The following is a 58,663-nucleotide window of genomic DNA, read 5'->3' as shown; positions in this document are numbered from 1 at the left end:
TATGTTATTATTTTCCTTTCTATTCAACTGCAAAATTATCCTAAAAACTAAACTTAACCAAACTCAAACAATATGTAAATTGAAGCTTTTCTTTGCATCGCTCTCTGCCTTTTTGTCGTCGTGCGAATGTGTGACGTTTATTAAAAGTATTTCTCAAAATGTTCCATTAAAGTCCCCCATGTATGAGTGACAACGTTACTCTTAAATTAGACGTATGTGCATCATTAACATTAAACTAACACATAATGTTCTTGTTTTCATTTTATATTATTTTATACGGCACTCCTTTCGAAAAATCTCGCAAACGAGACAAAAAGGGTTGTTTGTTGGTTATTATTATTTGAATCGAACATGTGTTAAAAATGTAGAGTCTTTTGTTTCGCAGGCATTAAACTGACTTTAAAATGTTTGACAATATAATTAAAGTACAATGGTTAAGTCTCATAAGTCTCCCATGCTGCCCTTTTTCATCACAGTTCAAAACCATAATTGAGTCGAAAAATAATAGTTACTGCAGACCACATATGCAGAAAAATAGCTGGTTGTTTGAAGGGTACTTCTGTTTTACGTCTCTAACCAGAAAAGTTTTTGTACATTTTGTGTCTTATGTGGAAACTTTTTGGAGCACAAAGTTTGAATTGTTTGCGAGAATTGTGAAATCTTCTTAATAAGAGCTCTAATTATATCCATATAAGAGTTTAAACTAAATCCCCTCGGCAAGAATTATGTTACAACTTTGTATCTATCTCGCTTACTGATCTAATTAAAAATTTTCGGTGCAGCTGAAGACTTTGAGCTTTTGTTTGATCCACGAGTAGCTCAAGTTCAATAACGAATAGAGTTGTTCATTAACGAGGTATTTTGTAAAAACTTTGTGTTTCTCACAGATTTTCGCAAATTGAGTCATTTGCGATTTATTTTAATTTTAATTTTAATTTTAATTTTAATTTTAATTTTAATTTTAATTTTAATTTTAATTTTAATTTTAATTTTAATTTTAATTTTAATTTTAATTTTAATTTTAATTTTAATTTTAATTTTAATTTTAATTTTAATTTTAATTTTAATTTTAATTTTAATTTTAATTTTAATTTTAATTTTAATTTTAATTTAATTTTAAGTTATTTAATTTTAATTATTTAATTTCAACTATTTAATTTTAATTATTTAATTTCAACTATTTAATTTTAATTATTTAATTTTAATTATTTAATTTTAATTATTTAATTTTAATTATTTAATTTTAATTATTTAATTTTAATTATTTAATTTTAATTATTTAATTTTTATTATTTAATTTTAATTATTTAATTTTAATAATTTAATTTTAATTATTTAATTTTAATTATTTAATTTCAACTATTTAATTTTAATTATTTAATTTTAATTATTTAATTTTAATTATTTAATTTTAATTATTTAATTTTAATTATTTAATTTAAATTATTTAATTTTAATTATTTAATTTTAATTATTTAATTTTAATTATTTAATTTGAATGATTAATTTTAATTATTTAATTTTAATTATTTAATTTGAATTATTTAATTTTAATTATTTAATTTTCTAAATTTTCTTTTTAATTTTTAATTTTAATTATTTAATTTTAATTATTTAATTTTAATTTAATTTTAATTATTTAATTTTAATTATTTAATTTTAATTATTTTAATTTTAATTTTAAATTATTTATTTTAATTATTTAATTTTAATTTTAATTATTTAATTTTAATTATTTAATTTTAATTATTTAATTTTAATTATTTAATTTTAATTATTTAATTTTAATTATTTAATTTTTATTATTTAATTTTAATTTATTTTAATTATTATTTAATTTTATTTAATTTTAAATTTAATTTTAATTTTTTAATTATTTAATTTTAATTATTTAATTTTAATTATTTAATTTTAATTATTTAATTATTTAATTTTAATTTTATTTAATTTTAATTATTTAATTTTAATTATTTAATTTTAATTATTTAATTATAATTATTTAATTTTAATTATTTAATTTTAATTATTTAATTTTAATTTTAAAGCAAGTAAATTTTTCACAATATCAGAAATTTATTGTGATGCGATTGTCTGATGTTTGATCAGATGAAAAATATTTAACGAACACAAATAAAAACTAAATAAATTTTTTTATTGTTATTCTCTCTATAAAGCATCAAAACAACGTCACGGCAGAAAATTTGAACAAGTGGCAACATTTCAGAATGAAATTTCAAATGAAATGTATCAGTTTTCATCTGAATGTCGATCAATTCGATTAAAAAAAATTGTTGATAAATCTTTTAAAAAATTCTGCTTTAAAAAATGTTCGCAGGTAAGTTTTTTTCTATTTTAAAAACTATTTTCACTTAATTTTTTCATTTTCAGCAATTTTCTTGCTGTTGTTTGTCACAAGTGCATCCGCCTGGTTCGAAACGTGTGACAGACAAATAATTTTAGCTCCACAAACTACAACGACAATTTCTTCTTCGGGCTATTATGCTGCTGGATCTTCGTGTCGTTATGCTATTGAAGCTCCTCAGGGCTTTACGATCAACGCTGATTGTGACATTCAAATTTATCGAGTAAGAATTTTTTACTAAAATTTAATGAAATTTTCAAAAAAATTTTTTTTTTCAAAGGAATCAAATGGAAATTGCAACAATGAATTATTTTACGTGATGAAAGATGGAAGTAAAGAATTATTGGGCAGTGAATATCTTTGTGGTTCAGGAAAAGTTAGTCGTACATCGAAATTTAATCGTCTTACCCTTGCTTATACTTCTGGCACGAGAAATGTTGGGCAATTTACTTGTCGAATCTCATTGAATTGCGATTGTGGTTGGAGTGTCAATGTAAGATCTTAATTTTTCATTTCACAAAAAATTTCTTAATTTCCATTAAAAATTAGAGCAAAATCGTTGGAGGTCGAGTAGCTGGCGTCAATGAATACATCTCAATGGTTGGTTTAATCGATTTAGCAGGAAGTTCTGTTTTTTGTGGAGGAAGTATAATTTCGCCATTTTACATCTTAACAGCTGCCCATTGTTTCACGGGATCTCTTTTGACTGTTGGCAACGTTGGAGCTCTCGTTGGCGATCACGATTACACAATTGGAACTGATACAAAATACTCTTCATTATACAGAATCTCTCAAATCATTCGTCACGGATTGTTCAATGCCAAAACCCATGAAAACGATATCGCTCTGGTTCGAACTTCAACGGAAATTCAATTCAACAGTGCAGTTGGCCCAGCATGTCTTCCATTTGCCTTTGCTAATTCAGCTTTTGATGCAAATGTCCCGTTAGAAGTCCCGGGATGGGGAACAACGTCATTCGCGGGAAAAGTTTCGTCAGTTTTGCAAACTGTTCAATTGGTAACAGTTGATTTGACGACTTGCAAACAACGCGGCATGAGCAGTGTAAATTCTGGACAATTGTGTACTTGGGCAGATCGAAGAGATACGTGTCAATATGACAGCGGCGGTAATTTGTATTATCGTTATAACAAGTTGTACACAATTGGGATTGTTAGTTATGGCGGAACATGTGCTTCGAATGTACCGGCGGTCAATACAAAGATTCTTGCTTATTTGACATGGATCAGAGCGAATGCAGTTGGAGCCAATTTTTGTGATGCTTAGTTGTCAAAGGTTATCTGAATAAAGCATTTTGTTTGGAAGAATGTTTTTCCTCTTCTTTAAAAGTGCTTGAAATACGTACAACTTCCCATTTAACGAAACTGTTTAACTGAAAAATTTTTGAAATTTGCATTGGGTTAAAAATCTTGAATGTGCATTAGGTCAATTATATCAAAAATGTCAACTGGGCAAAAATACTGAATGTACATTAGGTAAAACTTTTCAAATGTGCATTGGGTCAAATTTTTAAAATGCACATTGGGTCAAACTTTTAAAATGCACATTGGGTCAAAAACTTTAAATGTGCATTGGGGAAAATGTTTAAAAATGTCAACTGGGCAAAAATACTGAATGTACATTGGGTAAAACTTTTCAAATGTGCATTGGGTCAAATTTTTAAAATGCACATTGGGTCAAAAACTTTAAATATGCATTGGGGAAAATGTTTAAAAATGTCAACTGGGCAAAAATACTGAATGTAAATTTTAAATATGCTTTGGGGAAAATGTTTAAAAACGTCAACTGAGCAAAAATACTGAATGAACATTGGGTAAAACTTTTTAAATGTGCATTGGGTCAAATTTTTAAAATGCACATTGGGTCAAAAACTTTAAATGTGCATTGGGCAAAATGTTTAAAAATGTTAACTGGGGCAAATTTTGAGTATATAATTCTTTAAAAAGTTAAAATATGCATAGGGAATTTTCCAATTGTGAACTGGGCTTTTTTTAATACAAACCGTTTAATGGGAATTTTTACGTTTTATGCCAAAAACGAAACTTAACCCAATTTGCTGATTCATCAAAAGTTTACGCAGCTGCTTGCCATTAAATGACTCAAAGGTATCTTTTTGCTCAGTTTAAAAAAATATTTTTGTGGCTCCTAATTTTAAATTTTCAGAATTACCTCGTTTGAAACCTAAATCTCTTTGTCGTTCGTCGTCTAAATATTTTCCTGCTAAATCGTTGCAAAAGTTTCCCGTTACTTCTATGACGTCACGATGAGATCTAAACTAGATAAAACTGATATTAATTTCATTATGTTTATTCAAATGAAAATTTATACTTATCATGTTTGTGGTACACACAAAAATACGACGACGACGAAACTACAAAAACATTTCTCGTTCCAAAACGAAACGAAATTCAGTATCAGTTTTCAACTAAATGTCCAAAGTGTTCGATGTAATTAATTTTATTTTGTGTGCTCGAGCAAAACACCTGAAAATAAATAAATTTTCTGCAAGAGTAATAATAATGAAGAAGTTCTGTGAGTAGTTCATATGAACAATTTTCTTTAGTCAAATGCAGAAAACTGACTTCATTTTGCATCTCGCACACACAGCGTGTGAGTTTGATATCATCAGTTTATAGCATAATATAAATTTATTGCACTTACTTGAGTAAACAACAAGGAAAAGCTTACCTACGATGCAATTCATGGCACAAGTGTCTGGCACATAACAAATCGATGTTTATTGATTCTTTTGTTCCTTTTCCATATTTTGCTTTTCAACACACTCACACACACACACACACGAAGAAACGGTTTTATGCCCGCTTTAATGTGCATGTTTGTGAAAATTGAAAAGCAAATAAAATAAAGTCCTGGAAAATTCGCACAAACACAACGAGGCCAACTAAATATAATTTATGATATTACACTTTTATGTTCGTCGTACATTAAAAACGAGTCTTGTACTTGTTGTTTGGGCCATTCTTGCCTCCCAGCTAATCATTCATCATTTGTCTCTTCGTGCAGCGCTTCTATTAATCACCGGATTGACGATCGTGGCTCAACTGAAGCACGCCGACGCCTGGTTCGAGACATGTAATAGAATCATAAATTTAGCAGCTGGCGGTAAATCCACTGTAAATTCTCCTTTGTACAAGGCTAATTATAGAGCCAACTCATCATGTCGCTATCAAATAAGTGCACCGCAGGGATTCACGATAACAGCGACGTGTGATTTGAAAATTTATCGGGTATGTGAATTTTACATCATTGTTGTTTTGACCATATTACAATATGAATTAGGCAAGTGCAATTTCGAAAAATGTTTCACGTTATTTTAGATCATAAAAAAATAATAATAAAAATAATTCAAAAAAAATCATAAAAAATTCATAATCTGAAATTTTACGAAAATTTTGAAATTTCAAAAAAGTCATTAAAAAATTATTTATTTTTTTTTTGTTATGAAAATTTTCATTAAATTTTCAGTAAAAGATCTTAAATGTCTTTAAACTATTAAATTGAATATTAACATTATCAAAAAATACTGAGTTCTAAGAGAATTTAAAAATTTGTTATCGTAACAAAAAATGAAGTTAAAACTCGTTTTCTTAACATTTTTTGTTTAAAATTCTTATTTTTGAAAATTTTTAACTAAAAATTTTGAAATTTTAACTAATTTTGTATTTTTATATAATTTTATCTAAAATTATCATTTTTATGTCAAAAACATTGAAATTTCAACTGAAAATTTTTTAAAAAATGTTTTTGACACTAAATTGATAATTTATAAATAAAAATATTTAAAAATATAAAATTAGTTAAAATTTCAAAATTTTTCGTTAAAACTTTCAAAAATAAGAATTTTTAACGAAACATTTTAGGAGTTACGAATTTTAACATTTTTTTTCGTTAAGAAAACAGATTTTTATATTCTGTTAAAATTATCTACTTTATGGTAATGATAATAGAAAAAATATGTTTTTACCTCTTTCAGTATTTTTTAATAATTTTAATTATTAATTTAATTTTGATATTTTAAAGACATTTTAAATTTTTTATTTGTAAGTATTCATTACAAAAAAAAATTAAATTATTTTCCAACGACTTTTACGAAATTTCAAAACTTTTGACAAATTTTAAAAAATTTTTTGACAAACTTCAAATTTTTTAAAAATTATTGATAAATTGACTGCTTTTCAAGTCAATTAATTTTTAATTTAATTTAATTTTAATTAAATTAATAATTAATTTTAATAAAATTAATTTTTTATTAAAATTAATTTTTAATTTAATTTAATTTTTAATTAAAATTAATTTTAATCAACATTATTTTTTTAAAATTTAATTGATAAAGTAAATTTCAAAATTTTAAATTCAACCAATTTTTGATGTTTTTAATAATTTTTTGACTTAAATAATTTCTACCTTTGATTTTTTGGAAAAATTAAATAAAACTTAATGTGAAAAAATTTTTAAAGTTGCACTTACCTTTTTGTATTCACAGGATGCCAGCGGCAAATGTTCAGGAGAATATTTTTACGTGATGCGAAATGGAAGCACCGAACTATTGGGCAGCGAATTTCTCTGTGGCACAGGAACAATCACTCGAACCAGTCGATTCAATAAACTGACACTTGCCTATACTTCCGCAAGCAAGAATGTCGGGCAATTTTCTTGCTCCATTTCGACGAATTGCGATTGCGGTTGGAGCGTAAAGGTACATTTCATTTGCTTTTGATAAGTAGCTTAAATGCTTTTAATGAAATCGCATTTTGTAAAACAGAGCAAAGTCGTTAATGGGCGAGTTGCTGAAGTAAATGAATACATTTCAATGGCGGGAATTGTTGACCTTACAACTAACGAAGTTCGTTGCGGCGGAAGCATAATTTCGCCATTTTACGTTCTCTCGGCAGCGCATTGTTACAATACGGCCCAATTTTCGAAAGTTACGAATGTTGGAGTTCTCGTTGGAGATCACGATTATTCGACGGGGCAAGATACTCCGTTTTCCGCTTTTTATCGCGTTGCTTTAATAAAGAAACATGTCGGTTTTAAATCCATTACAAATGTTAACGATATTGCTTTGTTAAAGACATCCAAAGAAATTCAATTCAGTATCGCCGTTGGACCTGCCTGCTTACCATATGGCTTCGCCTCGAACTATTTCGATGACAATTTTGAACTTGAAGCTCCTGGATGGGGCGCAACATCATTCGGCGGACCAAATTCGAAAATTTTGCAAACGGTGAAACTGCATACGATGAAGATCGAAACATGCAAAAGCCGGGGAATGTTGAATGTAACAACGAATCAATTGTGTACGTTCACGAAGGGAAAGGACACGTGTCAGGGTGATAGCGGCGGCAATTTGTACTATCGCAGTAACAAACTGTACACCGTGTTGATTGTTAGTTATGGTTCGGGATGCGCGACAATTAATCCAGCAGTAAATACAAAAATTTCCGCATATTTGCCATGGATCAAGGCCAATGCTGTTGGCGCGAAATTCTGTGGTGCATGAGTAAGTTAAATTTTTTCGTTTTTTTAATTAAAACATTTTTTTATGGGATTTTTTAGGCACACGATGCATTTCCATTAGATAGATGTTTACCAAAAAAAAAAGGCTGCGAATAAACAAAAAACTCGAACCCCCTTTCTTTTTTCTCCATCGTCACACAGAACATTTTTTTTCCTTTTATTATGTGCTCATTTTTAATGAAAAAGACATTTTCCATTACAAAAGTGCAACATCTGGTACAAATGTTACATTTTTTTTCGTTCTCCTTCATCGTGAATCCTTCCCGGTAAAGCCGTAAAGCGAAAAAGGGAGAATTTTCTTTTTTCTAGTTCACGACGACGACAACTTGCTGATACCGCTTCTTTCGTAGACAAACAGATTGTTACGCTTTACTTCATCCAACATAATAGCAATAAAGCATTAATGCATGATGAACACAGTGAAAAAAAAAGTGAAACATGAAGAAAAAAACACTTTTTTTTCTGCAACATAATATACGATGATAATGAGAATGTTCGTCGATGTTTTTTTTTCGCATCGTATGTAATAATAACAATCACAATAATGGGTGAGTAAGAGTGACTGAGTTGGAAGATTTAGAACTGAAAAAAGGCATTCTTTCATAAATGTTAAAATGTGCTGAAAATATTGTTTACAATTACTTTTTATGTGAGAAAAATGTGGAACGAGCATGAAAGTTGCGGGAAATTTGAATTTATTTCAATTTTTTAATAAATAATTAAATAATAATCTAAAAAATTAAAAAAAATATTTATCAGAAAATTCAATTAAAAATTTCAAATTATGACAATTTTTTTGACTTTAATTAGGTACGTTATATTTTTTTTATTTGAATTTTAATTTTTTTTTTAAATAAAATAATAATTTTTATTAATTTTTAAATTTTAATTAAAAATTATAATTAAAAATTATTTTTAACATTTTACGACTTTAATTACGTTATAAAATTTTAATTTAATTTTTATATGAATTTTAATTTTTTTTAAAAAAAATATTTTATTAATATTTTTTTAAAAAAATAATTATTTTATTTTATATTTATAAAAATAAAAATATTTTTTGTAAAAAAAATTTATTTAAAAATATAATTTTATTTTTTTTAAAAAATTTTAAAAATAATTTATTAGGATTATATTAAAAAAATATTTTATAAAAATTTATTAAATTTAATTAAAAAATAAAAATATTTTTTAAAAATAAAAATTAAAAAAAGGTTAAATAAAAAATAAAAATTTTTTTTTTAAAAATATTAATTATTTTTTTAAAATTTAATAAAATTGAATTAAATTTTTTTTAATTTATTTTTTTTTTCAAAAAATTATTATTATTTTATTTTAAATCATTTTTTAATTGTAATAATATATTTTAATTGTTTATTCAATCAAAAATAATTTAAATAAAAATATTTTTTTTTTTTGAAAAATATTTTTAAAATTAAAAAAAAATCAATAGTACCTATATATGTTTTAGTAAAAATAAAATATTTTTTTTTAAATTTCCCGCATCTTCCATATGTGAGATGTCATTATGCACTCTTAATATTCTCCATTGGGATAAAGGACTTTTGAGCGCATATAAATTACAAATCAAAATAGTATTGTTGTCATTATTGATTATTATTATTGTTGCAAAATAAATGATGATTGTTTTGTGAGCTAAGCGTAATCTCATTATCCGATAATGAACATGGATTGCAAATAAATTAAATATGTGTAACAAAATATAGGTGAGCATTACATCAATAAGCAAAATATAATTTTGACATTTATTTCAGATTTGGACGTTTTGTATACGAATATAATGACGATGATGATGATGTTGTATTAATTTACGTATCGATGTTGATTTAACAGTTTCAATCAATTTTCGGCAATGGAAACAAATCGAAGTGGTTTAAGGTACTAATGATGTAACGTGATAAGGTAATTTCTTCCTGCTTTAGGTAAGTACATATTAATTTACTCGTTTTTGACATCTTATTACATTTCAGGTTTTGAAGCGAATTCATCGATGTATTGAAGTATCAGACGACTAAATATTGAGAATATGTGAAAAAAATTTGACATGAATACAATTTATGTTAGTATTAGTAATAGTATACGAACAAAGTCACAAAATCGCCTATTTTCCTCATTTTTTATGTATTTAATTATGTACGTTATAAAATTTTTATTAATTAAAAAAAATTATATAATAATAATAATAATTTTTTGAAAAAAAAATAAATAAAATGATTGAAAAAATAATAAGTAAATAAATAAAAAAAAATAAATAATAAATAAAAAAAAATAAATAATAAATAAATATAATTAAATTTTCAAAAATTATTTTTAACATTTTACGACTTTAATTGTTATATAATTTAATTAATTTTTATATAAATTTCAATTTTTTTAAAATTTATTTTTAATTTAATTATTTTTATTTTAATTATGTGAGGGATAAGCTAAGAGAAACATGTTTATTTTTACAAAAATACTTAAAATTTCAAATTCTCAACTGAAAAATATTCAACTTAAAATCGTAATATAAAAATTGCAACTTTTCATAAAGTCACAAATGCAATTCCTTTATAAATGATTTCTTTTAAAATTTTTATCTGCCCACAGAACAAACAAACAATCAGAGCAGTTAAAGAAAAACAAAATAAATTCATTCAAGATAGGATTTGAAAAATAAATCGTCGAAAAATATTTACTTCAAAGCCATTTATTTTCCCATTTATTATCTAACGATATTTATTTACAAACACATTTGCGAAGGTTGTTTCTCTTCGCCAGTTTTATTATTTTTTTCGGTACTTTTTGATACAAAATCACACAACAAACTGGTGTAAAATATAAAACAAAACTGTTGTATAATATAAATAATAAGCAGAACGGGAGGAGCGAGTACGACGAGAAAAAGGGATCAGAAATATTTTCTTGTTATTATTGTTACAATAATAATAATAAAAAAGTGTATTGTTATCGTCAAACTGCTCTGTTGTCGTTGTACCTATTACAACAAACATCAGAGAGACACGAAGATAGACTAAAAATATTTTTATTTTAGAATTACAACCATAACTGTCTGCTTAAATATTCAATTAAAGAGGAATTTATATCAATCGTTTAAAGTTATGTGACAAGATAAATTTTGCGCACGTACCTCATGTACATATTTCTGTACAACGCCAACCCTTTATCAACACATTTTTTTTTCTGAGGGTACGATGGCTCTCTAACTGGTGTTATATTTTTATATGAAATATTTTTTTTTTTTTGCTTTTTAATGCTCTTTTTTATTCACAAACATTTTATCCCTTTTTTCGTGACATGACATTCGAATTTATTTAGAGAGAAAAAAAAAGTTTGAGCCTTGAGCGTTTTTCGTCAAAAAATTTCATCAAAGAAGACGCAACGCTGCAACATTTAATAATAGATTTAAATGATTTCGAGCCATATGTGCGTATGTGGTTCAGTAGCGGCAAAAAAAACAACATTCCTCCAAAGTCATCATTTTTCTTTCATCATCATCTCGAATATTAAAGCGGAATATTTTTGTGTACTTTTTGCGCGAGTCCTTTCATCGTCGTCGGTAGCAACAGCAAGTGCGGGAAAAGAAGTTACATATAATTTATGCAATATAAATTAGAAAGATGTCTTATAAAGATAAAAATATCTACGTTAACGTTAAAATTACTCTCGTTTTTTCGCGCTTGTTTGTGTAGACGAGTTTAAAGTACATTTTTATATATTTAGTGTCGTGGAGTGAATATTTTCATCATTATCATCATCGTAGAGTAGTTAAAGTTTTTAAAAGGCTTTTACTTAACGATGACATTCTTCTAGTTTATTTTTAATCTTTGTGAAATAATTTACCCGTCATTAAGTTTGTTTAAAAGTGCGTACAGCTCGTCTTGTTAAATGAGCGGCTTTTGGTCGTTTTTTAATGGCGATTTGATAGCGGGAGTGATTTTCGTGGGAAATTACAAGGGAAGTTAAATTTTTATTTCGATTTAAAAAATTTTAATTTTTTTTTGTATTTTATAAAAAATGAAGAAATATCAAGAACTTTTAAAAAAAATCTAAAAATTTAAAATTTTTCGCTAAAAATAATATTTTTATTAAATAATTAAATTCAATTTTAATAATTAATTTATTTTAATTTAAAATAAAAATAAAAACATAAAAAAAAATTTAAAATAAAATTTAATTAATTTGTTTTAATTTAAAGAATTTAATTTAATTTAATTAATTTTATTTTATCTAATTAATTTAATTAAATAATTTAGTTGATTAATTAATTAAAATTTAAAATATATTTTCAAAAATAAAAAAAGTGAAAAAAAAAAATAATTTAAATTTTTTTAAAATTAGTTTTTTCCAAAATCTTTCATAAATTAAATTGACTTTTTAAATTCATTTTTTACACTCCTGTTAAAAATTTTTGAATTTTATTTAAATTTTTATTTTATTAAATTTTTTTTTGAAAAAAAAATCAAAAATTTTTAAATAAAAAAAAATGTTTAATTTTAAAATAAATTAATATTAATTTAAAAATTAGTTCATTTTAAAATGAAAAAAAAAAATTAATTTTAAAAATAAAATTAATTTAACTTAAAAATATTTCAAATTAATCAAGCTAAAAGCATTTCCCTGTAACTCTTCCAATCATAAATATCCGCACAAAAATAAATCTTTTTAATTGTCACTTTACAATTTCTCATTTTTACTCGTCATTTACGAAAAATTTCCAAATTTTATTTGAACATTAATTTTTGGCGGCTTCAAATTGGGATTCTCAGGAAGACAAAAAGTTCTCGCATGGATGCGCTTTAATGTGTTCGTGTGAAAAATTAAACAAAGCAGCTCTCTAACATAAAATTTTATGATCCCCTCTATATTTTACGAGCTTCTTGACGAGACGCTTTTTCAAGGGAATGAAAATGGCGAGGCACTAATTTAGCACTTATTGCTCTTTAATTATACCTAGCTTTAGTTCTTAATATACTTTCACTTTTTTCTTTGCTGCTGTGAATTATGGGAGTTCATAAAAACCTGTTAATTTTTTCGATTTTTTTTTCTTTTTGCTTTAAGAAAAAGTTGAGATAATGAAAATGATAATTAAATTTAACATAATTATCATGAGATGATATTTTAAATTTTTTCGAAAGATGCACATAAATTCCTGCCAAGAAACATTATGCGAACATTTTTCACCTTTCCACACATTTATGAGCGCGTCACGCGTGTCTCTTTTAATAACAAGTCAGGATGATGTTAAAATGTTACGAAAATATAATAATAACATTTTGTGGGATTCTCATAAATTTTACACACAACACAACAATACGCAACATAATTCTTCTTTGCGCGAAATTATTGCGTATGCAAATAACTAACAAACACACACGCGAGGCGAAAGACAAAAAAGCAGAACAATTATGCGAAAATATAGAAGAAAAACATCGAGGAGGGAAGAGGGAGAACATTCCAATGTCATTTATTCTTATAAAAACAAGCAAACATTCCCAACTTTAACATTATCTACTAATTAAAATATATTGTTTAAATTATCTTACACACGATTTTGATGCTCGCATGTTCTTGCTACGTTGCACGATAACGAAGAAAAAATTATCTTGTGTGTGAGAAACAAGACAGGCAGGCGCTAAAAGCGCCTCATCGCAAATCGTCTCATCTCATATATTTTTTTTAGGTAAGTATGTACTATAAGAATAATTAAAAACAAGGGAAAAAGTTAATTAATGCACAAATATTTACGATTCTAGAAGACGAGAACAACGACGTCGACGGAGGTAGTTCATTATCATCACCTCATCTTCTCTCGTACGAAGAAAAAAAAAATGCTGCCGGATAAAATTATAAAAACATTAAACATTGGAGACTGACTATTTTTGTGTAAATATTATTTTTACCGCATTTCGAAGAAAAAATGCGGTATTAAATTCGACTTGTCGTCTGTGTGTGTGTGTGTTAAAAAAAATTTATATGGAGTACTCGAAAAGTGTGAAAATTATTTATTCAATTTTAGGCTTAAAAGTGATCAAAAAATGACTTGCAAAAAAAATCAGAGTTTGAACCTATATCAAATATAATTAGAAAAAATTTTGGAATATTTATTCAATTTTTTAAAATCAAAAAATGATGCAAAAAAAAACAGCAAATATCGACCCAATATGAACAGAAAGGTCACCGCTTAAAATTTGAACCTCCAAACTCTGATTTTTTTGTTTCGTCAAATATCGACGCAATATGAACAGAAATGAACTTTAGAATGAATATTAATTCAATTTTAGGCTCGAAACTGGTCAAAAAATGACTTGCAAAAAAATCAGAGTTTGAACCTCCAAACTCTCCAAAATGACTTGCAAAAAAAATCAGAGTTTGAACCTCCAAACTCTGATTTTTTTGTTACGTCAAATATCGACCCAATATGAACAGAAATCAACTTTAGAATGAATATTTATTCAATTTTAGGCTTAAAAGTGATCAAAAAATGACTTGCAAAAAAAATCAGAGTTTGAACCTCCAAACTCTGATTTTTTTGTTTCGTCAAATATCGACCCAATATGAACAGAAATAAACTTTAGAATGAATATTTATTCAATTTTAGGCTTAAAAGTGATCAAAAAATGACTTGCAAAAAAAATCAGAGTTTTTACCTCCAAACTCAAATCAACTTTAGAATGAATATTTATTCAATTTTAGGCTTAAAAGTGATCAAAAAAATCAAAAAAAATCAGAGTTTTCCAAACTCTGATTTTTTTGTTACGTCAAATATCGACCCAATATGAACAGAAATTAACTTTAGAATTAATATTTATTCAATTTTAGGCTTAAAAGTGATCAAAAAATGACTTGCAAAAAAAATCAGAGTTTGAACCTCCAAACTCTGATTTTTTTGTTTTGACCCAATATTAGAATGAAAAATTCAAAGCTTTGAAATCCATCAACTTCTTTTTCGAAAGTACGAATTTGTCAAAATATGAAATATAAATTTTTGAGTATAGTTTAATTTTTTTTAATTAATGTTTTTTATTTAAAAAAATTATTTACTTTAAAAATTGATACTAAAGTTAAAATTTTAGCAAAAAAAATCACCAAAGTTTTAAAATTTTCAAAAGTCGTAAAGATTTTGAAGAAAGCAACAATTTCGAGTTGAAAAATTTTATTAAATTTAATTAATTAAAAATAATTTAATTGATCGACTACGGTTTCGTAAGTATTTTTTTTTTTTGATAAGTAAAGTTACAATCGAAATTCGTCAATATTTTTTTTTCAAGTTTAATTTTATTGTTTATTTAAAACAAATATTTTTTTTTAAAAAACTTCTTCTTTAGATTGTTAAATTTTAAAAAAAATCACGATATTTTCTAAAGTTAGAAAATTTAAATCAAAAGTCAAAGAGGTTGACTTTTAGTTATTTCAGAAGTTTTATAAAATTTTCTTTTTAATTTTTTTATAATGAAGAAAATTTTTAAATAAATAAAATTTATTTTTAATCTTAATAAAAAAAAATCAATTATAATCAATTGAGAAATGAAAATTTGTCAATTTAGCTTTTGAATAGAAAAAAATTTCTTTAAACTTTAAAAAGCTCAAATCAAATCTTCTAATGAAATCGACTTCAGTAAAAAAAAATCTCTTATCTCGTCGATTAGACTCGACGCGACTTCATCTATCTTTCGTAAATCTCCCGTTAAACCATAGGTTGCCATATCATCGCATTTAACCTCAGTTATAAATAATAAAGCTAACATTAATATTGAGTGCTGGCAACATCTCTCTCGTATGGCCCTTCATGACACACTTCGCTATATTATTTTTTTCTTCTTCTTCTTTTTATTTATAGGCCATGCCACGCCAGGAGCTGTGCGAATGTGTTTGTTTATCTTGATAGAGTAAGAAGATGAGTCGATGTAATAGTCGACGACTACAATATAATAACAATAATATCACTAACGTAGTCCTTTTATGATGTAGTATAAAGAAGGCGATGGAGAAGACGAAGCATATTTTCACTGCTTGCTTTCGAGAGGCAATAAATCTCCTTTTTTCGGCCTCCGAAACTTTTTATTCGTTCACACCCAGGCAAGGTATTTTACACTTGCTATCATTTGAAACGAGTCCAGCGACGACGATGGAGAAAAAAAATAATAAAAATTTTTCGTCGAAAGCGATTCATTCTGGTACGTTCCAATAAAGATAGTAAAGCAAAGGAACAAAGAAAAAAATAAATATTAAAAAAAAGATAAGCCCTATTCTATCATCGCGTTATGTTGTTACTTTGTATCTCCTTTTCGCTTGCTGGCTCGCCTGTTGCTGACTACTAATATAATGATTATGATGATGTGATGTTTACGTGTTTATTTGGGCTGTAATGCGTGTAATGTTGGATGATTATTACGGTGCTTGGTTGTTGTTTACTTTGATAAAAAATATAAATAAAAGGAGAAACTAGAGGATTTTTAAATTAAAAATAGGATTGTAGAGTTTTTCGGATTAATTTGGATTATGAAGGATGATAAATTTTTAACCTGCGTGAAAATAACAAGTTTGATGAACAAGTTTTCACAAGAGTGCTCTCTTACTTGGGGATTTTACAAGAATTTGTACGAAGACTGTTTTGATGATTCATATAAGGTCATTTAGGTTATTCATCTTTTGTTTCAGTGCAAAATAATTTCGTATAAATGTTGGAGAAATTTTATAAGATAGTCAGTATTAATTCAAAATTTACTATGATTACAACTAACATTAGAACTTTTCAATATTTTGAGAGTTCGGAATATATTCAAGCTCTTATATCTTAATTCTTATTGCAAAATTTTGAATATTTACATTAGTTTTTTTATTTTAATTTTTTTACTTTAATACGTTAACTTAGAATTTTTCATTTTTTTGAGAGTTCGGAAATTTTTCATGCTTTTTATTCAAATTTTAGTAGCGTTTTATGTAGAAACGTACATTTGCGATTTTCTTGCAAATAAAATATTTTAAATTGTTGAACTTTAATAAGTTGACTCAGAACTTTTTATTTTTTGAGAGTTTGGAAAATTTTTATGTAAAAGTAGGTATGTTACAAAATACAAAAAGAACAAAAAATTAATCTTTTTACACAGAAATAAAATGAATGTTTTAATGAAATCTTCAAAGCTTGAGATTTCGGACAAGAAAAATCTAAAATATGAATTCAGTTATAAAACGAAGCTTTTGTTAATTGATGATGATTATTGAGTGACCCACCTAAGCACACAAAAAAGGGCTTTTTGTGGGTTTGTGGGAAGCTTTTGTTAAAATTTAGAATAAAATGGCAAAATTTTAACCAGAATCAAAAATAACTATTATCTTAAAAAAAATCATTAAAAATATAAAGAAAAGAAGAAATCTTAAAATGAAAAACTATAAAGTTAATAAAAATAAATGAAAATGTTCATTAAAAACGAAATAAAATGAATTTAATTGATCGTCATTTAATTCCAATTTCTTGAGAAATTTAAGCAATTTTCGTCGGGTTTCATTCCACGTTCCTCACATTCTGCTCTCAATCGCTTGTAACATCCATAAAACACGAATTTTTATTTCACCAACTTGGTTTCAAAAGTTATTTACTTCCCCATAGAATAAAACTTTTCAGCTATGATGTCTTTGTGTTGATTTCACTACACATGCCAATGCCATACGGAAGAGCAGAAGTAAATAAATTTGTTGTTTGGTCTACGTCTGATTGTTGTACATATGAACTCGCCAAACACAAAACTTCTTTTTAAATTCCATTATGTATGCAGCAAAACAATTTTCTCAATGGTTGCCCAGTTGATTTTCAAGACTGCAAAAAAACTTTTTTTTTCTCATTCTCTTCTAACATTATTATTACTTTTGGAATGTTTTCCTCAGTTACATGTTGACCTGTATTCACAACTTGTGTGTGTGTGTAAAAATATAATGAAAATAATGTATTTTCTGTTGGAGAATTGTTGTTTTATTGCCATGGATGAGGGAAGAGAATGAATGCATCGACTACGACATAAAATGCATCTGGCCAATATTTTCTGCTTGTTAGTCTTGATGGCTACTTCTGAGTTTTCTACGAGAATATTTTTTTAACATTTATCATATTTTAATAAAGTAACATTATTCATATGTGATGCGATATCTTATTTTTTTGTGATATTTATGTTATGAAGTAAGGGTTAGGCGAACCACAGAGAGTTCTCATGCAAGTATTTTAAAGTCCTTTAAATGGTTAAATTTTTTAACGTTTAGGTAAGTGCAAATTTTTAAAATGTTTCACATTTCCTCATTTGTGAATTTTTTCAAAATTTGATAAAAATTAATGATATTCCGGATTTATGATCTAAAATATAATTTTTTAATTTTTAAGAATTAAAAAAATTAAAAAAAAAATAATTAATTTTTAATATTTTATAATAGTTTTATTTTTAATTAAAAAATTATTTTTAATATAAATAATTAATTTAATTTAAAAAAATAATAAATCAAACATTTAAATTAATTTAATTTTTTTTAAATAATTTTTCACTTAAAGTTGAAAAAATTTAAATTTTAATTAAAAAAAAAATTTAATGAAAAATCGTAAAAATTATTTTCGAATTTCAAATAATATGTTACCTTAATTTTTTTTTATTTTTTGAACGTTCGTAATTTTTTTTTATTATTTTGTCGTCAAATTCAAAACAAACAATTTATTGAATTTTATTTTTGAAAAAAATTTTGAAACTTTTTTATACTTTTTTTAAAAAATCTTGGAAATAATGTATTAAATAAAAAAAAAAATAAAAAAAAAATATTAAATAAATAAAAAAAAATAATTAAATAAATTAAAAATTTAAAATAATGAATTCTTGACTTCATACCCAAATGTTACGAAATTTAAAATTTTATTTTTTAAAATTTATTATAAAAAAATTGTTTAAAAATTATAAAAATAATAAAAAATATCGACTACCTAATTTGTTTGATTTTTCTAAAGTTCATAAATTTTTTTTGCTAATTTAAAAAAAAATTTGTAGCCAAATTTAAAACGAACAATTTATTGAACATTATTTGTGAGAAAAATTTTGAAATTTAACTTCTTTAAAAAATTCTATTGAATTTTAAAAAAATATTTTAAAAATTCTTCAAATTCTCAATTTTCATAATGTTAAAGTCCGAATTAAAGTAAAAAAAAAAATAAAATTGTACTTGCCTTATTTACTTTTGTTTGAGGGAGAGAAAAAAAGGTTCTTGCTAATAAGATAAAACTGTCCAAACCTCAAAAACGAGTCGAAATGAGGAGAAAGATACACATCTCCTATTTTATTTCTGATTACAATTTTTTGAACTCGTTTCAAATATAATTTTACAACTAAAATAGTTTTACGTTATGATTTTCTTTTTCATTTCAATTCCCTTTTTATTTCCCTCTTTTTTGTGTGTTTTGCTGCCTAAAGTGCCTCCAGAACTATTCCTGGCGAATAAAATTAATAATTTTATCTTTTAGGATATGATTTTTTTTTGCTCTGTGAGTGTGTTGGATTCACGTGCGAGCTCTTAGTAACAATTTGCGTAGAAAGTCATAAAATTAAAGTGTTATTGCTGCTATGCTTGCTGCCTGCCTTGCCTTTTTATCAAACGGATATGCAATGCATTCCGAATGTGTTGTGTGGCTGTTTTTTCTTCTTATTTTATCTTATTTATCCAATCTTGGAAGTAATAGTTGTTATTTTTTACTACGATCTCTCGTAAAAGCTGAAATTTCCGGTGACTTGTAAAGTTTTTCCTTTTATTCAATTGTCGAGATAAAAATCTGAGGTGCATCCCATCTTTATTTATTTAAAGCAGAGCAAAAAAGAAAAAAAGGAGAAAAAATTGCGTCCTTTTTATTTTATTATTGATATAAAATAAAAGTCGTCATGCTGTGGCAAGGAATGGAGAAAGGATGAGTATTTGAATAAGTTTTTTTTTGGGCACTGGATTGACGATTGCAGACGATTTTGTGTGTGTTTGTGCTGGCATGACTCCAAAAATAAAAAAAAGTGGCTTGTGACTGTATTACCGTCGTCGAGCAAAACCAACAAATATCGTGTGCGACGTCAAAGCGAAAAGGTTTACATTGATTTAATTTGAAATTGTTTGAATAACGTATTTGTCCCCGGACTTGTGTTTGCGGATTGTGACCGGAATCGAATATGAATAAAGTGAATTAATTTAATAAACGCCTCTTCGTTGGTTTCATGCGGACTTTTTTTTTATCTTTTTTTTTTAGGGAAATGCGAAAAATTCGTGGAAATGGAAGAGAAATTGAAGGTTACGCGCGTCAAAATTGGATCAAAAGCATTTTTAACTCGATTTGTCATGCACACATGAGATTTTGCTGAATTTTTCTTTTTTTTTTGTAATTTTTGTGGAATGAAATTGAATTGTTTTGCTAAATTTGACAATTAAAGTCGTGGCATTAAATAAAATTAATTATTGAAGTAAATTTTACATGTACGATTTTTATGTGTTTGAAAAAATTTTTTAAAGCTTATTTTTTACTTCAAAGAGAAAATATTAAATATTAATATTACAAACTTCTATTAAAATTATTATTTTTATTTAAATATATTTTTAAAATAAAATAAAAATTATTTTATAAAATAAATAAATAAAAAAATAAATTTATCAAATTAATAAATAAAAAAAAATATTTTATTTTTTAATTTTTTTTTAAATAAAATTAAATTAATAAATTTATAAAATATTAAATATTTTTTTTTATTGTAATTTTTTTATTTTAAATAATTATTACCTAAAAATATTTTTTAAATTAAAAAAATTAAAAATTAAAAAAATTTTTATTTTAATTTTTTTAAAAAAAATAATTTATTATTTTAATTTTTTTTTTTATAATTTATTGTTTTAAAATAAAATTTATAAATTTGTAAAATATGTATTATTTTTTTATTAAATGTTTTTAATAATTATCATTAAATAATTAATTATTAATTAATTTAATTATATTTTAAAAAATTACAGAAAATTTAAAAAAATGAATAAATAACAAAACTTAATCACCTATTTTTATTTTAAAAAAATAAAAATTTTCATAAAAATGAATTTTTTAACATGAAATACATGAACATGAAAAATAATAAAAATTGACAAAATTCATTAAATCACAAAGCAAATAAAGTACAAAAATGTCATTATCGATATATTTTCCGTTGCTCAAAATCCAAATTCCTCAAATTTCCGCCGATTCTAATTTATTGTAGTCTAATTACGATCAGCACAAAGAGCTCTCACGAGTAATCATTTTCTAATAAATTTTAATTAAATCTACCAAAAATTGAATGAACGCATCGCATGCTTCAAACGACAAAGCATAAAAAGTTTCAAACCTCATAGCACAACATATCAACACACAGAGAGCTTCATGTTATTTTCGTCGTCACCGAGTCTAATTAAAAATTTTGCACACATTCCATGTCGTCGTTCCGTGTGTGTGACACTCGCACATAAACCCATTACATAATGATTTCGATGATAACTTTTGAATATTATTAAAATTTTCCATTCTCTTTTGTGTCATGTGTGTTCGAGGAAAACGCAACAATGTAAGCTCCGGCAAACTTTACAACTATATCATTTCATTCGTTTTTCAGCATCTCACAGTCGTATCATCGCAGAGCTGGCTCCCGGTATTAAGACTGTCTTTTATGAAATAATATATCTTATTAAAAGTGACGTGACAACAACAATCTTGCCATGAGAGGCGTGATGTGTGAGTCTCTGTGTGCCGTGTGAAGTTAATATTAGATGACAAGAATTGTGAGAAAGGCTCCGTAGGCAGATGTAGGTGCAACGTATGGCAATAAACTTTTCATAAATTTGCATTGCATTTATGGTTCCATTGGGATATTAATGAGTGAGAGACGATGCAATGATGAAAGAAGGGATCATTTCTTTCTTTTTTCGCATGAAAATTGTCAGTTTTTGAAAAAAATATAATTTTTAAATCTTCTATATTAAAAAATTATTTAGGTATTTGTATCAAAAAAAAAAAAAAATAAAAAAAAAATAAAATAAAAAAAAATAAGTGAAATTAATTAAAAAGAATTTTAATTTATTTTAATAAATTATTAATATATAAATAATTAATTATTTAAATATTTTTGATTTTAAATAAATAAATTATTAAAGTTTAATATATTTTTATATAAAAAAAAATTGATAAAAAAATTAATTCGAAAATAATATATTTTTCTTCTGAAAATTATTTTCACAATAAGTATACAGAAAAAAAGAATTAAAAAAATAAATAAATAAAAATGAATAATTCATGCTTACAACAAATTTAATAAAAAATAAATTAAAATAATAAACTGAAAAATGAAAATTTTTTAATTATAAATAATTAATTTAATTTAATTTTTTATAAATAAAAAATATATTAAAAAAAATTAAATTTAAAATAAATTAATTAAAATTAAATATAAGAACGCAAATTTCAAAAAAATTAAAAAATCAAGGTAAAAAATAATATTTTTTTTTTCTAAATCTTCTTAAAAATTCATGGAGTAAAATTAATAAGAATATTTATTAAAGAAAATTATATTAAATTAAATTAAATAATGAAAATAAATACTATATGAAAATAAACAAAATTTAATGAAAAATATTAATATATGATTTTATGGGATTTTTTAAAAATATTTTTTTAATTTTAAAAATTAATTTTTTATCATTTTTTTTTATATTTTTAAATTTTATTTTATTAAATTTAAAATTTAAACATTTTTTTAATTTTTTAAAATTATTTTTATTTTAAATAATTAATTTTTATTTTTAATTATTATTTTTTTAATTAAATTTATTATATTCATTTAAAAAATTATTTTTAACTTTTTTTTTTGTTTTCATTTTTGACAATTTTTTTTAATAAATGAAAAAATTGTTCAAATTCCTCACAAAACAGCAATAAAAAAGTGACTGATAGAGCTGAACATGTTTAATGAACCATAATTCTCAATGCAAAAAAAAAACGACGAAGAAGAATGTTTTTAAAAGTTTCCCAATGTTATTACAGCAAATTATTCGTAAAGTCATATAAAAGTTGAATTAAAGATGTTTTTGACCTCGGATTTTTTTTTTGCTAATTACAAAAAAAAAGTAATCAACCGATTTTTTTTCAGTTCTCCGTTACTCTGGCTAACCAACAAAACATATTTGCATTTTGCACCACATATCTGGTAATCATGTGGCGTAAATAAATATACACAAGTACACACTCAAACAACACTCTTGATATAAAATAAAATTGTTTTCCTGAATTTCCTTTTGTGCGAAGACGATGTCGATGATGGCACACGAACACATCCATGGTGAGTTGTCGGTAAGTATGCAGAAGCAATCAAATTTATTCTTTCTCGAGTCAACAATCAATGCAATACTCGCTCATTTTTTTTCTTCTCTCGCTTCCAAATAGCTCCGTAGACACAGCGACGAAAAAACATGTGAACTTTTTTTTCGTTCATCTTTCGCCATGCATGCAATGTAAAGACAAGCAACGCAAACCCAATGACACAAATATGAGGAAAATAAAGTTAACGACTGCATGCGAACGGTTTCTAACAGTCATGCGCCGAATTTTGCACTTGTGTTTGTGGAAAAAGACCCGAACAGGGTGCCTCGCAAGGGATTTTTACATGTCTCAACATTCCGTAACACTCGGTTATGGATAAAAAAAATGGGAAAATTCACAAGAAATCGGGTATGAGCCTTTCATGACAAGCGCACCGGTAACTGTTACACACACATTCATAAATTCCATGTCGGCAGCATCCCGAAAATTATTAGCACACTTCGTTCCTTATCCTACCGTTTATGCATTTAGTTTGACCGTGGCTCTTGTAAGGAATGCATGTCCTTATAATTGATTAAAAACGTGATTTTTGCGATTTTTTGTGTCTATTTACACAAGATAAAAAAAATAAATAAATAAAATTCGAAAAATTGGGTTAATGAAAAAATTATTAAAATTCACAAAATAAATATTAAAAAAAAATAAATTAAAATTTCTGGAATTAATAAAAAAAAATTAATATCAAAAAAATAAATAAAAAAAATTGTGCCAATAAAAAAATAATTAAAAAAAAAATATTAAAAGAAAAATCATTATCACTTCCATCCAACATCAAAAAATCATCACATCATCTAAAATAAAAAAAAAACGAATTGAAAATAAAAAAACCGGAAATGAGATTCGCATGCATTCAACCAGCTTCAGTGAAAAAATAACGAAAAATAGTGTGAGAATTGAAAATAAAATAAAATTAAATGAAAAGAGGGGAAAACCTCGGAAAAATCTATAAAAATAATGATGAAAGAGCTCACTAACGAGCAAAAAAGTTGTTAATTGATGATATATTGTGCAAAATAAAAAAAAAGTAGTGAAGAAGAATACAAAATTGATTGAGTGTGGCTTGAATTTATTTTGAAAAAAAAAAAAAATTAAAAGAAAAAAATTTTAACATATGTCGGTAATTTTTTTTTGGTGAATAAAAAAAAATTTTAAGAAAAAAAAATTGACTTAAAAAATAATTTCATCACGTTTTGCGAAAGAAAAAAATGACAACGCAAGGTAAATATTATTTTTTCATCGCAAAAATATCCTTGAATATTAAAAACATTTTCGTTGACTGCCGGCAAATGAATGCTCATGAAACGCGCAAAAAGCGACATAAAAATCAATTACCTGTCGCTCCGTTTTTTTGTGTGTTTTTGTTTTTTGGTTCACGCAACAATAATCGCTTTTCGTTCGAAATTTTGGGCGCACTTCGAGGCATGGACCATTAAGTCGAGAAATTGTCTAATTTAAAAAAAAATATCTGTCTCTTGTCGCTGTCTGAATGTTACAAAGGAAAAATTCTGAGAAGTTTCGTTTAAAAGGACAGACAGAAAAAATTAAAGAAAAAAAAAATGAGTAAATGCGCGACAGACATAAATTTCGCTTTGATCCATTTATATCCCGCGCTCGCTTTTATTTAATTTTTTTCTGTTATTTTTTAACTTTTTATTTTTTTTCCATGAATATTTGTGGAAATTTTGAATAAATTTCCAGACAGTTGGAGATAAATATTTCTCGAGAGCGCGCGCGAGGTTAATAAAAAAGCGCAAAAAAATCACATAAAATCCTATCAAATAATTTTTGGTTCATATATTTGGATGCCTTTCGGTTATTATGTTCCTCCGAATTTAATGTGTGTAAGGAATTCTTTTGTTTACTCGCGTTTCTCGAGTGCACGACATGAAACGAAAGGATTTGCCCCGCAAAAAGGCTCTTTGTTGTAATGTTTATGTAATAATCCCGTATAATAATAATAAAAGCGAAATGATATTGAATTTATTGTTATTTTTACACAAGGCGTATTTTTTGCCGTGAATTTCTTGCCTGCGGCTCGATTTATAATATTTATGGAGCATCATCGTCTTCTGTTTATCTTCTATTTATTTAGTCTTAATTTTTGGAGAATTTTTTTTTCGGATGAAATTCTTTCAGCAAAATTTATTTTCTTTTATTTTTTATTTATTTAAGGGATGAATTTTTTTTTTTTTTTTTGATGAAACTTTGTACGAAGGCATCCCCGGAAAAAAGTTATTAGATAATGAGGATGATAACGGATAAAAATTCAAATAATGAGCAAGTAATTTTTCGTGTATATAATGCTCGAATAATCGCCATTATCGTTATAACGGAAGATTATCTCCGTTCTTGTCATTGTTTGTTCGCGACACAAACAAAAAAAGAACAACGACGGATATCGTCACAGAAAAGTAAAAAAAAAAATAAATTATGAGAAACTTTTGTTTTTGTATTTTTTTTTTTTTTTTGTAAATAATTTATTTACAACTCTGAGAGAGAAAATTTTCATTTTAAATTTATTAAAAAAAAAAATGATGAAAAAGCGGAAAAAAGGTTAAATACTCGTTGCCACATTCGTTTCATCTCTAACCAGTTTTGGACCACTTTGCGAAATAATTTTATATGAATAATTTTTTGACTTGGTTTTGTTCATCCGCTTTTTGTTTGAAGATATTTTTTCTTGGAAATGGGATTTAAATCTCTCTGTTGTTGGTAAAATGTTTATTAACGGATAGTATTTCAAACAATTGAAGGAAAATTAAGCGGAAAATCAGGCTTTGATCAATTTTATTCTGTAAATTTGTCACAATTACGACATTTTGTGGGGCGAGAAAATTCGAGGAATCTGAATTTTTGGGGAAAGTGTCGTTTCTGAATTGGTTTCAATTTATTCAAGTGAAGAGAAGATTGCGGTAAATTCAAGTAATTTGTGATTGAAATTGTTGTTGGGTCGAATTATTTCTTGGGAAAAATTGAATAAATGAAGGAAATTTGATTCGGAGAAGTAATTTTGGTACGAGTAGTTTGAATATTTGATCCCAAGTATTAGTTAGATAATTAATTTATAATGAAATGGGATTTTTAATTTATTGTAAAAAATGTAAAAATTCAATTTATTTATTTTTTATTTATTTTTTAATTAAATTGAAAAATTATTTTGAAAAAAAAATTAATAATTATTTAAAATTATTTAATTAAATTAATTATAAAAATAATAATAATTATTTTTAAAAAAAATAATATTTATTATTATAAATTAAAAATAAAAAAATATTATTTTTAAAAATAATTTAATTTATCAAAAATTTAAAAAAAATTATTAAATAAAATTTTATTTTTTAAAAAAATATATTATTAATTTTTTAAAAATATAAAAAAAATTAATTAAAATTAATTAGAATTAATCCTCAAAAATTATAAAAAAAATATTACCTAAATTCACTTTTTAAAATAATTAATTTAAGTAAATAATTTTTAAGATTTATTTTTTAATTTATTTATTTATTATTTATTTATTTAATTTATTTATTTATTTATTTTTTTAATGAAAATTAATCTGAGCCCTTTAATAACGTTCATTAACCTTTCAGTTACCATAAAAATTAGTCAAAAGCCACAAAAATTTCCTTTTTCGCCGAATTCCATCTTTTCTCTCGGTTAATCTTCATATTTCATACTTGAGACATCCTCTTTGTCACCTTTGTGCTTGACTAATTTTTCAAGAGAATTCTTCTTAAAAACTCACCTTTCTCATCTGTGCTCTTAAAACACAAAATACACAACAACAACGAAGACAAAACTTGTTACAAAAAATACGTAAATAACTCCACAAATGAGAGACGACAAGTAATGAGCTCGCAGCACGCACGAAAAATCTTGTTATTTTTACAGTAAATTGTCCTTGTTGTTGTCGTTTCTATGCCAATAGAGATTTTGGGCGAAGAAAAAAAAATTGTTCACTTACCTAGAAGACAGAAAATATTAATTAACATGTTTTTATCCTGTTAATTTGCGTACATTAATTTAAATTTAGTCGTTTGACATAAAAATAACAATTTTTTTGACGTCTTTTAACACCTACGTTTTCATGACAACGAGGACGACGGGAAAAAAATGTTAAAGGCTTTATTTTTAAATACAAACCTTTTTCTGCTCTGCTCTCCTTGCCGAAAATGAAAACAGAAGTGAAACGTGTGGAAAATTCGTTGACATTTACAACCCATCACATAATTATTTTGACATGGGAACAGACACTTTTGAAGCACATTTTCCTGTTTTTTACCGCATTTCGCAGAAAAAATGCGGTTTTATGCTGAAAATTTTGTCTGTTCCTTGAAATTTTTAATTTTATGAGATGAGGAGTACAAATTTGTTAAGTGAGGAGTATCAAATTGTGAAAAATCATTCAAAGTAACTAATGGATCTATAAAAAAATCTTCCGAATTATGAGGAGTAAGAAAATGAGAAATGAGGAGTATAAAATTGAGAAAACAACTTTTTTAATGGAAAAAAGTTCTCAGATAATTTAAAATTATTGAAAAATTTATTAAACGATCTTTAGGATCTTTTCGATCTTACGGATTTTTCAATCATTTTATCTTATCTGAGAACTTTTTTCCATTAAAGAAGTTGTTTTCTCAATTTTTTACTCCTCATTTCTCATAATTCGGAATTTTTTTTATAGATCCATTAGTTTCTTAGGTATGAGGAGTATTAAATTGTGAAATGAGGAGTACAAATATGTAAAAACCATTTATAATAAAATTAGTTGAGTTATAAGATTAAGTTAAAAAAAATTCAGAAAATTCGAAAAAAATGTGAAAGAATCCTTAAAATAATAAATTTTTGAATTCTGAGGAGTATCAAAATGTTAAAAATTTTCTTGAGGAGTACAAAAATGTAAAAAGTTGAAATATTTTGCTAAAAACTTCCGATATTATTCAGAACTTATTATAGTTTAAAGAACTTTTGAATCCTTAAGAATTTCAAAATGTGAAAAAAAATCATGAGGAGTACAAAAATGTGAAATTATTTTTAAAAAATTACCAAAATGCGCTAAAGTTGATCTTCTCATTCACGACGAATAAAAATTTTATTTTTCATATTCGGTGTGAATGAACGAGGGAGACGCAAGCAATTAAATAAGACATCCTTGTTGTCATCATCGTGCTTCTTCTCGTCCTTGCCAAGTACATAGACCGCCATAGACAAAGTAGCAGAGGAAAAGGAAAAAGGGAAACCCATGTCATATTATTATTATTAAATATATTTATCGTTGAAAATGTTTTCCGCATTTCTCGAAGCAATTTTCCGATTCGAAGAAAAAAATATAAAATAAAATTCCGACATACGTTAAATCAAATTATGGGCTGTAACTGATGAACGACGACGATGATGATGAGGAATGATGGAAGCGTTTGCGACAACTTTAAATGGACGTGACTTCTGTTTGGTATCAAATTATTACTCACTCACTCACTTACTCCGAGAACAGCGACGACGACGATGAGATACATTTTCAAGTCGCATATCTGACGAATTAGTCGAGGAATCACGTTGTGAAATAAATTTTTTATCCGGATGAGTTACGAAGTGACATGAACAAGCACTAAAAGTGTGTCTAGGCTGTAAATAATAATGAGGAGCAAGAAAAAAAAAGTTTAATGGAGACGACACGATATTTATCTACCGTGACTGCGCAAACTGACTTTTGTACGAAGGAATCTGAAATTAGATTAATTAGGGTCGTTGTAAATACTTTTCAGTTTTTTTTTTCTCTCGACGTTTTCCGCATCCAATGAATGATCCCGTGACACAAAAAAAAGTGAACAGATTGTCAAGAACACAATTCATCTAATACGTTTTTATAACGTTCATTAGTCGTCCTCTGCTGATGAACTACTAATGTTCGTAGCTCATGTATTTTTTGCCATTTTTTTCATTTAATATGATTAAGTCCCGTCAGAACGACAAAAAACAAGTCGGAATATTAATGAAGCAATATTAACGCACTGTGACAATGCGAGATGGCAGAGACAAGATGGGATAAAATGGAGATAAGCAAATTTTTTCAATTCAATTTTGCATTATTGAATTTTGCCGATCAATCTTTGACAGTTGTTCGTGTGTTGCGCTAAATGATGGAAATTATTCATTTGCTGGACGAAAGAAGTGATAAGAGATGGGAAAAAATGCATCAAAGCGATTGATGATAAAAGGGAGTGCGGATAAAAGTTCGTCCATAGCAGAAAGTGCCTAATGAACAGGGAAAATTAGTTTATGCGGATGTCAAAGCGTTTTTGATTAAAAGTAAATTAATGTCGAAGCGAAATTGAAAAAAAAGAGGAAATTGTATTTTGTGATTAGTGGGCTTTTAGCGATATGGACTTTTTTCTTCTTCGACTTTTTTAATATTTTTTTTTTTCTTATAAAATACATAAAAAGAAAAATATTTTTTTTTATTTCATTTTTTTAAATAAAAAATTAAGTTATATAAGAAATTTTAAATAAAAATTAAATAATAAATATTTTAAAAAAATAAATTTAATTAAATAAATTTATCAAAAATAAAATAAAAGTTAATTAATAAAAGTTAATAATTTTTAATTAATTAATTTAATTTTTCTAAATTATTTTTTTTAAATTTTTGTAAAAACCGATGAAAATTTAAAGAATAATTAAAAATTAAATTATATAAAATAAAATAAAAATTAAATTAACTTCCAATTAAATACTTTTAATTTTTTTAAAACATAATAAAAATATAAATTTTGAAAACTCATTAAAAAAAATTATTTTTAAAAAAAAATTTTCAAATCTAAAAAAAAATATATATTAAATTAATTTAAAATATTTTCAAATAAAAATATTTGAAAAAATATTTCTAAATAAAAATATTTTTAAAAAAAATACTTTTACATAAAAATATAAAAAAAAAAATTAAATGAACCAAAATGAAATTTACTTTTGAAAACATTTTAGACTTTTATAATTGTTATAATTGTTTAATTATCTAATTTAAAATATAAATTAAATTAAAATATTTTTTTATATAATGCCTTAAAAAACAAATTTTTATAAAATTAAATAAAAAAAATTAATAAAATAAAATTTTTTATTCAAAAAATAAATTAAATTTAAATTAAACTCGAAATTGAATTAAATTAAAATTTTAAATAATAATTTTTTTTTATTTATTAAATTAAATATCGTTAAATAATTAAAAAAAAAATAATAAAAAATTATTTAAAATAATTTATTAATTAAAATTACCAAAAAAATTTTTGAAAAATTTTTTTTTTTAAATTTGTATCAAAAAATTCATCATTTAAAAAAAAATCTAACAAACTATTTCTTTATCTCATAAATCCAAACAGTACAAAAGGTTAACAGCACTAAAACTTTTCGAACCTAATCAGCAAAACCAACAGCAACAATGTCTCCGAGCAAACATTCCTTCGTTCAAACAAACCTCTCTCTCTCTCTCCATGCATCGTTAAACAAGAAATGCAAATAAAATGACACAAACTAAGATGAACTGCTTACCAGTCAAGAAACTGCAACTGAATTACTTCTCACACACAAAAAAAAGAAGAAATTCATTGTTCAACAAACAAAATGCCTGAAAAGAGAAGAAGAAGCACCAAAGTCGATGTCCTCGTTGTCGTCGAGGCAGCAACAAATGTCCTCCTCCGTTATTTGCACTCGACTTGCCTCTCTCGTGAAAAATGTGGAAAAAGTACAAGGAAATGTTAGAGGAAGCATGTGTGGGGAATCCGGATATGACAAATGTGTGTGTGTGTTCAGTTTTCTCTCGTTTCACATAATTTTCCTTCGCATTCGCATGTGAAGTAAGAAAATTGTCTGTTGCGGTCGTCGTCGTGCAACTTCTCACATCTTATCATGTGCGGCAACAAAGGACGTAATTTAATGTGCTTCCATGGCAGGCAAACAAGAGAGAGACTAAAATAGCAAAATAAAATAAAATGAAAATAAATCCCGGCACAAAATGGGTAGGAAAAGCACCAAATGTATGCGCAAAGTAGTTGTTTTGATGTAATGGAGGCAGCAAAAAAGCAAAGCACAAGCACAACACCTAAATATACATAATTTACACGCAACAGGAAATGTAACAGTCTGGTTATGTGAATTGGGAATGCTTTACGATGACGGCGTGTGCGGAGAAATTCATACAAATTTCGCAAAAGTGCTTGACGCGCAACACAAAAATGATTTAAAAAGGAAATTAATTAACGAAATGTGGCATATGTGAGTTTTATTTGTCTCGATTTCTGCCGCAAAATGTCACTTGATTTTTTTCTCTCACACTGAAAATAAAAAAAATAAAAGAAGAAAAAAATTCAGGGACGAACCAAACAGTAAACTGACGATAAATTAAATTGTAACCTAATTTATCATTTGGGTACATCTGGGTCGAAAAGTTGTCTATTTGGCCCAACTCTCTCATTACTGGATCTCATTTCATGCCAAACACAACAGATACTTGATCGAGGTATCTAATTAAATATTTATGCCTTGTTTCCATTTTTTTTCCTCTTTTGTTGTCTGTTTCGTTTCGATTTTTTTTTTGTGTGTTTCAGTAAATCTTTAACAACTTTTTGATATACTTTTGTGTCCTATTTGTTATTGTTTGCTGAATGAGACGAAGATTTTTCTTCTTTTTCGTAAGACAAATGAAAATGAGGAACATTCATTTGTTGTTTAAATACACGCGGGAATTGGATTTTTGTGCTTTGACATTGAAGATTTTTATAAAGTTTGAAAGTGACTGATGATGTTTGGAGTATTCTCAAGGCGGTTAATTTGAATGAATTGATAAAATTTGGATTTAAAAAAAAAGTAAAAAAATTTATTAAAAAAAAAAAAATAAAATAATTTTTAAAAATAATTAAATTTGAATAATTTAAATCAAATTTTTATATTTTTTTAAAAAAATAATTTTTAACTTTTTTTTTAAATAAATTTTGACAAAATAAAATTTTTAATTAAAATAAAATAAAAAATATTTTTTTTGTTTTAATTTTAATTTTTTTTTTAATTTTTAGAAAATTTTTTATTTTCTTTTTTTTAAATAAAATATTTTTTTTTATTTTAAGACCCTAAATTTACCATCTAAAAAAATTAAATGAATTAAAATTAATTTATCAGTTTAGCTTGCATAGAATGCCAAATAATTTTTTTTAATTTTATTTTAATTAAAAATTTTATTTTGTCAAAATTTATTTTAAAAAAAAAGTTAAAAATTATTTTTTTTAAAAAAATATAAAAATTTGATTTAAATTATTCAAATTTAATTATTTTTAAAAATTATTTTAAAAATTGTTATCAAATATTTGAAAAAAAAATAAAATAATTTTTTTGCTTTCAAAATTCTTGAATTTACTAAAATTAAAAAAAATAGAAAATACATAAAAAAAAAATAAAATAATAAATAAAAAAAATAAAAAAACTAAAAAAATAAATAAATTTTAATATAAAATTTAGATTTTTGTGTGAAATAATTTTTAAAAAAATAAATTTATTATTTTATAAAAATGTTTCTTTTTTTTATTTTTGCCCTTTGACATTTATCAAAAAAAAAAAAAAAAAAATCGCAAAAATACGAAATTTTTCTTCAAATGTCAATCAAATAATATCTTCTTTGAAACGAAATTCCTCAAAAAAAAATCTTTGACAATTATTGAAAACCTTTCGAAAACCTCACTGAAGGCTATTGACAAGAAACTGTCGAAAATTTCTCTGATCTTTTTCTTTTTGCGTCTCATCAAAAAGTCTTTGATGTCAAATGTCCCCAAAAAACATCATTTGGACATTAATTTTGTCGTCTTCCAAGAACGAGAGACACAAAAATAAACAACGACAGACAAATAACGAACTCCAAGGAAAAGTCATTAGTCATTCGTTTCCTCTTAAAATATACATTACCCAAGGTACACTCGCTCAATTGTAAGCAAAAATATTTCGGAAATGGCGGCAGATAACTCGCAACTTTTGCTTAACAAAAGCCAGCACAAAAATGGAAGTAATAATAAAACACTGGTTGCCTTCGCATTTCGGTTGTGTTCGCTGCGAATGAACAAACTTTGTCGTTCCTCGTCGCCACAGAGAGAGAAAAAAAATTATAGTTGGCTCAATATTTTAATTAAAATTTACTTAATTTTTTTTTCTGTGTCGGAAAATGATGATGACACAATTACACAAGAAGCAACATTTTATTTTTTTTTTTTTTTTATGAAAAACTAAAACGAATTTTCCTCTTTGTCGTTGATGAATGAATGAAAAGAAACTTAATGAAGGTTTTCTTTCTCTTTTTTCTGTGCAGAGAGATAAATTCCTTTCAAAAATATGAGAAATAATAATAATAATTTATGTTTTCATGTATATTTAGGTTGATTATACATTCATTAAAATTTCGAGAGACTTGCCTTAAATAAATTTATTTACTAATCAACGTAAAGTAAAGTTTATTAAGAGTTTAAAAGATTCTTTTTTGTGTGTCAGTTACGAAGAAAGAAAAGAAGCGACGACGACGACATTATATAGAAAAAGATTTTTTATGGCAATGTTGATGAAAAAAAAAGTGTTATTATTATCATGATGATGGAAAAAAATGATGAATAAAAAAAAATAATTTTATAAAAGCAATTTTTAATTAATATAATTTTTAAGAGAATAAAGCGGTTAGCGGTTGCTTCTCGTTTTCGTCGTCATCATAGCACTTCCTCATACTCTATTTGACTGCGTTAATAGGTATTTACTGTGTGTTCATTTAATTTTATTAATTTAATTTTTTTTATTTATTTTTTAATATTCAATTATTTTAAATTAAAAAAATGAAAATTTAAAGAAAAAATTATTTTTAATTATTTTTATATTTAAAAATATTTTTTTATTTAAAATTTAAATTTACTTTATTAAAATTTTTTATAAATTTCTTTGATAAATATTTAATATAATTAAATAAATAATTTTAGTTCTATTTAATATTTTTTTTTCTTTAAATTAAAATTAAACAAAAATTAATAAATTAAATTTATAAAAAATTATATTAGATTTTTTAAAATTTGCTTTAAAATAGTTATTTAAATTTATTTTCGAAATAATATTGTAAATTTAAAAAAAAATATAATTTTTAATTTAATAAAAAAAAAATTAATAAATAATAAAAAATGATTTTTTTAATTTGTGTTTATTTTTTATTTTAATTTTAAATAAATTAAAAATTATTAAAAAAATTAATTAAAATTAAAAAAATAGGAATCATAGAAAAAAAATTGTATATTAAAATTAAATGAACGCACAGTAAATTCATTATAATGAAGCACGTATGTTGTCACGATTATGGATGGATAAACGGCTGGAATGAAGGATAAGCATAAAAAAGATGATTAATAATAAAAATTATCATAAAAAGGTATCGATACGAAAAGCGAGAAAAGCAGCGAAACCAATAATTTGCGGTAAAATTCATTAAAAATCTCTGTAATTTAATCGCATTTCGCTCAAAACATCGTCGAGAGATTTTTTAACATGACAAAATAATCTGATTTTCTGCGCTAAAATATTCTCTAATGGAATGTCGTTCGCTACTCATCATGTAAATAACTCGCTGCATGTGTGTCAAATGCGAGTCCTAATCAATTTAATGTAGCATTTTCCCGTAAATCATCGACAACAACATGAAAATTATCGTTCAACGGCGGCGGCGAGAGAGACACAATATTTTAAAATGTTTGTGCGTTCCGACGACACGGCATGAGCAAAATTGATTTTAAAACTGACTTTTACCTCTAAATTCAATTTGGTACAAGGAAAAACATGTTTGAATAAGTAAAATGTTTACAATTTGTCGGTTGTTTGCATCGATTTTGGGGGATGAAGGAGTTCGAGATGATGAAAAATGTCGGCGGTAAATTCCTTGACGTTAGAAAATTTCTCACAGTTGAAAAAAAAATCGATAAAGTTGTTGTTGTTTTTGGGTTTTAGCTAATGTTAAAAAGAGTTGGTAAAGATTTTGAAAGAAAATCAGTGAAAATTGAATTTTAGTTTAAATAAAAAAATTGTCTGAAAGGAATTTCTTTTAAAATTTATTCAATTAATTTTATAAAAAAATATTTTATTTTCTATTAAATTTTTATTTTTTAACGAAATTTTGTTTAAAAAAATTTATTTGTTTTTTATTTTTTGTTTATTTATAAAAATTAAAATTTTAAACAAATTTAAGATAATTTTAAAAAATAATTTTAAATATTCCTAATTAATAAAAAATTAATGAAAAAAAAAATTCAGTTAAAAAAATATTTTTTTGGATAAAAAAATATTAAAATTATTTTAAAATTAATAATAAAATTAAAATTAAAAAATTAAAATTTAAAAATAAAAATTAAAAATTAAAATTAATTTTTTTTTTAAATTTAAAATTAAAATTACACAAAATCAATTAAAATTTTTTTTTTAATTTATTTTTATTTTTTTCTATTAAAAAATTATTTTATTAAATATTTATTAAAAAAAATCGTGAAAAAATATTTAAAATCCAATTAAAATTTATTTTTATTTATTTATTTATTTTTTTTTTTGAAGTATATTGCATTGGAAATTTTAATGAAAAATTTAAAAGCTTTATTTAAAGCTATCAAAAAATCATGAAACATGACAACCCAGTATTATTTTCCCATATTAAATTACTCGGGCAAGTGAAGATGAAAACTAAAGTAATACAAAATACAATAAATATTATGTTTCCTCAACAAATTCCAATAAACAGATACACAGAGATTGCAAAGATGTTGGAGAAAAATTATTGTTATTGCCTTTCTCCCGAGACTGAAATAAAATTTAAAATTTTTACAACCAATAATCCAGCACAAGGAGGAAAAAGGACAGAAAAAACGCCCACGAACGTTAAATAAATAATCAGGTAAAAAGGAATAAAAATCAGATACACGACCTTCATTTCCCTCCACTCATTAATATTTAATAACTTCAAACGAGGGTTAACGGCTTTTGCCTTAAATTTCGCCAAATTTCCGTACCTTTCACTAAAAATTAAATTAAATAATACACATTTCCAAATTATTTTGCATAAATTGGCATTTAAAATGGCAAGGAAACGTACAATCAGCCAGCAATTTGCCAAAAGATTTTTCGTGAAAACCGGTAATTTGCTTCCTCTGCATGTCTAAAACTCGCAAAAGGCGCAAAAGTGTATAAATGATGATGTGTAATATGTATGAAAATCCATTTAAAAGCTCTTAACTGCCAAATTGCATGCGATTAACTCGAGCACGAGCCGCGTACGGAGCTTTACAAATCAATTATTATGCTCTCTTTTTATGGTCTCACATTTGTTTTTGTGCGACGCAAATGTGTTTGAACAATGTTTGCAAGCAATATAATAATAATAATTGTACATTTGTGGGGCACAATTTAAGTTAATATGGGGCTTTGTTGGCTTTTACTATCATTGTGCGGCGAGTAATTATAGTGTATAAACAGTTGGTTGGTGCTTAAAGCGACAAATGGAGACGCATGGTTAGTTATTAGGGAGCAATTTGTGAAATGGGAATTCTTAATTTATGGCAAAATGTAACAAAAGGGACTTCGATTCGTGTTACGATAAAAGAAATTTGACCTAAAAATGTTTCAAAAATTTATTTTTATCAATTTTTAGAAAAAAAATTGAATTTTTTACCAACATCTATTCTATATTCATAGATATCATAGAATATTAAATTTTTTAATTTTTTTAGTTGAAAAATAAATTTAATTTTCAAGTCAATTTTTTATGAAACTTCAGTTTTTTTACTAAGTTTTAAATATTTAAATGTTTTAATTATTTTTTTAATGATTTTTTATATGATTTTATATGAAAAACTAAATTTAAATTAAAAATTAATTAAATAAAAACATAATTTTTATTTTTGTTTTAATTTTTACAATTTATTTAATTAATTTTAAATTTAATTTAATTTTTTAAATTTTTTTTTATAATCTCAAAAATATTTTTATATCAATAAAATTTTTTTTAAACTCAATTTTATATTTTTAATAATTTTAAAGATTTGTATAATTTTTATTATTTAATTTAGCAAAAAAATAACTTTTAATTTTATATATTTTTAAATTTTTTTTAAATCTCAAAAATATTGACGGAGAAATTTTTTTATAATTTTAATAATAAAAAAACAATAACAATTTTTATTTTTTATAATTTATTTTTTTTAAATTTTTTAATCATTTAAAAAAAATATAAATATAATTTTTATTTTTTTAAAATTATCAATTTTCAATACAAAAATTTGATATAAAAAAAATTAAATTCAATTTTATATTTTTAATATTTTTTTTTTTAATATTTTTTTTTTACTTTTTTTAATTTTTTTTTAATAATTTTTTTTTAAATTTTTTTTTAATTTTAAAGATTTTTTTATAATTTAAATAAATTAATTTTTTTACGTTTTTTTAATTTTATTTTTTTTTAAATTTTTTAATATTTTTTATTTTTAATTATTTAATTTAAAAAATATATTTTTATAATTTATTATTTTTCATTAAAATTAATAATTTTTTTTTATTATATTTTCAGCCAAAATAAGAAAAAATTCTCCTAATTAAATTTTTAAAAAATTTAAAAAACAATTTTTTCCTTTTTCTGAGCGACGTCACTGCCAAGTATCGGTCGAACCAAAGCAATAAATTAAGACAACATTCCGTTTTCCATCCCGCTGGAAAGGCACAGGAAATGTTGCTAATCGACATTTTCGAGCGACTCGACTGTAAACTACAATAAATCAGTGTGTGTGTGTGTGTCAGGGAAAAGTTGAACGGAAAATCTCGCGCTGCTACGAAAATATTAGTAAATAAATGATTGTGTATTTGTCTTTTCTCACTGTTGCTAGTTCTTGCTCCAAATACAAGAGAGAATTCCCCAAAAATACACATTTTTTTCTGTGAAACAAAACATAAATTCAGATAAAGCGGAAAGAAATCCGGACCTAAGCCATATGTTATGTGCAAACCTTTTTCGAGACACACACACACACAATTTTTCGGCAACGAGCTTTCCGCCTCGCATCACGAACCGAAAGCAGACAAAATATCACAGAATAATAAATTGTTTTATTGATTTTGGCTTTAATGCTGATTATTATGTAATATGAAGACTTAAGACTTGTTCACTTGTCTTGCCGAAGAGTTACTTGGAATTTTTTTCTTCTCTCTTTTATTGATATATTCGATAACATGGACACGATCATTAATTAAAACAGAGAAATTGGTTCTCGGAAGAATATCATCCAAGTCGGATTTGCTAACAATCCGGAATGGGATAAACCTTTGTCAATACTAAATATTTATTTATTTGTACATTTTTTGCTGCTGCCTTGTGAGGAAATCCTTAAGAATTCGCAGAAAAACAAACATTTCGTTCTGATATTAAATTTTGTCTTGATTTTGCCTCTTATTTCAAGTACTATAAACCCATTGAGATTGAATGAAATTCAATCCTCCTACTCTTTCTCCTCTAGTTATGTACTTTGTTGTGCTTTGACATTTCTTGCACACAAAATAGTTGAAAGCAATAAAGTCCTTTTTTCAAAAGCAAGAAGGAATTTGTGCGCCACATTTCTGTGTCAGTTAGTTGTTTTAGAATAACAGCAACTGGAGTGCACTGTGGAAGGAAAAATCGATGAATTTAGCTTAAAAATTTTTAAAATGTGCATTGGGTCAAAAATTTAAAAATACGCATTAGGTCAAAATTTAAAATGTGTCGCAAATATGCTTTGGGTCAAAATAATTTAATTAAAAAAAAAATTAAAGTCGAAAGATTTATAAATAAATTTTGAGAAAAAAATTTTGAAATTCGCATTGGGTTAAATTTTAAAATTTACATTGAAAAAAAAATAAAATGTGCATTGGGTTGAAACTTCAGAACATTAGAAATTCAATTGAAAATTTGAATTAACTTTTAAAAATATTCATTGGTCCTAAAATTATAAAATTTGCACTGAAAAAAATTTTAAAATATGCATTGGGTCAAAAATTTTAAATTTGAAATGTGCATCGGGCCAAAATTTAAAATGTGTCGAAAATATGCTTTGGGTCAAAATAATTTAATGTTCATTAGAATGAAGGTTTATTCGCATTGGGTTAAATTTTAAAATTTACATTGAGAAAAAAAATTAAAATGTGCACTGGGTCTGAGAATTTTAAAATAATTAGAACTAAGCTGGATGAAAATTTAAAAAATATTCAAGAAAAAACATTTAAATAATTGAATTTAAACTTTATTGAAACTTGTTTACTTTATTGAAAAATGTGCTCTGGGTTAAAATTTGAAACATTCAGTAGAAACGAGAATTTAAAATTTGCTTTGGGTCAAAACTTCGGAATATTTTAGAAAATTTTAAAATTCGAATTAAAATTCAAAATTAGTTTTGAAAAATGTTCATTGGGTCTAAAATTTTAAAATTTGCACTGAGAAAAATTTTAAAATGTGCATTGGGGCAACTTTTTTTTATTCTCTCAAAAATAAAATTTTTCCTCTTCATCTCTCAGAGTTGCACTGAAAACTATTCCAAACAATTTTCTAATAAAAATAAAATGTCGTCGTTGCCTTCGTCATCCTCGATGTTGCGAACGAATTTGTTGGGTAGCCTTTGTAATAAAACGTTCATCGATAAATTTTAACTGTGTACCTTAGAAGAGAATAACAAATTTTGCAAATTTTTTACTGAAAACATAAAAAAAACTACAAAGAAAGCACGATAAACTACAAATATTTGAATTTAGTAGCAATTTTTTTAAAGAAATATTATTCAGTTACAATTTTTTGTTCGTCGTCTTTTGCTGCAGACACGCGTCTTGCTTGCAGATTCTTTCGAAATATTTAAAAATAAAGAGAAAAAATGTCACTCTATTTTTTTTTCGAGCATTATTATTATTTTATGTGTAAGTAAATGTAAAAAGAAACTCGTTGCTTTGCATGACACGAAGTGCATCTTTGTTTTTGAGACACTTTTTAAAAGGAATTTCAATTTATACAAATCTCGTGTATATGATACCATCCATGGATCCTCGGTAAATATTTGTGTCAACGTATAATAAAATACAAAACTTATATTTGAATTTTATTTTTGTATTGCGAACTTTTTCAGAACTACAGAAAAATATTATTATTGTGGCATGACAGCAAAAGCAGTAAAGCAAGTGAATCATTATTATTATCGTCGAAGAGAGAACTTGCGTAGGAACGGCAGCATGAGGAGAAGAAAAGATGCAAAATTGAATACATTTGATTAGATTAGACTTGTGCTCAACGATGACACAAAATTTAAATAAAAAGAAATTGTGACTTCGTGCTGTGTGTTCGTTCGCCTGATGACGGTTGTGACAGTTGTGTGAAAATTTTTGGAAAGGGAAAGGCGCAATTTTCTCATCTGAATTATTTATAATTGAAATTATGAGACAATTTTTTTTTTAAATTAACAATTTTGATCAAATTCATTTACAAATTATAAAAATGAACGTTTTAACGATTTTTTTTTATTTTTACCCAAGGCACATTTCTATTATTTTTTTTTTACAAATTTTAATGTTTCTAAATATTTACATTTTAGGACTTTGATTCAATAAACATTTTGTCCTAATGTAAATTGTAAATTTAAAAAAAATGAAAAGAATTTTCATTTTTGTCCCAATGCACATATCAAAAAATTTCCCAATGCGTATTTTTAAATTTTTATGAAGCACATTTAAAAATTTCAACCTAATGTACATTTAAAAATTTTTAACCTAAAAATTTAAAAATTAGAAAAAAAAAAATTAAATACGTTTTTATGAAAAATTGAGCCCTTATGTATATTTAAAATTTTTGTCCCAATGCACATTTCAAAAATTCCCCAATGCATATTTTGAAATTTTGACTCAGAGCAGAGATTAACATTTTAGGTAAAAATTTTCATAAATTCTGTTAAAAATGTTCTTGTGAAAAATTTAGCCCAATGCACATTTAAAAATTTTGACCTAATGCACATTTGAAAATTTTTTAATATTTTTTTAATTAAATAAAAAAAAAAATATAATAAATATTTTAACATTTTTATTTATTTTTTTTTTATAAATTTTATTTTTTTTTTATAAAAAAAAATTATTTAAAAATAAATAAAAAACTGAATCTAATTCGAAGCATCACACCATCAAGTCATGTGTATGATAAGCAAGCTAAGCTCTGATCTAGACAGATTGTTTATAATTTAAAATTTTTCTCCCAACCTCCTTTTCGTTTTTAAACTAAACAGCATTTGACTGTACGAAAAATGAAATAATATAAAACTCAAAATAAATTATGATAAAATGAAATGTGTGAAATAGAATAGAAAACTTGTCTAACTTTTCATTTTAAATGCAATTGTGTGGCATTTCATTTACATATACAAAACACAAAAATAATACGAAAAAATATACATTTCGAGATACAATTTTTAACATAAGGCGATACATACACCATCAAATATTTTTTATTTTATTTTATTTTTTTTTCGTTGTTGAACATTCGCGAAGAAGACGATACACGATATCTCGCAAGAATTCATAAAATTTTCAATTCCATAAAATATTTTTCGGCAAGAAATAAATTTTTTTTTAAACATGAAAACGTAACTTTTTTTCATATACGCCGCCAAGCAATGACTCAAAACATGCCCATAAATGAATGAATTATATGTGACATGATGTTCGTGAAACTTTTCCGAACATGCAGGAGGCAAACATGCACCATATTATGTTACAAGCCAAGCTGCTGTTCGTTGGTATGTTCACTGATTTCGCCCCATATTGCTAAGTAGGTCTATCGAGAATAAATATTTCTGAGATATTTTCGTGTAATTTTTATTATTTTTTTTTCTTTGAAGCAAAAAATAAATCAAATGCCAACTTTTGTCTTGACATGTCGTGTTTTTTGCATTTTTTTTGACAATATTTTTCTTGTTGCATGTCGAAACTATTTTAATTGAGTGATTGATTGATTATGTCTCAAAACGAGCCATATAATGGCATAAAAAAGAAGACAAAGGGAATAATTCCCTGTAATAATGTCAATCAAGCGTGTTTGTCATGCATTTTATGCAAAAAATAATCATAAATATAAAACTTTCTTGTAATAATAAATTCTTATACATTTTTTTTATGGAACATTATGAAAAACAAAGTGTATTCATGCAGTTTATTTTTCTTCTTCTGTTATTCTATAAAAAAGTGCTTTTATTGTATAATAAAAATGAAAAAGACTCGTCTGGGGGTTTGAGTGACAGAAGTCCATTCATTCTTCAAAAAATGTCAGAAAAGTTTTTTTTTGTGTTTACTGAAAAAATAAATAAAATGAAGAATATTTAAAAATTTCTCGAATTTCGATTTTATTTTTTTTTTCTTGCACGTTTTTGAATAATTTAAGATATTTAATATGTTTATGTTAATTTAAAACTAAATTATTTTATGAAAAAGTAATTATTTTTCTATTAATTTTAATTTTTTTTTGAATAAAAATTTATTTGTTTTAAGATATATTTTAAAAAAAAATATTGAAAGATATTAATTTTTTCAAAAAAAAATATATCTTAAAACAAGTAAAATATCGTTTAAATAAAATATAAAAAATTAATGAAAATAATTTCCGTTAAAAAAATAATTAGTATTATTAATAATAATGATAATTTTAAATTAAAATAATTAACAAAAAAAATAATTATAAAATCCTAATATTTTAAATTAAATTTATTTTAATTTTTTTAATTATTTAATTTATTAAAATGTTTTAAAAATAATTAAAATATTTAAAAATAAATTAGTGAAATCATAATTTTTTTAATCATTTCTAATTTTATATTTTTTTTTACTAATTTTAATTAAAATAATTCTCGAAATAAATAGAATAATCGAAATTTATATTTGAAAATATTTTTATTTATATTTATTTTAAATAAATTTATTAAAATTTTTTATTGAATTTTTTTAAAAATAATTATTTTTAAATTATTTGTTTAAGTTTATCATTATGAAATACTAAATTTATATTTAAATTATTTTAAATAAACTTAATAATTTTTTTATTATTTACGATTTTATTTTATTATTTATTTAAAGTATTTTAAAATTTTTTAAAATCTTAAAAAATATTTTTAATATAATTTTTCCAAGAATTTTTTATTAGTTTTTAAGATTTTTTTAACTCTCTAAAGTTCAATTTTTTCTTACATTTTCTAACCATCCTATTCATAGCAAGAAGAAAATATTTTTTTATGCAAACTTTTATTTATTGTCATCATCAGCGATGTATAAAACATAATTTTATTACGCGTTATTACATTATACAGTAAAATATATTGCAATCCACGGAGACACGTAACAAAGAACAGACAACAACAAAGCTCCCGTTGTCATAGTTGCACAAAGATATTTTTTCTCTTCTTGCATTCCCTTTGTTGCTAATACCTCGCTGTAATTCAATTAAAATAAATTTATCGAAGAATATTGCAATTGTTACTTCCTCCGATAAATTTCCTTACAAGCGCAATATTTTTGTGATTTATTTGAATTTGAATTCAGATCTATCGGCAAGTAACAATTGTAAATTCGTGCTGTTACAGGAAATAAGTCTGGTTAAAACTTCCGTATTTTTTCTTCTTTTTTATGACGATTCATGCAAAATTTTATCGTTTTGTATTTCTTGCGAATTGCTAAAGTGGTTTAAACACTAAAATTGAATTCAGCATTGTAAGTGTCTCCTTTTGCTGCGAAATGCGTGCAAAATACTTTTATGGTCGAATAAATTGAATGAATAAAAAAATTATAATAATTTGAATTTATGAAAATTTTCCCTTTTGTTTGGAGGAGCGTTCTTAAGAGGTTCTTGTTGATTTTTTTTTTTTTTTTTTGAGTAAAGTTGCGCTTTTTTTTCCAGATTTGAGCTCTTGAGAAAGTGTTTGATTGAGAGAAAATACAAAAAAAATATTTTTTTATTATTTTTGAAGAAAAAAAAAATTATTTGGGGGAAAAAGTAAAAAAAAGAGGAAGCAATAAATTAATTTAACGACTTTCTTCCTGAATAGCGAAAAACGGCCCAAAAGATGAAAACTTTTGCCTTTTTGTTGTGTTTTGAATTACACCGAATTTTGTGAAGTACATGAACCGAACACGAAAAACAAGAAAAGCTTTGTGTAAACAAAACATTTTAACCTTCATTATCATTTTGTGCCTGTTCGTTATTGATTTTAACACGAAAACTATTATAATTTTAGCAGAGAGTCAAACAAACAAAAGGATTGTCCTTGTACACAATTTATTTAAATATTTTCGAAAAATATTTTTTAATAAAGCGCCTCGTCGATGGGACGAACAAAAGAGGGACGACATGCAAAAATCAATAAGGAATTTTTAATTTATGCAAATTTGTCGACGAACGGTGACAACAATTGACGCTCAATGCGATATCGACAGTAATTTCTTGCCCATTCAATATTTTTCTCGATTTTTTTCTTATCTCGCCTGACAATCGTCGTCATAAAAAAATAATAATTTCCTCCGTCTCCTTTGTGTGCCATCGACATTTTCTTCGACAGGGATTCTTTATCGTTTTCATTCAACAAATGTGCTAAAAATAGTTCGAAAGTAATTGAATCAAGATGCGTGAAAATTACTAGATTACGATTCCACATGGCAACGGAAGGATATCTCGTGTGGGATGAAAACGTAACTAATGGAAAAATTGGAAGAGAAACAAGACAAAAAGGATTGTTTCAATTATTATTATTATTCTGGGATAAAACTTTATGACATGTTGTTACCTAAAATATTTTATCGTTACCAACGTTTTTCTTCAATTTTGGTGTATTTTAACTAAGGTTTTGTCAGAGGATTTTAACAAGACAGACGAGTCAATCACGCAGAGCTCTTCAATCTTTTTCTCGGAAAATTTTGACAGTTTTTCGACCGAAGGAATTTTTGGTTCGTAACAATAAAATAATCCGAGACGTCCTTGAAGAAAATGTTCAAGTGTCATAACCAGAGATTTGGAAAGAAACTAGTCCCATAAGGATGAAAATATTAAGTTGTAACAAAAAAAGGAACGAATTTAAGAAAGACACATTTTTTTTTGTTCAGATGGACTTATTTTTGGTAAATACTTCTTCATTGGAAAAAATTGAAGTTTCGAAATTGAAAAATTAATTTAAAAAATTTATTATAAATTAATTATTTTTTTAAATATTTTTAAATATTAATCAAAATATTAATAAAAATTTAAAAACGAAAAAAAAAATCCTCTAAAAATTTCGAAATAAAGTAATTAAATTTATTAAAAATTAAAATTTTAAAATTTAAAAAAAAAAATATTTATTTAATTTTTTTGAAAATTTTCTTTACTGATCAAAAAAATTATGAATTATTCCAATGAATTATTATATTTATTAAAAATATTATTTTGGAAAATTAAAAAAAAATAAATAAAATAGTTTAAAATTCCACGAATATTAAGATTTTTTTAAAAATAAATTAAATAAAATAAAATAATTAAATTAAATAAAATTAAATTAAATAAAAAAATATGTCTTAAATATTTTTCTTATTTAAATTATTAATAAATCATTTTAATTTTTTTTCTATTTTTTCAGAGCTACAAGTTCATATCAAATCAAATTTTATTTTGATGGTTTTAAAATGAAAAAAATTAAAGGTAAATTAAATAGTATTAAAAAAATAATAATTTAGAATCAAAAAATTAAATTATAAATTAATTAATAAAAAAATTGATAAACATCGAAAATTCATTAAAAAAATTTTGTGAAAAAAAATTAAAAAAATTTTTTGAAGATGATATTTTTTCTTTAAAAAATTTTTAAGAAAAAAATAAAGTAAAATAATTTTTTTTTTAAATGTCAAAAATAAAAAATTTTTTTTTTTTAAATTGTCAAAATTTTTTTTTTAATTTTTTTTATTTTTAAATAAAATATAAAAAAATTAAAAATAAATAATTTAAATAAAAATTTCAATTTTTTACCGCATAAGAAATATCCGTTTAAAAAAATATAATTTTTTAATTTTTTTCGTAAAAATACATGAACACAACCTCAAAAAAAAAAACAAAGTAAAATAACACAATATTAAACATTCAAATATAGCACAAATGGCTACGTGGAAATACAAGAAAATGAATGAAAACCACACACAACCCTCCCCAACTGCCATGCATGTAGCACAGACTTAAAAGATATTTATTTAAACATCTTATTTTGCTGATACGTAATTTAATTTTAAGCACACAAACACACGCACGCCACATTTTGTCAATGTGAATGAACATGCGAGCGACCGAGAGAGAGAGAGAAATATAATAATAATAATAACAAGCCAACAAACAATTTTCTTTCATCATTATTATTATTGCTGTACATTGCCTGATGTCTCGCTTGCTCAGGGAACAAAACATTTGTATGACGACGACGAAAAAAAAAGAAGATAAAATGAAGAACAAACAAAAAGAGGAAAAAGCGCCTCTTTTATTGAAATTTGTTCAGGCTTACATTTTAATTTCATTTAAGACAATTAGATTTACTCTAAAATAAACAAAATTTAATGCCATATTATTCCTTCGGAAATTAAATACTTGGAATTGTGTGAATTTCTCGAATAAAATCACATTTCTCTTCACTTCACACACACACACACAAGAAAATCGGCAAAAAGCACATTTTATGGTTTCATGCAAACAACGGAGCCGTCTTGTTTTGTTTTGTTGCTGCTTCTCAAAGTTTGCTACTCAGCCCTTTTCTATGGAATAGTTTTGAATGTAAGAAGATTTTGCTTGTTAAGTCGGTTCGTTCATGCAAAAAACGCAAAATGTTAACTAAATAGCAAAACTAAATGAATAAGTTTATGCGGAAAATAATGTTTCAATTAAGAAGAAAATGTTTGCGAGAGAAACGACGACGACGACGACATGTGGAAGGCGGTTTGCTCCAAACATTTATTTTAAACACATTTTGCTTGCCATGGGATTTACTCACTTAAAATTCACGCAAAATCTGATGTTTGATTAGTGAAGTTTATGAATATTTATGAATATCATGCGCGCGCGAAAGAACGTGTGTAACTTTGTCACACTCACAAACTTCTTTCAATTGAGGCGGATTTTATCGTTAATTGGTATCGTAAATAAGACTCGTTGTCAAGTTTTTTGTGTGAGTGCGGCAAGGCGAATAATGAAAAAAAAATCAATTAAAAAGTAAGGAATTGAGAGAAAATTGTTTCTACCTACTTTAGAGGTACTCGAAAAAAAAAAGTTTGGTAACTTTAATTTGTTATAATATTGCAAATTGGTGCAATTTCCATTTTTCTGCGTTCCAAAAAAAATAAAAAAAAATTAACTGACAAAATTTTGTCCATTTCTTAATATTTTTAATTTTATTCATAAATAATTTTCAGGAAAATTTTTATTTTTTTTTCATAAAAAATTGAAAAAAAATCATTTATTCTAAATTTTATTATAATTTTTTTTCAATAAATAAAAAAAAATTTCTGAAAATAATTCAAATTTAAAAATTATTATTTTTAAAATATTTTAATGAAGTTTTAAATTTATTTTAAATATTTTTTANAAAATTTTATTTACCTATTAATTCAATTTAATTTAATTAATTTTATTTTTATTTTAATTTTAATATAGTTTTTTTTATTTTTTAATTAAATTAATTTTATTTTATGAAATAAAATATTTTTTTAAATTAATCTAATTTTTTTAATTAATTTTTTAGCTTCGAAAGTATTTTAAAAGATTAAAAAAAATTAATAATTTATTTTTATTTTATTTTTTTAAACTTTTATTTTATAGCCAAAAATAATAAAGAAACATATTTTAAAAAAAATTAAATTTTCTAAAAATTTCATTAATTTATTAAATTTAATTATTTTCTTTAAATTAAAATTTAAATAAATTAAAAAAAGACAAAATAAAAATTGTCTGATAATTTTTTAAATTTGACATCATTAAAATTTCCTGTATAAAAATTTTATTTTATTTTAATTTAATTTTCTTGTTAAAAATTTATTTTTTTTTTTATAAAAAAGTCAAAATTCATAAATATTTAAAATTTTATGGAATATTTTTGATCACTTCTCAAATAATTTATTTAAAAAAGTTTAAAAATTTAAATAAAATTTATCCAATTATAAATTTAAAAAAAATATTTTCTACAAAAAAAGGACTTGCATCGAAAAAATATTTTTCTACGAAAAATTCTGTACAAAAAAGAAAAAACAGGAATATTTATTAAAATTTGCTTAAAAAGCATAATAGTTTATTGCATTATAATTTTTATTATACTTTATTTTTTGTTCTCTCTTTTTCACTTATATATTTCCGAACGATACTCTTGTATTTGTTCACTTTCCAAGCATAAAAGCACCGAATAGCACAACAACACAAAAAATTCGTAAAATTGAAGTTTTAAAACTAAAATTAATAGACGTAGTTCGCCTCGGTAATTGCTTGAAACATTTTTGCTTAACTAATTTTGAACGAGAATTCAATTATTATCAATGAATATTTTCTCATTCTCTTCGCTTTGATGCAATTTTGTTGCCTTCCTTGCCTGATGCCTGTAACAAAAAAAAAACTTTTTTTCATTTCAACTTAAAAAAAAATCGAAATTTGTATGCGGAAAAAGAGAAATTTCAATTTTCATTTCATTAATAGCAAAAGTTTCGAATAAAAATTTGTGTTACATCATTCGAGGTGCATCGAAAATTGAGGTAAAAAAAAAACTTTTTTGTGCACAAAATGTGTCATGATGATGGATTTTCATTAAAATATTCAACTTTCTTTGAACAGTTTTTTATCCTCATTTTTCGATAGAATGTCGCATCATTTCGTTCATCATAAATAAAAATGTTGATAACACATGTGTGAGTGTGTGATTTATACGAGGATTGTCAAAAAGTAAAACGAACGCATTTTCCCCGAAAAAATACTAACTTTTGGCACACATATCGTCACATGCTTGAATGTGAACAGAAACAGTTTATGACAGAAAAGGATCAAATGCAGGCGACGTTCTGTCTATTTCTTCTGTTCTCGTTGTTGTTGTTGTTGTCATAGGCTTAATGTTCGCTTTTTTCTGTATTTTTGGTTATATGGGGGATTTTTTGGAAGTACAAGAGAAAAATAAAAAGACCGAAAAAAAATTGTATGTGCGATGCTGGGCTTTTAAAAATTATTTCCATTATAAAATATTTATGAAGCAAGCAAATTTATGACATTTTCTGTGGATTTTCGCTCTCTTTTTTTTTTTGCTGTACGATATGTGGCAAGGTTGCGAACAATTTTTATAAAAGCGTTTTAATGCATGGATACTTGCGCGTCGTTGTTGATGTCATCGTGGCGGGTGCTTAAAAATGTCGCGTGAATAAATATATATGAAAAGGGGTTTATTACATTATAATAAAAATTATAAAAAAAAGTCAGGCTATTACAATTTTTAATTTTAATTAAATTTTATTTTATTTTATAAGTAAAAAATTAATTTTTATTTTTTTTTTGTTTTTAAAATAAAATAAAAATATTTAATAAATTTAAAATTGAAATTAATAAATTAAAAAAAAAAATATAAATTTAATTTTTTTCTATAATTAATTTTCTAAAATAAAAATAAAATTATAAAAAAAAAAATTAAAATTAAAAAATATAAAAAAAAAATTTAAAAAATATAAATTAATTTTCAAAAATAAAGCATTTAAAATAAATTAAAAAAATAAACGAACATTTCATAATTTAAAGTAATAATTTTTTTATATACAAAGGTTTTGAATTATTTTTCATTTTTTTTTAAATATTTTTTTAAATTTAATCTAATAAACATTTATTTTTTTATTAATTAAATTTTATTTTTAAATTTACCAATTAATTTTTTTTATTTATTAATTTAAATTTTTGTTTATATATTTTCATAACTGTAATTTCATTATTATTTTATTTTTTTTTTAAATTAAAAATTTAAATTTTTGCAAAAGTTTTATTTTTTTTTATCACATAAAATATTTTAAAAAATTAAATAAATATTAATTAAATTAATTAATTAATTAATAAAAAAAAATAAAAATATTTTTTAAATTTGTAACAACCTTAACACACAGAAAAAAATTAACATAACTATTTATAATTTATTTTTTTTTTTTTTTGCAAAAATTTACTACTTTGTAACACCCCTCAGAGTGACATGCCAAGGGTTGCTCGCAATAAAATCCGAACGAGAAAAAAATTCTTTAATATTTTTTCTCATTATTTTCTTTTCTTCTTCATCATATTCATCGCCGCATATCAGCTGCTCCAGAATTTTTCGTATTTAAAAACTTTTTTTTTTCTTAAACTGGCAAACAACGAGTTTGGATCACATTTCATTCATTCCAAGATCCCGCACTTGCATAGTTATCATGCTAATAATAATAAAAATAATAAGTTCTTCTTCGTCGTCTCCTCTTTGCCTTTCGCCGCACTTTGTCGACCTTTTAATTTAATTTTCATAATTTTTTTTTCGTAGTTGTGCCGCTTCCTCGTTATAACGAGGAGAAAAGTTTAATCTGTATTTCATCAACAGTAATTAAAAGAAATATCTTTTGTGTGTTGTTGCGTTGCCTTGTTTGGTCGAAATAGGTACGAGGGACAATCAAAACAATATAATAATAAACGGAAGCCCTCATTATGCAAGAGAAAAAGGCAAAAGCAACGGCTGATATATTAAACTTTAATCATATCAGTTACATTAAAAAATTTTTTCCTCCTTTTTTAATTATCTATAAGGAGCTTATTACCGCATTTTCTGTTGTACACGACAACAACAACGCGACGGAGTTGAAAGGCCTCGTAGATTTGAAATATGATTAAAAGAGGAAAATGTGTTGATTACGTTTGTGTATTATTATAATATTTTCTTGGTATTTTTTAAATTTTTTTCTTCTCTTTACCTTTTGTTGTGAATATTATCAAGAAAATGGAAAAAAGAGGAGAAAAATATGTTAAACGAGTAAAATTAAATAGAAAAATTATACAATGTGAGATTAAGGAAATTATTATATTTTTATGCCTGCTACTCGTTTCAGTATTTTTTCAGGATTTTTACCATTTTTTTATTGTGAAATGCGTTAAAAAGGTCTTATGAGTTTTCATATTTTTTTGTAAAATTAGGGAATAAATGTGAAATAATAATCGAAATCGGCTTAAGAATATTAAAGGAGTTCAAGAAGGGCGGTTAAAGGGTGTTGTTTTGTAAAATAATTCGCGGATTTACTTATTTATTTATTTTTTTCTGTTTTTTTGCATTAAAAAATATATATTAGTATTTTTACTTTTCTTAAAAAAAACAAAAATTAAAAAAAAAATAAAATAAATAAATAAAAAAAATAAAATAAAAAAATAAATTAAATATTAAAAAAATAAATTCTTAAATTAAATATAAAATAGGAAATATTTTCATTAATATTTTTAATTAATTTTAGTTTTTGCTATTTTTAATGAATTATAATTTTTTTTTTTTTGAAAATTTAAACGAAAAAAAAATTAAAAATAGAAAAATATAGCTGAAGTTTTAATAAAAAAAAAATCTTAAAAAAAGAAAAGAAATTTTAAATAGTTTTTTTTATTTTTAATTAAAAGATGAGGAAAAATTTTTTAAAAATTAAAATAAAAACAATATAAAAAAGGTAAAAATTAAATATAAAAATAAAATTAAATATAAAAAAAATAAACCAAATTAAATAAAATATAAAAAAATAAAAAATTAAATAAAAAATAAAAAAAAATAATTAATAATTTGTAAAATAAAATTTTAAATGATTTATTATTTATGAACTTGGTTAGTTAGTTATGTATGTAATTTTTTATTTTAATTTTACATGCAATTTTTTTTTCGACAAAAAAAAAATATGAATTTTGCCCAAAGTAAAATCAGTTTTTTCAATAAATGTCTATTTTTGATAAATTTGATATTTTATTTACAAGCAATTTTTATCAACAGCCCAAGGATATTATGTTCAACAAGCCCAAAAATATTTAAAATTTTAAAACTAAAAAATGAAAACATAAAATTTCTATTTTTGTAATCTAATATGTATTTTATGTTCCAAGAAAAATATTCAAAAAAATAAAAATTTCAAAGAAACAAGGATCAATTTAATAAAAATTCACCGTAAAAAGGACAAAAATTGAAATCCATTTTAAAAAAAGAATCCCTTCACCTGGATTTCTTCAGACATTTTTCATTTCCTTGACGAAAAAAGGTAGAAAAAAATGCTTATTTGATTGCACGTCACTCAGAAATCTCCCTCAAATGTCGCAATATTAACGAGCATCCATTCAAAAATCCAAATCTTCCTGATAAATAACTTTGATAACCGGATCCTCGCTGTGCAGCATGTAATCCAATTTAAAAGTCAAATTCCCGTAATACGATAAATAATAATGTTCAAAAAGTAATTGATATGAAGGATGAACGAAGATATGTTTAAAAATAAACTTAACAAAAATATTTTTCAGCGAAGAAAAAAAAAATATATTGGATTACAAGGAGGGAGTAAAAAAATAAGAAGACGATAACAAATCGATGTTAAAAATTTCAGTTGTCAGTCAAGTTGTCTTGTCAGCTCCCGCTTCTTGCGGCTTACCATCGAGATTCGGTTTGTTCTCTTTTTTCTTGAAATTCTATATTTTTTTCAACAAACAAGGTTAATCTCCATCTCTTGACTTTCTTGACGGTACGCACACTGATAATCAATCAAAGCCAGATTATAACATTTTAAGAAATTTTACTCCCTCCGCGTAAATACCCGAATAATTGAAAAGTTAATCTGAAATTTAAGATCATGAAATATTTTGTTTCACATTAAAAGTTTCCAACTTTGCTCATTTTTCTCTCTCCAATGAGCTTCATTATTAATATTATTATCGAAATTCGTTGAAAAATACAAAAAAGATGACAAGACAAAAAAAACTTCAAAAAAAAAAGTAATTTTGAACGACGATGAGGAAACTTTTTTTTTTGTTCAAATAGCTCATCAAATGAAAAAAAAATCAAAAAAATAAAACTTTCTTATTGAACGTTAAAAATAAATGCCAAACAAGATCATTAAAAATTTTCTAATGTCATAAAAGACATCAAGGTTTCACCTTACACAACGAAAATTCATTGGATTTTTTTTTATTTTTATATTTTTCGATGACAACGAGCAAACAAGACCTTTTTTTATTGTTATCGTGATTTTTTGTTGTTGTTGTTTTTTTTGTTCTTTGTTCGCATTACGATTGAAATAAAATATGCCATGAAATTGGATTCCGTCTCTCTTTGTGATATCAGTACAGTTGTATTGATAATAACATTAAAAAATAAAGGCGGCATATGATTGATCATTTATTTTTTTTTTTCGTTTTAAATTCAAGCTCATTATCCTTGCTTAAAAAAAAAATTTAAATTAAAAAAAAAAATAAATGAGTAAAAAAAAATAAAATAATAAAAAATAATTAGGTATTTAAAAGAAAAAAATAATTTATCTTTGATTTTTTTTTTTTTTTTTCCACGAAATTGAATCTAAAAGAAGAAAAACAATAAAAAGAAACGAAAAAAAAAATAAAATTAATTGATTGCCTTTATCAACATCATCTTCGACATTTAACAAGAAATTAAATTCTTTAAGACACGATTTAACGGACATTTTGAACTGCCGCCCATAACTTGTTAATGTTGAGTTAATGTCTTATTTGTGACAGGGGGAGACGAGCAAAAATAATGAATCGTAACTTTTTTTAAGCGCTGTCATTTTGTCTTGTCATCCCAGGGACGTATTTTCACCTAAAATATTCGTTTTATTGACAATTTTCTGAGAAAAAAAATCAATTCAATAGAAAAATTTAACAATAAAAAAAATTTTGCTGAATAAACATTAAAAATATTTATTCGAAAATTTTGTAGTCCCCTTTATTTATAAAATTGGCTGAGATTTAACATTTAACTTTTTTTTTGTTTTTGTCATGAATTCACCCTTATTTAATTTTTTTTATTTTATTTTGTTTTATTGCTGATTCTTGTACCTTTTTCATGCCGATACCTTGTAAAATTTTCGGAATTTGCGACGAACTTAATAAAGGCGGATATTTTTTTTCTTATATTAGTATCGATATTAAGAAAAGGTTGGAACTTTAATTTTCATACAAATTACGTTTTTTGGCAGTTTTTTTATGATTTTTTGAAAGAATGGGGTTCATTGTAAATTAAAGTCTCTTCTGCGATATTTAAAGTTAAAAAAATTTAAATAAAAAACATCAGAAAATTTTTAATTTTTTTTTAAATTTTGACATTTTTGCATAAAAGTGAATTTAAAAAATTAATTTAATAATAATTTTAATACTTTTTTTATTTTCTTAAATTAAAAATTCAACTCAAAATATTTAAAATAAATTTAAAAAAATAATTTAAATATTTAAAATAAAATTAATTATTGTTAAAATTAAATTAATTATTTATAAAACTAAAATTAATTTATTAAATTTAATTAAATTTTTTAATTTTAAATTATTTTTTTTTATTATAATTTAATTAATTTTTTTAAAATATAATTTAAAATTTTTTTTTTATTTTATTTTAAAAATTTTATTAAAATTTAATTTAAATATTTTTAAATTTAAAATTAATTTTATATTATTATTTAATTTAAAAATTAATTTAATTTTAGTTTTTCATGAAAAAAATTTTTTGCTCTAAGGTTTTTTTTTAATGAAAAAAATTTGGTACAGAAATCCCCTTTAAACAAAACTTCATTCCAAAATTTTTTCCCTTCTCTTCCTCTTTCAATATTTTTCCATGTATCGATCTTAAACACTTTTTTACGATACTCAACCATAAAAACTCTTCCATAAAAATTCGATTTTAAAGGCGACACGAGGCAATAAAGATTAATGAGTGAAGAACGAAGGTTACACGATATCTCTCCTTGACAGACGGATAACTCGCGACTTTATTAATGATTTTTCCCTATCTCACGATCTCATCTCCCAAAAAAAAAAAATGACAAAAAGGAATCGATCAATATTTTTTTCGAAAGCATCAAATTTTTTATTATTTTGATACTAAAATTGAGTTGAATTGAGTTTTATACAAAAATGAAACATATGGCAACTAAAATTATATAAAAATAATGAGAAAAAAAAACTTGCGAAGAAAAATTACAATTTTATTACAAAACTTTTATTTTTGCACCATTTTTTATTTGTACACAGCAAACAAATAAACAACATCGGCGGCGGAGGCAGAAACAATATCGTGATCGTGTAAAACATTTTTTTCCATTGCTTTTGTTAAATTTACTTTGGAAACAAGTATAATTAAGGCAACAAGACAAACGCCGAAGAAAAAGGAAAAAAATAAAATAAAATACGAAAAAAACATTTATAAAATTGCAGCTTTAGCAACACTTCTTACATGGACCATACTACGGAGAAAAAGCGACGATTGGACGCCTGTATCTGAACATTTCTTGTCGTTTCTTGATGATGACAATTTTCAGTATGCGCTGCTAGAAAAATAGTACAACAAACAATAATAATCAAAGAATGTGTGTGTTTATTTTCGCTTCACTGCTTCTTTTTATGTTTTTAAAAACGCATTTTCTGAAGAAAATTTGATTTTATGCAAGGTTTGACGTCAGTCACGTGGTTAAAAAATTTTAAAATGTGTATTGGGCGAATATTTAACGAACAAATTTATTTTTTGAAATTGTCGAAGGAATAAAAATTCAAAAAAATATGCACTGGGTTGAAATTTTGAGGTTATATGGTTAAAATATTAACATTTTTAAGTTAACCACGTGGTTAAAATAGTCACGTGGTTTCAAATTTGGAAAATATCAATAAAGAAAAATATAAAATATGATTTTAATTCGATTTTGTGCCAAATTTTTAATTTATTTCACGAAAAAAAATTTAAAAAATTTAAGAATTATGAACTGGGAAAAAAATTTTGAAAACATTCATTTTACGTGGTTAAAAAAATCAATGGGTAAAATTTTCAAATGTGCATTGGGTCAAAATTTGAAATTTTAAAATATTAGAACGAAACTTTAAGATTATGAACTGGGAAAAAAATTTTGAAAAATTTTTCTGAGCTACGCCATGACTCGTCACGTGGTTGATTTTTTTAAAAATATGAAATGGGTAAAAAATTTTAAATGTGCATTGGGCAAAAATGTAAATTAATTAAAAATGTTTAAAAAAAATTTTCAGAATATGAACTGGGATGAATATTGAAAAATTCGATTGATTTTAAATTGATTTTTTTAATTATTCAATAGGTGAAATTTTAAAATGTGCATTGGGTTTAAAATCGAAATGCAATGAAAACTTTCAAAGTTACTTTTGTTTTTGCTTTGTTTGTTGTCTATAACTTAAATGTAGGAGAAAAAGACTTCCAGCTGAGCTTTTATTAATCTTTATAATGAGAAAAGCTGCACGTTCTGCAATTTTTACTTCAGTTATTGCTTTATTTTATTTCTTATCTCATTTGTTTTGTATTTTCTTTCAAAAAAGAAAAAAAAGTTGTTGAAATTGCATCGAAATCGATTAAAAAATATTTAATTTAAAGTTTCGTTAATTGTCAGTCGTTCGTAATTAATTTTGTTGGTTTTTATTTGTGATCCAACGCATTTTGTGGCGAAAAGCAGACCAAACTCCATTAAATATGTAACTGCCATGGTATTAAAATAAACGATAACAATAATAATAATTAATAATATTGTGTCGAGATGCTTTTAATTGATTGACACAACAATTTCCCACATCGCACATCGGTCGTTTCAGTAATTGCTTTATGTGTTGCGGCTTCTTTTCTTTCGGTTCTCCTTCGAGACTAGATGCGCAGTAAGATAAACAAAAATATTATTCTCTGGCATGGCGTTAAATGAGAACGAAATGAAACAGTCACTGATTGTAATCGTCGTCGTTAAATTTATATAATTTACTGCACAAATATCGTTGCAGCTGCTCCATTTATTTTCCTTTGCACTTTCTGGCTTTGTTGATGCAACGAAGCGACTCGTGCAATGTGTGACATCGACATGAAAATAAAATCATATTTTGTAACAAAAGTCAGTTGTCGCATAAGAATTCATTCGCATGTCTCGTACTTTCTCATAATATGTAATATGGAAAAGTGCTACCGAGAAATATCGTCATTCGAAATCTCTTATTATTTTAGTATCAAACACAATCAAGTCAATCAATTGTGAAGAAACAAACAAGAGAAATTTTTGACGTCATTTTTGATTTAACTTTTCTTCATGTCATTTGGTGTTTGCAGTTAAATGGAGCAAAGCTTGTTTAATATAGGGTGACTTTTTTAGTTAAGAAAATTTTTTTATGAAATTCTTATTTAGAATTTTTTTTTTCAAAAATATTAAAAAACTTCACAAATTTTTGGAAAATATTTTAAATATTCAATTTTGTCAATTTATTAAAAAAAATTAAATTAAAATAAAAATAATTTTTTTTTGAAAAAAAAATTTAGACGTTAGATGGCGCTTTAAAATAAAAATTATTTAAAAATAAATACATAATGAAAAAAAAAATTTTTGTGGAAAAATTAAAAATTGTCGACAAATTTTCTCTCATAATTATTTAAAAAAAATTCATTAATTCTTAAAAAACATTGAGAAACTATTTTTAAAATTTAATTTTGTAAAATAAAAATTAGACGTTAGATGGCGCTTTAAATTAAAAATTATTTGAAAATAAATATTTAAAAATAAATTTTTGTAGAAAAAAGATGTTTAATATTTTTTAATATATTTTTATTTTTAAGTGAAATTTAAAATACTTCAACATAAAAAAAATTAAATAAAATTTCGTAAAAATTTAATTGACTTCAAAATTTTAATTATTAATAAAAAAATAAAATAAAAAATCATTTATTTACAAAGAAAAATAAATTTAATTAAAAAATAAAATTAATTAATGGTTTAATTAAACTTTTAAAATGATTAATTTTTATTTTTTTTAATTAAATTAAATTAAAATAAAAAAAATCGATTAAATTAAATTAATTAATTTTTTATATAAAAATTGTAAAGCAATGTTAAGTACAAAATTTAACCTATTTAATAAAAAAATAAAAATCATGTACAGACTCCTAATTGAACCCAAATACACAACTATTACTACAAAGTTACTCCCAAGTATAATATATAACATTACAAATTTTTCCTTTACTTTTCAAACAATTTTT

General features: G+C 24.1%; 2 protein-coding genes across 2 annotated transcripts; both read left to right on the top strand.

Moving 5' to 3' along the window:
- Positions 1-2,226: 2,226 nt before the first annotated feature.
- On the top strand, positions 2,227-3,679 carry LOC134826897 (venom serine protease-like). The gene is made up of 4 exons (XM_063839401.1): positions 2,227-2,335; positions 2,389-2,585; positions 2,643-2,855; positions 2,912-3,679. The coding sequence occupies exons 1-4, from the start codon at positions 2,326-2,328 to the stop codon at positions 3,644-3,646; spliced, it is 1,155 nt and encodes a 384-aa protein (XP_063695471.1). The 5' UTR covers positions 2,227-2,325; the 3' UTR covers positions 3,647-3,679.
- A 1,616-nt stretch (positions 3,680-5,295) lies between these two features.
- LOC134837828 (venom serine protease-like) lies at positions 5,296-7,901 on the top strand. The gene is made up of 3 exons (XM_063853218.1): positions 5,296-5,628; positions 6,885-7,097; positions 7,164-7,901. Exons 1-3 carry the CDS (start codon positions 5,296-5,298, stop codon positions 7,899-7,901), a joined length of 1,284 nt encoding a protein of 427 aa, XP_063709288.1.
- The last annotated feature ends 50,762 nt before the right edge of the window (positions 7,902-58,663 follow it).

Source organism: Culicoides brevitarsis, chromosome 1 (assembly GCF_036172545.1).
Source record: "Culicoides brevitarsis isolate CSIRO-B50_1 chromosome 1, AGI_CSIRO_Cbre_v1, whole genome shotgun sequence".
NCBI lineage: Eukaryota > Metazoa > Arthropoda > Insecta > Diptera > Ceratopogonidae > Culicoides > Culicoides brevitarsis.
This window is presented reverse-complemented; position numbering and strand designations above follow the sequence as displayed.

Bases quoted from the DNA above. Each gene is read 5' to 3' on its own strand.
- LOC134826897 (XM_063839401.1), top strand. The intron at 2,586-2,642 runs GTAAGAATTTTT...TTTTTTTCAAAG, and splicing joins GTGACATTCAAATTTATCGA to GAATCAAATGGAAATTGCAA. The intron at 2,856-2,911 runs GTAAGATCTTAA...ATTAAAAATTAG, and splicing joins ATTGTGGTTGGAGTGTCAAT to AGCAAAATCGTTGGAGGTCG.
- LOC134837828 (XM_063853218.1), top strand. From the start codon at position 5,296: ATGATATTACACTTTTATGTTCGTCGTACATTAAAAACGAGTCTTGTA. The intron at 5,629-6,884 runs GTATGTGAATTT...TTGTATTCACAG, and splicing joins GTGATTTGAAAATTTATCGG to GATGCCAGCGGCAAATGTTC. The intron at 7,098-7,163 runs GTACATTTCATT...TTTGTAAAACAG, and splicing joins ATTGCGGTTGGAGCGTAAAG to AGCAAAGTCGTTAATGGGCG.